The 72,089-nt window shown below is 43.8% G+C and overlaps 1 protein-coding gene and 1 long non-coding RNA gene across 2 annotated transcripts; one reads left to right on the forward strand and one right to left on the reverse strand.

Annotated features, from left to right (window-relative positions):
• Window positions 1–28,072: 28,072 nt before the first annotated feature.
• On the forward strand, window positions 28,073–29,359 carry LOC127298264 (uncharacterized). Its single transcript, XR_007849684.2, has 5 exons — window positions 28,073–28,396; window positions 28,482–28,589; window positions 28,702–28,773; window positions 28,887–29,011; window positions 29,119–29,359. It is a non-coding gene; the product is annotated as an uncharacterized lncRNA (long non-coding RNA).
• Window positions 29,360–30,351: 992 nt separating this feature from the next.
• Window positions 30,352–31,746, reverse strand: LOC127298265 (uncharacterized). The gene is made up of 5 exons (XM_051328169.2): window positions 31,609–31,746; window positions 31,171–31,522; window positions 30,932–31,093; window positions 30,761–30,824; window positions 30,352–30,623 (listed from the first exon to the last, which is right to left on the reverse strand). Exons 1-5 carry the CDS (start codon window positions 31,744–31,746, stop codon window positions 30,437–30,439), a joined length of 903 nt encoding a protein of 300 aa, XP_051184129.1. The 3' UTR covers window positions 30,352–30,436.
• Between the last annotated feature and the right edge of the window lie 40,343 nt (window positions 31,747–72,089).

Here is a 72,089-nt window from a genome sequence, read left to right on the forward strand (position 1 = left end):
AGACAACAGATAATGGACTCCTCTTTAATGCATAAGCATTCAACAACAAATAATATTCTCATAAGAGATTGAGGATTGTTGTCCAAAACTGAAACTTCCACCATGGATCATGGCTTTAGTTAGCGGCCCAATGTTCTTCTCTAACAATATGCATGCTCAAACCATTCAACTCATGATAAATCACCCTTACTTCAGACAAGACGAACATGCATAGCAACTCACATGATATTCAACAAAGGGTAGTTGATGGCGTCCCCAGAAACATGGTTATCGCTCAACAAGCAACTTAATAAGAAATAAGATACATAAGTACATATTCAATACCACAATAGTTTTTAGGCTATTTGTCCCATGAGCTATATATTGTAAAGACAAAGGAATGAAATTTTAAAGGTAGCACTCAAGCAATTTACTTTGGAATGGCAGAAAATACCATGTAGTAGGTAGGTATGGTGGACACAAATGGCATAGTTTTTTGCTCAAGGATTTTGGATGCATGAGAAGTAATCCCTCTCAATACAAGGCTTAGGCTAGCAAGGTTGTTTGAAGCAAACACAAGTATGAACCGGTACAGCAAAACTTACATAAGAACATATTGCAAGAATTATAAGACTCTACACCGTCCTCCTTGTTGCTCAAATCCTTACCAGAAAATATCTAGACTTTAGAGAGACCAATCATGCAAACCAAATTTAGCAAGATCTATGTATTTCTTCACTAATAGGTGCAAAGTATATGATGCAAGAGCTTAAACATGATCCTTATGAGCACAACAATTGCCAAGTATCAGATTATTCAAGACATTATAGCATTTACCACATGTAGCATTTTCTGTTTCCAACCATATAACAATTAACGAAGCAGTTTCAACCTTCGCCATGAACATTAAAAGCTAAGAACACATGTGTTCATATGAACCAGCGGAGTGTGTCTCTCTCCCACACAAGCATTTATTCAGAGAATGAAAATAACAAAACTAAAATAAAAGCACACAGACGCTCGAAGTAAAGTACATAAGATGTGACCGAATAAAAATATAGTTTCAAGAGAAGAAACCTGATAAATTGTTGATGAAGAAGGGGATGCCTTGGGAATACCCAAGCTTAGATGCTTGAGTCTTCTTGAAATATGAAGGGATGAACCACGGGGGCATCCCCAAGCTTAGACTTTTCACTCTTCTTGATCATATATCATCCTCCTCTCTTGACCCTTGAAAACTTCCTCCACACCAAACTCAAAACAAACTCATTAGAGGGTTAGTGCATAATCAAAAATTCACATGTTCAGAGGTGACATAATCATTCTTAACACTTCTGGACATTGCCCAAGGCTAATGGAAGTTAATGGAACAAAGAAATCCATCCAACACAGCAAAAGAGGCAATGCGAAATAAAAGGCAGAATCTGTCAAAACAGAACAGTCCGTAAAGACGAATTTTTTAGAGGCACCATACTTGCTCAGATGAAAATGCTCAAATTGAATGAAAGTTGCGTACATATCTGAGGATCACTCACGTAAATTGTCAGATTTTTCTGAGTTACCTACAGAGAACACTGCCCAAATTCGTGACAGACAGAAATCTGTTTCTGCGCAGTAATCCAAATCTAGTATGAACCTTCCGCAGAGATTTCTGCGCAGCAATCCAAATCTAGTATGAACCTTCCTCAGAGATTGAGGATTGTTGTCCAAAACTGAAACTTCCACCATGGATCATGGCTTTAGTTAGCAGCCCAATGTTCTTCTCTAACAATATGCATGCTCAAACCATTCAACTCATGATAAATCACCCTTACTTCAGACAAGACGAACATGCATAGCAACTCACATGATATTCAACAAAGGGTAGTTGATGGCGTCCCCAGAAATATGGTTATCGCTCAACAAGCAACTTAATAAGAAATAAGATACATAAGTACATATTCAATACCACAATAGTTTTTAGGCTATTTGTCCCATGAGCTATTGATACGTCTCCAACGTATCCATAATTTCTGATGTTCCATGCTTGTTTTATGACAATACTTACATGTTTTGCTTGCACTTTATAATGTTTTTATGCGTTTTCCGGAACTAACCTATTAACAAGATGCCACAGTGCCAGTTCCTGTTTTCTGCTGTTTTTGGTTCCAGAAAGGCTGTTCGGGCAATATTCTCGGAATTGGACGAAATCAACGCCAAACATCCTATTTTTCCCGGAAGCATCCAGAACACCGAAGAAGAGTCGGAGAAGAGCCAGGGGGCCACCAGGAGGGTGGGCCGCGCGGGCCATACCCAGGCCGCGCCCCCCTATGGGGAGGCCACCCTGTCGACCCTCCTGCGCCGCCTCTTCGCCTATATAACCCCTTTCGACCTAAAAACGCAGTACCAATTGACGAAACTCCAGAAAGACTCCAGGGGCGCTGCCGCCATCGCGAAACTCCAATTCGGGGGACAGAAGTCTCTGTTCCGGCACCCTGCCAGGACGGGGAAGTGCCCCCGGAAGCCATCTCCATCAACGCCACCGCCTCCATCATGCTCCGTGAGTAGTTCCCCCATGGACTACGGGTTCTAGCAGTAGCTAGTTGGTATACTCTCCTCCATGTACTTCAATACAATGATCTCATGAGCTGCCTTACATGATTGAGATTCATTTGATGTAATCAGTGTTGTGTTTGTTGGGATCCGATGGATGATACATTATGATTAGTCTATCTATAAAGTTTGTGAAGTTATTGTTGCTGCAATCTTGTTATGCTTAATGCTTGTCACTAGGGCCCGAGTGGCATGATCTTAGATTTAAGCTCTATATTATTGCTTAGATTGTATCTACAAGTTGTATGCACATGTCACTGTCCGGAACCAAAGGCCCCGAAGTGACAAGAATCGGGACAACCGGAGGGGATGGCGGTGATGTGAGGGACACATGTTTTCACGGAGTGTTAATGCTTTGCTCCGGTACTCTATTAAAAGGAGTACCTTAATATCCAGTAGATTCCCTTGAGGCCCGGCTGCCACCGGCTGGTAGGACAAAAGATGTTGTGCAAGTTTCTCATTGCGAGCACGTACGACTATAATTGGAAAACATGCCTACATAATTAATAATCTGGATGTTCTATCTTAATGCTTTGATTCCTATCAATTGCCCAACTGTAATTTGTTCACCCAACACTTGTCACTTATTGGAGAGTTACCACTAGTGTAGATCGCTGGGAACCCCGGTCCATCTCTCATCATTATATACTCGTTCTATATGTCATTGGAAGTAGTATTAACTATTTTCTGGTGCCATTGCTCTCATATTGCTATTACTGATGCTGTGTTACTGTTACTACTGCTCTCATATTACTGCTACTTTCACATCACCCCTGTTACTAGTGCTTTTCCAGGTGCAGCTGAATTGACAACTAAGTTGTTAAGGGTTATAAGTATTCTTTACCTCCCCTTGTGTCGAATCAATAAATTTGGGTTTTACTTCCCTCGAAGACTATCGCGATCCCCTATACTTGTGGGTCATCAAGACTGTTTTCTGGCGCCGTTGCCGGGGAGGCATAGCTCTACTCATAAGTTCACCTGGGGAGTACACTCTACCTCTCTCTCTGTTTTTATTTTATTTTATTTTGTTTTGCTTAGTTTACTTTTGTCTAGTTTATTTGTGCTTAGTTTATTTCTGTCTAGTATTATTTTGCTTAGTTTACTTTTGCTTAGTTTCTTTTTGTCTTGTTTTATTTTTCTCATATACCCAAAAATCCATAAAAATTTGAAAAACCTAAAAATTAAAAACTGCTGTTATGGGAGAACCAACAACCTACTTGGAGCTTATAGAATGTTATAATAACTATAGAGAATCAAGAACTGGTAAAGTAATGAGTGCTATGATAGAAAAAGTGAATACAATTGCTAAAATATTGCTTAAACGCCATGATATAAACTGTTGCTCTCAACAGGATACTAAACATCTTAAATTTCAATGTGGCTTTAGTGAGGAATTTTTAATTAAGAACTGATGGCGTGTAACTCACACGTTCGTTGGGAACCCCAAGAGGAAGGTATGATGCGCACAGCAGCAAGTTTTCCCTCAGAAAGAAACCAAGGTTTATCGAACCAGGAGGAGCCAAGAAGCACGTTGAAGGTTGATGGCGGCGGGATGTAGTGCGGCGCAACACCAGGGATTCCGGCGCCAACGTGGAACCTGCACAACACAACCAAAGTACTTTGCCCCAACGAAACAGTGAGGTTGTCAATCTCACCGGCTTGCTGTAACAAAGGATTAACCGTATTGTGTGGAAGATGATTGTTTGCAGAAAACAGTAGAACAAGTATTGCAGTAGATTGTATTTCAGTAAAGAGAATTGGACCGGGGTCCACAGTTCACTAGAGGTGTCTCTCCCATAAGACAAACAGCATGTTGGGTGAACAAATTACAGTTGGGCAATTGACAAATAAAGAGGGCATGACTATGCACATACATATCATGATGAGTATAGTGAGATTTAATTGGGCATTACGACAAAGTACATAGACCGCCATCCAACTGCATCTATGCCTAAAAAGTCCACCTTCAGGTTATCATCCGAACCCCCTCCAGTATTAAGTTGCAAAGCAACAGACAATTGCATTAAGTATGGTGCGTAATGTAATCAACAACTACATCCTTAGACATAGCATCAATGTTTTATCCCTAGTGGCAACAGCACAACACAACCTTAGAACTTTCTCACACTGTCCTGTGTCAATGCAGGCATGAACCCACTATCGAGCATAAATACTCCCTCTTGGAGTTACAAGCATCTACTTGGCCAGAGCATCTACTAGTAACGGAGAGCATGCAAGATCATAAAAAACACATAGATATAACTTTGATAATCAACATAACAAGTATTCTCTATTCATCGGATCCCAACAAACTCAACATATAGAATTACAGATAGATGATCTTGATCATGTTAGGCAGCTCACAAGATCCGACAATGATAGCACAATGGGGAGAAGACAACCATCTAGCTACTGCTATGGACCCATAGTCCAGGGGTAGACTACTCACACATCACACCGGAGGTGACCATGGCGGCGTAGAGTCCTCCGGGAGATGATTCCCCTCTCCGGCAGGGTGCCGGAGGCGATCTCCTGGATCCCCCGAGATGGGATCGGCGTTGGCGGCGTCTCTGGAAGGTTTTCCGTATCGTGGCTCTCGCACCGGGGGTTTCGTCACGGAGGCTTTAAGTAGGCGGAAGGGCAAGTCAAGAGGCGGCACGGGGGGCCCAAACCACAGGCCGGCGCGGCCAGGGGTGGGGCCGCGCCGCCCTAGGGTTTGGCCACCCCGTGGCCCCTCTTCGTTTCGTCTTCGGACTTCTGGAAGCTTCGTGGAAAAATAGGCCCCTGGGCTTTGATTTCGTCCAATTCCGAGAATATTTCCTTACTAGGATTTCTGAAACCAAAAACAGCAGAAAACAGCAACTGGCACTTCGGCATCTTGTCAATAGGTTAGTTCCAGAAAATGCACGAATATGACATGAAGTGTGCATAAAACATGTAGATAACATCAATAATGTGGCATGGAACATAAGAAATTATCGATACGTCGGAGACGTATCAAGAACTATAATCGGAATTGCTATATTCATTATGGGTTCGAAGAGGTAGAACAATTTGTCGTATTTATGGGAGCTTCTGAGATCGAATCCTTCATGGTTGAGAATTATGAAACTTGTGTTGTTTGCAAGGACCTTAAAGATTATGTCTCTTCTATCCTTAATTGTTGCATAGAATGATTCAGTGATAATCCTTATATCATTGATTATAAAAAGAGACTCATTAATGCACAAGAATGCACTCACAATTTGCAGGAACCTGTGGAAGAAGAAACTGATGAACCTGAAAGCTCATTGGATGAAAAAGAGGAGGAAATTGATGAACCTGAAAGCTCATTGGATGAAAAAGAAGAGGAGAGTGATGAACAAAAGGAGGAAGAATGGATTAGCTACCCATGCCAACCTTCTAATGAGAGTAACTCTTTATCTCTTACACTATTTGATTGTCCTCCATGCTTACCGAAAGAGGTTGAATGTTATGTTCCTGTGGATTCTCTTGAAATATTACCTATGAGTAAAACTTGTGAGAATAATTATGCTACTGTTATTTATGATAATCCATGCTACTTTGATAAATCTTATGATAATGCTTTGTTTGTGCCTGATGTCGAAATGCATGGTACTAAAGAGTTTTGCGTAGCAAATGTTTATGATAAAGCTCTAGATGATGGTCCTATGTTACTTGATACTATTAATTGTACTACTAATGAAAATGGGATTGGAGAGTTCTTGACTTTATCTATGAGTCCCATATCTCTTGAGATTGATCAATCACCTTATTATATTATTGATAAAAGTGGGTTCGAAAGTTTTAATCCCACTATTTTTGAGGTTGACAAAAATTATGTGTTTGGAAATCATGAAAAGTATGCTGCATGTGATAGTTATATTGTTGAGTTTATTCATGAAGCTACTGAAAATTATTATGAGAGAGGAAAATATGGTTGTAGAAATTTGCATGGTACTAAAACACCTCTCTATATGCTTAAAAATTTGAAGTTACTCTTGTTTTATCTTCTTATGCTTGCTACTTCGTTCTTCATGAATTTATTTGTGTACAAGATTCCTATGCATAGGAAGTGGGTTAGACTTAAATGTGTTATGGATTTGCCTTTTGATGCTTTTTTTTTGCTTCAACTCTTATTTCTTGCGAGTGCATCATTAAAACTGCTGAGCCCATCTTAATGGCTGTAAAGAAAGAACTTCTTGGGAGATAACCCATGTGTTTATTTTGTTACAGTACTTTGTTTTATATTTGTGTCTTGGAAGTTGTTTACTACTGTAGCAACCTCTCCTTATCTTAGTTTTGTGTTTTGTTGTGCCAAGTGAAGCCTCTAATCGAAGGTTGATACTAGATTTGGATTTCTGCGCAGAAACAGATTTCTATCTGTCACGAATCTGGGTTGTTTTCTCTGTAGGTAACTCAGAAAAATATGCCAATTTACGTGCGTGTTCCTCAGATATGTACGGAACTTTCATTAGTTTTGAGTTTTCTGATTTGAGCAACGGAAGTATTTATTTAAAATTCGTCTTTACTGGCTGTTCTGTTTTGGCAGATTCTGTCTCTGTTTTTTGCATTGTCTCTTGTGGACTTTAAGCGAGGTTTTCTAGACGTGGAGAGCAGTAGCTAATGTTTTATTGAGTTCTTGCAATGTGTCACTACAGGAAAAAAAGTGGATTCAAGTTTTTTTTGAGTACTAACCCCTCTAATGAAGTTTATGAGAAGTTTGGTGTGAAGGAAGTTTTCAAGGGTCAAGAGAGGAGGATGATATATGATCAAGAAGAGTGAAAAGTCTAAGCTTGGGGATGCCCCCGTGGTTCATCCCTGCATATTTCAAGGAGACTCAAGCGTCTAAGCTTGGGGATGCCCAAGGCATCCCCTTCTTCATCAACTTATTAGGTTTCTTCTATTGAAACTATATTTTTATTCGGTCACATCATATGTGCTTTACTTGGAGCGTCTGTGTGCTTTTATTTTTGTTTGTGTTTGAATAAATTCGGATCCTAGCAATCCTTGTTTGGGAGAGAGACACGCTCCACTTTTTCATATGAACACTTGTTCTTCGTTTTACTTTTAATGTTCAATGATAAAAGTTGGAAGCTACAACACTTATGGTTATTTGGTTGGAAACAGAAAATGCCTCATAATGTCTTGGATAATTTGACACTTGGCAATTGTTTTGAGCTCTCAAGTAGATCATGATTAAGTTTTTTCATGTAGTTTAAACCTATTAGTGGAGAACTACCATAGAGCTTGTTAAAATTGGTTTGCATGATTGGTCTCTCTTAAGGTCTAGATATTTTCTGGTAAAAGTGTTTGAGCAACAAGGAAGACAGTGTAGAGTATTATAATTCTTGCAATATGTTCTTATGTAAGTTTTGCTGTACCGGTTCATACTTGTGTTTGCTTCAAATAGCCTTGCTAGCCTAAGCCTTGTATCGAGAGGGAATACTTCTCATGCATCCAAAATCCTTGAGCCAACCACTATGCCATTTGTGTCCACCATACCTACCTACTACGTGGTATTTCCTGCCATTCCAAAGTAAATTGCTTGAGTGCTACCTTTAAACAATTCAAAATTTATTACCTCTGATTTGTGTCAATGTTTTATAGCTCATGAGAAAGTATGTGGTGTTTATCTTTCAATCTTGTTGGGCAACTTTCACCAATGGACTAGTGGCTTCATCCGCTTATCCAATAATTTTGCAAAAAGAGCTGGCAATGGGATTCCCAGTCCCGAATTAATTAACCTAAATAGACACTCCTCCATGGTATGTGATTGTTGGACGGCACCCGAGGATTCGGTTATCCATGGCTTGAGAAAGCAAAGGTGGGGAGGAGTGTCATCATAATAAAACTAAAATAAAAAGGCACTCCTTCATGGTATGAGATTGTTGGCAGGCACCCGAGGATTCGGTTAGCCATGGTTTGTGAAAGAAAGGTTGGAAGGAGTGCCACCCAAAAATAAAAATAAAATTCATGGGAGCCGCTCTTTGAAGGTTTGTCTGGCGAGGGGGTTAGAGTGCCCACTACCATTCGTTGACAACAACAAACACCTCTCAAAATTTTACCTTTTATGCTCTCTTTATGTTTTCAAAACCAAATATCTAGCACAAATATAGCAATCGATGCTTCCCTCATAGAAGGGCCTTTCTTTTACTTTATGTTGAGTCAGTTTACCTACTTCCTTCCATCTTAGAAGCAAACACTTGTGTCAACTGTGCATTGATTCTTACATACTTGCTTATTTGCATTCATCATATTACTTTATGTTGACAATTATCCATGAGATATACATGTTGAAAGTTGAAAGCAACCGCTGAAACTTAAATCTTCCTTTGTGTTGCTTCGATGCCTTTACTTTGAATTTATTGCTTTATGAGTTAACTCTTGTGCAAGACTTTTGATGCTTGTCTTGAAAGTACTCTTCATGAAAAGTTTTGCTATATGTTATCTATTTGTTAGCAACTATAGATCATTGCCTTGAGTCACTTCATTCATTTCATATGCTTTGTAATAGTATGATCAAGATTATGTAAGTAGCATGTCACTACAGAAATTATTCTTTTTATCGTTTACCTGCTCGGGACGAGAAGGAACTAAGCTTGGGGATGCTGATACGTCTCCAACGTATCCATAATTTCTGATGTTCCATGCTTGTTTTATGACAATACTTACATGTTTTGCTTGCACTTTATAATGTTTTTATGCGTTTTCCGGAACTAACCTATTAACAAGATGCCACAGTGCCAGTTCCTGTTTTCTGCTGTTTTTGGTTCCAGAAAGGATGTTCGGGCAATATTCTCGGAATTGGACGAAATCAACGCCAAACATCCTATTTTTCCCGGAAGCATCCAGAACACCGAAGAAGAGTCGGAGAAGAGCCAGGGGCCACCAGGAGGGTGGGCCGCGCGGGCCATACCCAGGCCGCGCCCCCCTATGGGGAGGCCACCCTGTCGACCCTCCTGCGCCGACTCTTCGCCTATATAACCCCTTTCGACCTAAAAACGCAGTACCAATTGACGAAACTCCAGAAAGACTCCAGGGGCGCCGCCGCCATCGCGAAACTCCAATTCGGGGGACAGAAGTCTCTGTTCCGGCACCCTGCCGGGACGGGGAAGTGCCCCCGGAAGCCATCTCCATCAACGCCACCGCCTCCATCATGCTCCGTGAGTAGTTCCCCCATGGACTACGGGTTCTAGCAGTAGCTAGTTGGTATACTCTCCTCCATGTACTTCAATACAATGATCTCATGAGCTGCCTTACATGATTGAGATTCATCTGATGTAATCGGTGTTGTGTTTGTTGGGATCCGATGGATGATACATTATGATTAGTCTATCTATAAAGTTTGTGAAGTTATTGTTGCTGCAATCTTGTTATGCTTAATGCTTGTCACTAGGGCCCGAGTGGCATGATCTTAGATTTAAGCTCTATATTATTGCTTAGATTGTATCTACAAGTTGTATGCACATGTCACTGTCTGGAACCAAAGGCCCCGAAGTGACAAGAATCGGGACAACCGGAGGGGATGGCGGTGATGTGAGGGACACATGTTTTCACGGAGTGTTAATGCTTTGCTCCGGTACTCTATTAAAAGGAGTACCTTAATATCCAGTAGATTCCCTTGAGGCCCGGCTGCCACCGGCTGGTAGGACAAAAGATGTTGTGCAAGTTTCTCATTGCGAACACGTACGACTATAATTGGAAAACATGCCTACATAATTAATAATCTGGATGTTCTATCTTAATGCTTTGATTCCTATCAATTGCCCAACTGTAATTTGTTCACCCAACACTTGTCACTTATTGGAGAGTTACCACTAGTGTAGATCGCTGGGAACCCCGGTCCATCTCTCATCATTATATACTCGTTCTATATGTCATTGGAAGTAGTATTAACTATTTTCTGGTGCCATTGCTCTCATATTGCTATTACTGCTGCTGTGTTACTGTTACTACTGCTCTCATATTACTGCTACTTTCACATCACCCCTGTTACTAGTGCTTTTCCAGGTGCAGCTGAATTGACAACTCAGTTGTTAAGGCTTATAAGTATTCTTTACCTCCCCTTGTGTCGAATCAATAAATTTGAGTTTTACTTCCCTCGAAGACTATCGCGATCCCCTATACTTGTGGGTCATCAGCTATATATTGTAAAGACAAAGGAATGAAATTTTAAAGGTAGCACTCAAGCAATTTACTTTGGAATGGCAGAAAATACCATGTAGTAGGTAGGTATGGTGGACACAAATGGCATAGTTTTTTGCTCAAGGATTTTGGATGCATGAGAAGTAATCCCTCTCAATACAAGGCTTAGGCTAGCAAGGTTGTTTGAAGCAAACACAAGTATGAACCGATACAGCAAAACTTACATAAGAACATATTGCAAGAATTATAAGACTCTACACCGTCCTCCTTGTTGCTCAAATCCTTACCAGAAAATATCTAGACTTTAGAGAGACCAATCATGCAAACCAAATTTAGCAAGATCTATGTATTTCTTCACTAATAGGTGCAAAGTATATGATGCAAGAGCTTAAACATGATCCTTATGAGCACAACAATTGCCAAGTATCAGATTATTCAAGACATTATACCATTTACCACATGTAGCATTTTCTGTTTCCAACCATATAACAATTAACGAAGCAGTTTCAACCTTCGCCATGAACATTAAAAGCTAAGAACACATGTGTTCATATGAACCAGCGGAGTGTGTCTCTCTCCCACACAAGCATTTATTCAGAGAATGAAAATAACAAAACTAAAATAAAAGCACACAGACGCTCGAAGTAAAGTACATAAGATGTGACCGAATAAAAATATAGTTTCAAGAGAAGAAACCTGATAAATTGTTGATGAAGAAGGGGATGCCTTGGGAATCCCCAAGCTTAGATGCTTGAGTCTTCTTGAAATATGAAGGGATGAACCACGGGGGCATCCCCAATCTTAGACTTTTCACTCTTCTTGATCATATATCATCCTCCTCTCTTGACCCTTGAAAACTTCCTCCACACCAAACTCAAAACAAACTCATTAGAGGGTTAGTGCATAATCAAAAATTCACATGTTCAGAGGTGACATAATCATTCTTAACACTTCTGGACATTGCCCAAGGCTACTGGAAGTTAATGGAACAAAGAAATCCATCCAACACAGCAAAAGAGGCAATGCGAAATAAAAGGCAGAATCTGTCAAAACAGAACAGTCCGTAAAGACGAATTTTTTAGAGGCACCATACTTGCTCAGATGAAAATGCTCAAATTGAATGAAAGTTGCGTACATATCTGAGGATCACTCACGTAAATTGTCAGATTTTTCTGAGTTACCTACAGAGAACACTGCCCAAATTCGTGACAGACAGAAATCTGTTTCTGCGCAGTAATCCAAATCTAGTATGAACCTTCCTGAGAGATTTCTGCGCAGTAATCCAAATCTAGTATGAGCCTTCCTCAGAGATTGAGGATTGTTGTCCAAAACTGAAACTTCCACCATGGATCATGGCTTTAGTTAGCGGCCCAATGTTCTTCTCTAACAATATGCATGCTCAAACCATTCAACTCATGATAAATCACCCTTACTTCAGACAAGACGAACATGCATAGCAACTCACATGATATTCAACAAAGGGTAGTTGATGGCGTCCCCAGAAACATGGTTATCGCTCAACAAGCAACTTAATAAGAAATAAGATACATAAGTACATATTCAATACCACAATAGTTTTTAGGCTATTTGTCCCATGAGCTATATATTGTAAAGACAAAGGAATGAAATTTTAAAGGTAGCACTCAAGCAATTTACTTTGGAATGGCAGAAAATACCATGTAGTAGGTAGGTATGGTGGACACAAATGGCATAGTTTTTTGCTCAAGGATTTTGGATGCATGAGAAGTAATCCCTCTCAATACAAGGCTTAGGCTAGCAAGGTTGTTTGAAGCAAACACAAGTATGAACCGGTACAGCAAAACTTACATAAGAACATATTGCAAGAATTATAAGACTCTACACCGTCCTCCTTGTTGCTCAAATCCTTACCAGAAAATATCTAGACTTTAGAGAGACCAATCATGCAAACCAAATTTAGCAAGAACTATGTATTTCTTCACTAATAGGTGCAAAGTATATGATGCAAGAGCTTAAACATGATCCTTATGAGCACAACAATTGCCAAGTATCAGATTATTCAAGACATTATACCATTTACCACATGTAGCATTTTCTGTTTCTAACCATATAACAATTAACGAAGCAGTTTCAACCTTCGCCATGAACATTAAAAGCTAAGAACACATGTGTTCATATGAACCAGCGGAGTGTGTCTCTCTCCCACACAAGCATTTATTCAGAGAATGAAAATAACAAAACTAAAATAAAAGCACACAGACGCTCCAAGTAAAGTACATAAGATGTGACCGAATAAAAATATAGTTTCAAGAGAAGAAACCTGATAAATTGTTGATGAAGAAGGGGATGCCTTGGGAATCCCCAAGCTTAGATGCTTGAGTCTTCTTGAAATATGAAGGGATGAACCACGGGGGCATCCCCAAGCTTAGACTTTTCACTCTTCTTGATCATATATCATCCTCCTCTCTTGACCCTTGAAAACTTCCTCCACACCAAACTCAAAACAAACTCATTAGAGGGTTAGTGCATAATCAAAAATTCACATGTTCAGAGGTGACATAATCATTCTTAACACTTCTGGACATTGCCCAAGGCTACTGGAAGTTAATGGATCAAAGAAATCCATCCAACACAGCAAAAGAGGTAATGCGAAATAAAAGGCAGAATCTGTCAAAACAGAACAGTCCGTAAAGACGAATTTTTTAGAGGCACCATACTTGCTCAGATGAAAATACTCAAATTGAATGAAAGTTTCGTACATATCTGAGGATCACTCACGTAAATTGTCAGATTTTTCTGAGTTACCTACAGAGAACACTGCCCAAATTCGTGACAGACAGAAATCTGTTTCTGCGCAGTAATCCAAATCTAGTATGAACCTTACTATCAAAGACTTTACTTGGCACAACAATGCAATAAAATAAAGACAAGGAGAGGTTGCTACAGTAGTAACAACTTCCAAGACTCAAATATAAAATAAAAGTGCTATAGTAAAATAAAAACATGGGTTATCTCCCAAGAAGTGATTTCTTTATAGCCATTAAGATGGGCTCAGTAATTTCAATGATGCACTCCCAAGAAATAAGAGTTGAAGCAAAAGAGAGCATCAAAAAGCAAATTCGAAATAAATTTAAGCCTAACTCACTTCCTATGAAAAGGAATCTTGTAAATAAACAAATTCATGAAGCATAATGCAACAAACATAGAAAGATAAAACAAGTGCAGCTTCAAGATTTTCAGCAAAAAGAGAGGTGTTTTAGTAACATGAAAATTTCTACAACCATATTTTCCTCTCTCATAAAAATTTTCAGTAGCATCATGAGCAAACTCAACAATATAACTATCACATAAAGCATTCTTATCATGAGTCTCATGCATAAAATTATTACTACTCCCAACATAAGCATAGTCATTCTTATTAATTGTAGTGGGAGCAAATTCAACAAAGTAGCTATCATCAAATATAGGAGGCATATTGTAATCATAATTAGATTTATCCTCCATAGTAGGTGGCACCAAAAGACTACTACCATTATAATCATCATAAATAGGAGGTAAAGTATCATCAAAGAAAATTTTCTCCTCAATTCTTGGGGGACTAAAAATATCATGCTCATCAAAACCAGCTTCCCCAAGCTTAGAATTTTCCATATCATTAGCAACAATGGTGTTCAAAGCGTTCATACTAATATGTTCCATAGGTTTTTTAATTTTCGCACCAAACCATCCATGTCTTAACTCAGGAAATAGATTAAAAAGCTCCATGTTGCTTTCCATTATGCCTAACTAGTGAAAAACAAGAAACAAAAAGATGCAATTGCAGGATCTAAAGGAAATAGCTTCGAGCACTTACAACGGCACCAGAAAATAACTTAGTTACCTGGGACCAGCGTGTGAGTGCCTTTTACCTTTCCTCCCCGGCAACGGCGCCAGAAAATAGCTTGATGTCTACTCACGCTTCTTTTCCTGTAGACAGTGTTGGGCCTCCAAGAGCAGAGGTTTGTAGAACAGCAGCAAGTTTTCCCTTAAGTGGATCAAATATATCCCTCTCAAGCAACCCTGCAATCACGATACAAGAAGTCTCTTGTGTCCCCAACACACCTAATACACTTGTCAGATGTATAGGTGCACTAGTTCGGCGAAGAGATAGTGAAATACAAGTGGTATGAATGTATATGAGCAGTAGTAACGGCGCCAGAAAATAGCTTGCTGGCGTGCAGTTGATGGTAGTAATATTGCAGGAAGTAAAGATGCGATAGAACAAGAATAAGCGATGATTGCAGTATTTGGAAACAAGGCCTAGGGATCATACTTTCACTAGTGGACACTCTCAACATTGATCACATAATAAAACCACTCTACACTCTCTTGTTGGATGATGAACACCATTAATGTGTAGGGCTACAAGAGCACCTCAACACCGTAGTTAACAAGCTCCACAACATTCGATGTTCATATTTAAATAACTTTTATAGTGCATGATAGACCAACGCAATTATACCAAGTACTAACATAGCATGCACATTGTCACCATCATACTATGAAAGGAGGAATAGATCACATCAATACCATCATAGTAATAGTTAACTTCATAATCTACAATAGATCACAATCATAAACTACGCCAAGTACTACATGATGCACACACTGTCACCATTACATCATGGAGGAGGAATAGAGTACTTTAATAACATCACTAGAGTAGCACATAGATTAATAGTGATACATAGCTCATCATATGAATCTCAATCATGTAAGGCAGCTCATGAGATCATTGTATTGAAGTACATGGGAGAGAGATTAACCACATAGCTACCGGTACAGCCCTTAGCCTCGATGAAGAACTACTCCCTCCTCATGGGAGACAGCAGCGGTGATGAAGATGGCGGTGGTGTCGATGGAGATGCCTTCCGGGGGCACTTCCCTGTCCTGGCGGCGTGCCGGAACAGAGACTTCTGTCCCCCAGATCATGGCTTCGCGATGGCGGCGGCTCTGGAAGGTTTATCCTACCGTGCCTTATTCGTATCGAAGATTTAGGTCAGGGGGCTTCTTATAGGCGAAGAGGCGGAGTCGGAAGGGTTACGGGGGCGCCACACAATAGGGGGGCGCGCCCCCCCTTGGGCCGCGCCGGCCACACGTGTGGGCCCCCTGTGGCTCTCCTCTGGTCCCTCTCGGGTGTTCTGGAAGCTTCGTGGAATTATAAGATGTTGGGCGTTGATTTCGTCCAATTCCGAGAATATTTCCTTACTAGGATTTCTGAAACCAAAAACAGCAGAAAACAGGAACTGACACTTCGGCATCTCGTCAATAGGTTAGTTCTGGAAAACGCATAAAATCATCATAAAGTATGTATAAAACATGTAGGTATTGTCATAAAACAAGCATGGAACATCAGAAATTATAGATACGTTGGAGACGTATCAGGTATCAACTTATCTAAATAAAGTCTCTTATAAAGAGAAAAAGGCATAACACTAACATCCGCTCTCAAATCACATAGAGCAGTTCTAACATAATTATTCTTAATAGAACATGGAATAGTCAGTATACCTGGGTCGCCCAACTTCTTTGGAACTTTGCCATTGAAAGAGTAATTAGAAAGCATAGTGGAAATCTCCTCATTAGGAATTTTCCTTTTGTTAGAGACAATATCTTTCATATACTTTGAATAAGGTGGCAATTTAATAGCATCAGTCAAAGAGATTTGCAAGAATAAAGGTTTCATCCAATCGCAAAATTTATTATAATGTTTTTCTTCCTTTGATTTTAGTTTCTTAGCAGGAAAAGACATTTGCTTTTGAACCCAAGGTTCCCTTTCATTACCATGTTTCTTAGCAGCAAAATCTTCCTTAGTATACTTTTTATTTTTAGCATGCTTTTCAGGTTCATCTTCAACTTCTTCTTTATCAGAAGCATCATTCTTATCATTATCTTTATCATGTTCATTACCACTTTCAGTTTCAGCATCAGAAATAGAAATACTATTAGGGTCATTAACAGGTTCAGAGGATTCTACAACATTTTTATGTTTCTTGTTCTTTTTCTTAGAAGGAGCACTAGGTTCAATTCGTTGAGAATCTTGTTCAACTCTTTTGGGATGCCCCTCAGGATATAGAGGATCCTGCGTGGAAACACCACCTCTAGTTGTTACTTCATAAGAATGTTTTTCTTTAGAATTATTTTTTAACAAGTCATTTTGCACTTTAGTGAGTTGATCAATTTGAGTTTGAACCATATGAAAATGTTTAACAAGCATCTTAACATCATTGGAGGTTCTCTCCACAATATCATGCAAATTGCTAATAGCTTGAGAATTTTCCATTAGATGATTCTCTACTCTCATATTAAAATTTTCTTGCTTAACAATATAATTATCAAACTCATCTAAGCATTGAGCAGGAGGTTTTGAATACGGAATATCTTCCCTAGTAAAGCGTTGAAGAGAGTTCACCTCAATCATGGATGAAGGGGGAATTATCTTGCATAAATATTCTATGGGAGGTAAATTCTTCACATCTTCGGATTTAATACCTTTCTCCTTAAGAGACTTCTTGGCTTCCCTCATATCTTCATCATTTAATTTAATTAAACCCCTCTTCTTCAATATTGGCGTCGGAGTTGGTTCAGGTGTAGTCCAATCATCATGATTCTGGCCTATTTTAGCCAATAATTCTTCAGCTTCGTCTGGAGTTTTTTTCCTGAAAACACAACCAGCACAACTATCCAAATATGCTCTAGACTCAACGGTTAGTCCACTATAAAATATATCAAGTAAATCATGCTTTTCCAAATCATGTCTAGGTCAAGCTCTGATAAGAGAACAAAATCTTGCCCAAGCTTCAGGCAACTTCTCCCCATCTTCCTGGTCAAAGCTATAAATTTTCTGCAAAGCAGCATGTTGAGCACTAGCAGGAAAGTATTTCCGAAAGAAAACATCAAGCAAATCACCTGGACTATTAATAGAACCAGGAGGCAAACTATTATACCAAGTTTTAGCATCATCCTTTAATGAGAAAGGAAAAATTTAGCAACAAAATAAGTGCGCATCTTGACATCATCAGAAAACAAGCTACTCATAGAAGAAAGTTCATTCATGTGTTCTACAGCACTTTCTTTTTCAGTACCACAAAAGGGTGTTTTCTCAACAATAGCTATATGAGATAAATCAAGAGAAAAATCATAATCTTTATCCTTAATGTTTATAGGAGATGTGGCAAATTTAGGATCAGGAGACAGCTTATATCTAACAGTATGTTGTGCGAGAATTTTTTTAATTTTTCTTGCATCAGTAATAGCATTGCATTTATCAATAAAATCATCATCAAGCTCCACATAATCCTCATCAGGATCATCACTAGAATAATCAACAGACTCAGGTGAATTAACAGGTGTAGCAGTATTTTCATTAGGAGTTTCAGCATTTTCAATTTGTCTAGACCTAGCAATTGTAGCATCTAGAAAAGATCCCAATGAATCACTATCATCAAGCACAGCAAAAACATTATCAATATTATAAGAATTTTTAGATTCAGCAGAAGTACCAGCAAGTGAAGCTTGTGGTGGTGAAACAAGTTGACTTATCACAGAAGGTGAATCAAGAGCAGCAGAGGTACTCAGAGTTGTACCTTTTCTTGTAGTCGATGGTAATATGGCGACTTTACGATCGCGAGATTTACCCATGATGGAGAATTTGCAGCAAACAATATCAATCCAAGTGAACTTCCAAATAAAGCTATGCTCCCCGGCAACGGCGCCAGAAAATAGTCTTGATGAAGTAAAACTCAATTTATTGATTCGACACAAGGGGAGACAAAAAGTACTTGAAAGCCTTAACAGCGGAGTTGTCAATTCAGCTGCACCTGGAAACAGACTTGCTCGCAAGAGTTTATCAGTAGTAACAGTTTATAGCAGTAGCAGTGGTGAAATAACAGCAGCAGAGTAACAAAGACAGCAGTAGTGATTACAGTAAACATCAGGATTAAAATACTGTAGGCACAGGGATGGATGACGGGCGTTGCATGGATGAGAGAAACTCATGTAACAATCAAAGCAGGGCATTTGCAGATAGTAATAAAACGGTGTCCAAGTACTAAGCAATCCATAGGCATGTGTTCCGTATATAGTCGTACGTGCTCGCAATGAGAAACTTGCACAACATCTTTTATCCTACCAGCCGGTGGCAGCCGGGCCTCTAGGGAATCTACTGGATATTAAGGTACTTCTTTTAATAAAGTACCGGAGCAAAGCATTAACATTCTGTGAACACATGTGATCCTCACATCACCGCCTTCCCCTCCGGTTGTCCCAATTTCTGTCACTTTGAGGCCTCGGGTTCCGGACAGCGACATGTGTATACAACTTGCAGGTAAGATCATAAAACAATGCATATCATCATGAAACAATAACATGTTCAGATCTGAGATCATGGCACTCGGGCCCTAGTGACAAGCATTAAGCATAACAAGTTGAAACAATATCATCAAAGTACCAATTACGGACACTAGGCACTATGCCCTAACAATCTTATGCTATTACATGACCAATCTCATCCAATCCCTACCATCCCCTTCAGCCTACAGCGGGGGAATTATTCACACATGGATGGGGGTAACATTGCTGGTCGATGGAGAGGCGTTGGTGGTGATGATGGTGATGATCTCCTCCAATTCCCCGTCCCGTCGGAGTGCCAGAACGGAGTTTCTGGTCCCAATACGGAGTTTCGCGATGTGGCGGCGTTCTGGAGGGTTTCTGGCGACTTCGACTTCTCTTCTCGCTTTTTTAGATCGAAACCTTTAAGTAGTCTAGAGGAGGGCGTCAGAGGGCAGCCGAGGGGGCCACACGCTAGGGCGGCGCGCCCCCCCTCCAGGCCGCGCCGGCCTAGCGTCTGGGGGCCCTGGGCCTCCCCCAGGCCTGCCCTTCTGGCTCCGTGATTCTTCTGGTAAAATAGGCCCTTTGGTATAAATTCTGAGAATTTTCCCGAAAGTTGAATTTCTGCACAAAAACGAGACACCAGAGCAATTCTGCTGAAAACAGCGTTAGTCCGTGTTAGTTGTATCCAAAATACACAAATTAGAGGCAAAACAATAGCAGAAGTGTTCGGGAAAGTAGATACGTTTTGGACGTATCACATGCGCGTGAGGAGGCGGGAAGAAGGAGAAGCTGAGGCGCCCCCCGCCGACTTGTGCAGCCCGCCGCTATCAGCGCTAACCCCGCGAGGCAACGACGACGATGACGTCGACGGGCCGCCTGTAGCCTGCGGGAGCTCGGCGGAGGCGGCGGCGTTCGATGTGGCGGCGCTTATCGTCGCGTAGGAGTCGCTGGCAAGGAAAAACCCTCTGCCGCTGACGGGAAGCGCCCTGGCGACAATCGGGATCCTAATCTAGTAGTTTAGGTCTCAAATTTGCGAATGTAGGTCGAACTATCATGTATTTTGGCTAGTTTAATATAAATTATCGACGAATCAAGCTTGATCAGAGCAAACTGGGTTCAATCGTGAGTTTGATTTTCCGCGACGTTTGATTTTTTGCTTTTTCAGTTCGCGAGTTCGGTTTCAGATCTGCACCGTGACAAAACCATATAAACTCAACAGTTTGCGAGACCGAACTCGACGTTTTTGGTTCGGAGATATACGAGCTCTGCTAGAGATGCTCTTACTATGTACGATCAAACACGCATATGACTTCCATTGTACAAACTCGGTCAACAAGCACCACGACTCTGTTGATTCGGAGGCCCGTCATTTCAAGCACAATTTGCTCCCACTGCAGTGACCCAAGTGGTCACGTCCCCGGCATCGATGTGGTTGTTCGTTGCCGGCGATTCAGCGAGCAAGGTGGAGAAGGAGCTGGACCTTGACTTGATGGCTTTTCTAGTATTAGATCTGAGGTCCTTTGTGTTATTTTGTGTTATTTTCCAGGACTTAATTGTAGTTTCTTTTTTCTTTAAAGTCATGTTTGTAATATGTAGCTCCACTGCTCTAAATTAATGCATTATCTAGGACTTTTGGGACCTATCACTAGTAGAAAACAGGCCTTTAGTCCCGGTTGGTAAGGGCCTTTAGTCTCGATTTTGCAACCGGGATTACGGAATCGATACTAAAGGCTCTTCACGTGTGCTGCGTGCGTGCACCGGGTAATGACTGTAAACAAAAACGCCAAAAAAGAATTCTTGATACTTTGGGACTCTAAGTGATGAGTGTTGTGTCAGTAGAGTATTTTCACACAAGGGTGACTCGAAGGTTTAAATCGAAATCTCGGGAAACTGAGCAAAAAGTATTCTCTTCTCTCTTCTTCTAGCAATCCTGGAGGTAAAATAAAAGTCTTGTGTCCCTAACTCCACCGTGTGGTTGTCAAGCACAAGGTTTCACGTAAGTAAATAAACACAAGTAAAAGTAAAGCGAGTAAAACTAGATAAATAAAGTAACTAAGTAAAACTGTAAATGGTTTGGTTGTTTTTTTGGTGTTTTGGATGCAAATAAGAAAAGTAAATATTTTTGTGTTTTCGAATTAAAATAGTGCAGCAAATAGAAAACAAGATACAAGCAAGATAAATGTGTTTCTTATGATAAAAAGTGGATCAAGGTTCATGTGTTAACTTGACTATTCTCTCTTTTAAGTTGTAGCGGATAAAAAGTAATTCATAAATGAGATATAAAGATGCATAACAATAATATGAGTAAGATATGCACTCATTTGGGTATCACGTTGAGATGATGCAACACATCTCTCTTATACTTCACAAGAAAGGGGAAACTCCATGCAATCTTGTATTAAGAATTAACAGAGTATAGCCTTAGGTACTTTGACATGATGTTTGAAAATCAAATATGCTACCGTAACCAAATAAGATCATCACTTTTGTCCCGTGACAAACATAACACATGAATTCACTTTATACCTAATGAGGTAGCAAAAGAAAATGCAAAGCCATAATAGATCATGAATTTGTTGTCACTATTCAATCACTAAAATCATGTTACTCCATCTAATACACACATCACCCCGCACAAGCTCTTGCATAGATGTTGGATCAGAATAAATACTTAAGAATGAGGTACATAATATGCATTTACTAATACATCTTACACATAATACGATCAGATCTCATAGCACAATATCATAGAATAAGGATCCACCACATAAGTGATACGGGGTGGCCTTCGGACACCACCGCCTCAAGACCGACAAGCCCTCCTCGTGGTCCAATGACACAAGCTCGAGCCCAAGCCCTACACCAAGAGGTGAATTCTCTCCTCTCCACGTATGCTTTTGATACCCCTTTGGATTGCTTGCTACTTCATGCAAATACCCTATGTTCAATCAGGTACATCGACCAAGACGCGAGCCATGGAGACCAAGCCAATGGAGAGAGAGCTGGAAATGAGGAAGATGGAGCTACAGCGCCCAGGCCGGAACTTCCGCCCCCCAGGACCGGAACTTCTGGCCAGATGCCCTCAAGATGCTTTCCAGCGCCCAGGGAAAAGGATCCAGCCGGAACTTCCGCCCCGGAGGACCGGAACTTCCGCCCGCCGGAACTTCCGCCCAAGTTCCGCCCAAGTTCCGAAAGTCCGTCAAAACCATACTGGATGTTACTGCGAGGAAATGGGCAAATTCCGGAACAAGGCCGGAACTTGGCCGGAACTTCCGCCCCGACCGGAACTTCCGGCCCACAAGACCGGAACTTCCGCCCCTGACCGGAACTTCCGTCCAGGACGACCGGAACTTCCGCCCCATCGAACTTCATCGAGACAGCACTTTTCAGCGTGTAACTTACCCCTTCGCCCCCACCTATAAATAGCCTTGTTGGCTCAGATCTGAGATTAGACTTGAAGTGAAATTAAACCTGAGCTTAGCTCACCCTTGTGGGAACCCTACCTAGATCTATGATCTTGTACCCACCCGGGCTCCTTATCGACTCGTGAAGATCTCTTTGGTGACTTCTACCGTTTGTTTGATCTTTTGCTTGCACTTCTACCTATTTGGTCTTTTGCTTGCACTTCTATCAACCTTCCGGTCTTTTCACCCTTCTAGATCTTGCGAGCTTCGATTTGTCGATCTCTTTGCGGGACTTCTACTGGAAGATCTTTTCTCGCAACCTCTATCGAGTTGGTGGTTCGGGCCAACGAGGGAAAACCGATTTGTGTGCGTGTGTGTGTTGTATCCCCACGATTCCCCTACGTGTTCTTCGTGTTCATCGCGTTCATCCACCTCCCCCCACGAATTCCACCCAAATCCGTGAAGATCGGGCACATCCTTGGGCTTAGCCCTTATCAATAAGGATTACAAATATGGCCATAATCATGTGAGACAGCTCATATGACACTAAGATCTATGAAGAACATGATAGAAATGGATCAAGCTACTACCACAAACCCATAGTCCAGAGGTGGACTACTCTCCTTTGATCGTGGTGATGATGATGAAGACGTTGGAAAAGGTAGAGATCCCTCTGACGCTGATCTCGGTGGAATTTCCCCCTCCAATCTTCTCTGATGCAGCCTCCGTTTTCATGTTTATGCCTTTCTGCGGCGGTCCCCTCTCAAGCACTCTTTGGGGCCATATATATAGTGATTTTTAGGTCCAAATACGTCGGTGAACGAAAAGATCACGCGATTTGCACGATCAACGACCGAAAGAGGGCAGGTGGTGCACCCTACATGTTTGGGCGCGCCACCTGGGCTCTTTTGGGTCTCAGGCCCATCCAGGTTTGCTTCCAGGTCCCAAGATGCTTCTCCCAATAAAAAAATGACGCTCCAAAAATCTTAGGCCAATTTGACTCTGTATAGTTTCTGAAATTGAAATATACATAAAATATGGTTTTTCCTGTTCTATGGAGTTATAGATAAAATAAAAGGGATCATTGGTAAATCCCCATAAATCAATATAAAACATGGTATTATCATCATATATGTTGCAAATATGTGGGAATTCAATATGATAGGGAGAAAATTCATGTATGTATTTTATATACACGCTTAACTTCTGAGTTCCTTCCGTCCCGCTTCTAAGAGCTTTGCACGCACATTTGATATTACTATCATATCAATCCTATTAACTTGTTGGTCACGATGTCACACTTTTTTTATTACTACCATATCAATCCGAAACTAAGAAGATCTGTATCTATTTTCCTACATGATATTGTCTATAGCCCAGTGGTTACAGCTCAACTTGAGCATGCCATAGACCTGGGTTTGTCTCCACACTATCTGTATCATTTTTTTTTGAAACTGAACAAATTAAAATTTAAACTGATTCTGAATCACAATGAAAATTCAAGTTTTGAATCCGAGAAAAAAATTATTTTGAACAAATTTTGAATTTGACCATAATATGACTGTAAACAAAATTCGAATATAAGCAACAATAATTTTGAAAAATATTCGAATCTAACCAATAATAATTTTGAACAAATCTCGAATTTGAGCAAAATTTGCTCGAAATTGAAATTTGCTCAAATTTAAAATTTTCTCAATTTTGAAATTTCCTCATATTTGAAATTTAAAAAGTAACCAAAAATAAAGAAGGAAAAACGGAAAAGGGCAAGAAAAATGAAAAAAGATAGAACCACTAAAAACCGAACGAAAAAAAACTAACCAGATATTCTAGAAAGGTATTGAAACCGGAAAGACCCAGAACACATGTACATGGGCCGCAATCCAACTTAGCCTCCCATGCGTGCGCGCATTAAGAAGCCCCACTGCTGGCCGAGGGGGGTGTTGTGTGACGACCTGGTCGGCACGGACCAAGCGCAGCACACCCCTAGACAGATGTTTGGGCCGGCCCACGATCCATCTCACCTTATTTCCTTTTTCGTTTTTTCGTTGCTTTTCTGTTTTTTCTTATACATTTTTTAAAAGCTGAAATATTTCTAATTTTTTTTTAAAATCCAGAAATTCAACTTTTTAAAAAGAAGCTGAAATTAAAAAACTTTTTTTAAAATTAAAATATTTTCAAAATTTGAATAGTTTTTTAGATTGTACATTTTCAACTTTTTTTCCTCGAAAATTGAGCATTTTTTAATATGAACATTTTTTGAATACGAACAATTTTTAAGTTTGAACACTTTTCAAATTTAAACATTTTTTAGTTTTTCGAATTTGACTATTTTCATATTTAAACTTTTTTGAATTTGAACAAAAAGGAAAATAAACAGAAAAAAAGAAAACAGAAAAATAAACAAAAGAGAAAGGAAAAACAAAAACAAAAAATGAAAACGAAAAAAGGAGAAAAAATGAAAACAGGCCAGGCCCAATACCCGACCTGGTCAGTGTATAGAATTAGCCGCTGGGAGCGCCTAACCATCACCCCTTAGCGATGGTTTATCCCGTTAATGGGTCTGGCCCATTAGTCGGTTATTTCAAAAATTCCCAGATTCAAAATTTTGCTTAGGTTCAATTTGTCCAGATTCGAAAATTGCTTAGATTTAAAAAAATTTTAGATTCGAAATTTGCTCAGATTAAAAATGTGCTTACTTCAGAAATTTGTTTGAATTTAAAATTTGCGTAACTTTAAATTTTACTCCACTTTAAAATTTGTTAAAAAATAAAAAAATAAAAAATAAAAAATTGAAAAAATGAAGAAAAACCTAAAGAAAACCGAAACCCGAGAAAACCTGACGAAAACCGGAAAAGCGTGGCCTACAGTCTCCCGGCATGTTAATGGGCCGCGGCCCAAAACACTCCTGCGAATCAAAGCGCGGGCGATGAATAGGAAAAGGGGTACCAATAGATAAAGACCAACCTTCGCGAAGAGAAGTATCGCTCTGATCTTCGTACGACAGCTTGACACGTGTCTAAACGTTCCGAACGAGCCAACCCACGCGGCCCCGCGCGCGAGCGAGTACGCACGCTGCGCATCGCGTATACATTCCGCAGCCAGCGACGGAACGAGTACCCGGCCAGGCAAGAATGCACCCCATTACATCACGCATGCATTTAGCTAGCCACGGGTTCTTCTTTTCCTAATTGATCAGGGTGTCCACGCGCGCACAAATACGCTATTGCGTCGCCAGTAAAAACGAGTACAGTTGATTAAATATACGGGCGAGTACAAGTACAGTCACGTACATGAGCAGGTATAGTCGCGCACACGAGTAGGTACAATTGTGCACACGAGCAAGTACATATACGTAATCTGACACACGAAATAGACATACCACGCACACGAAGCAGGTGATAATACGTAACACACGACAGCTTGAACACACGAACGAGTACAAGATACACGCACACACGGCAGATACAAACGCAGCATACGAAAGGTGATCGTGAACACGAGCAAGTACATGCATTGTAAGACACCTACAAGACACGAGTCTGATCGCGCGTAAAGTACAGTACAATCCACGAAATGAGTCTGAGTTAGCGAGTAAAGGAAAAAATTGCACCAAATATACTAAAAACAGAAGTACTTATCAGTTAAAACACGAGTACAGTTAGGTACACACCACGTGTAGTTGGATGGGCTGCAAAATTAAAAAGCTGAGCGGGCAAAATTTCCAAAAAAATCGGAACACGGGAAGAAGAAAACTCCGCGGAGGCGACGGCCATGGCCACCGCCTTCGCTCCCGGCGCCGGCGGCTCAGGCGCACTCTGCCGCAGCCGCGCGTCGCTCCGTCGCCTGCGCAGCCCCTGTGCGCCGTCGCGCGGTCTCGTGCGCAGCCGCCTCTCGGCCTCGCCATCCTCCTACCCTCCCGCTACCCCCCTCGTCCATGGCAAGTTCCGATCGCTACCTGTCCATTCTGTTGCTCGGGCTACCATTATCTGACCGTGAACTCGTTTTGCAGCACGGGTCCGGCCTCCAGTCCGCGCTCCGCCTTCTAGGTGCCAGCCAGAAGCAGCTCCCGGTAATTCCGAACTTTGATCTGACATGATTTTTGTGGGGGTTGGAGTGTGACGGGAGGGGTGAGGGGGTTGTGGAGGTCGATTTAGAGAAGTCACGGTGGTTCGTTCAACTGGGGCTTCCTGAGTTCCTGGAGAAGAAGATGACCCCTTGCTGGCGCCCAGAAAGTGTTCGGTGAAATGGTAGTTCGTCAGGAGACCGAACCAGAGTCATTTGTTTGCTTGTGCCAGGTTGCCGCACGGGCTGAGCAAGCCATTCAGCGATGGTGCACTAAAATTTCTGCTGGATGAACATCCATCTACCCATGCTCGCGAATAGGTGCTCCCATGAGCTTCATGATCATGGTGTTCACCAGAGACAGCAGCAAACCATGCTGTTTTTTTTTTCGTAATGCCTTCAGCATGATCAATGTGATTGTTTGTGTCCTCAACCCCACCACGAGTCTAGTTGGCAGTACATGCAATGGCTGTAGCCCTGAAGTGAGTTGTATGTTTTTTATGAAGTGGCTGCAGGGAGGATAACTAACTTTAGGCCTGGACATTAGGTGAAATAAGGTGACCATCTGTTGCTTGCAAATATTCAACCATTGCACCCGGGAGATGTACTTTCAGTCCAGCGATGAGTACTTCATAGTTTAATGAAACTAAGGAGCAATAACTGGCTATGGGTAACTTTCAAGTTCATGTAGTATAGCTGTCCAAGTAACATGCAATGGAGCAATGGTAGGTTTTTGTTCGATGACAAGCATAATTTCTACCAGGGGAGGGGAGGGGTATTGAAACAGAAATACCTTGTGCATGATGGACACACAGGACCCATATGAGCCTCTCCATGTGTATCTGGGAATTCCGTGTATCTGTGCTGTATGCCCTGTGACTTGCGGTTTGATTTTTTCTATTTTTCTGAGCCGAGTGACTAGTTTTGGGCTGGAACTAAATGTCCTTCCCGTGAAACCCTACCCCTCCAGATCGAAACAGAGCCTGCCCACCCAGCCGCCTCTCCTCTGGCTGCCCTTCCCCTTGCGCCGCCAGCTCATCGCCGGCACCGCCGCCTTTCAGCTCTCTGTGACGCCATTGTCACAGTATCAGACTTCTCTAGACTCCCCATGCCATCAATATTACTACTGTTAGTACACTACTTAGAATTTTTTAGTACTTACAGCTCAGACTACAAATCAACTAGTCTAGCACTAGTTGAAACTAGTCACGACTAGTCTGTGAGTCGGTACCCAATTGACAACTTGCGACTCAGCAACATGTAATTCTTGCACCCATGAGAACGAGTACGTGGGTCGTGGCCTCGTGGGGTAGTTGCGCACTCTGCGGTTTCGGTCCCACTATGGCATGTATATTAACTATTTAAGCGCAGTGACTAAATTGCCCTTTTCCTTAATGAAAGCAGGTGGATTAACTCTTCTAATCACAGTCTTTGGTTTGCTTATAAGTCGTGCAAAAAATATCTGGAAAACACAGAAGCACTCCTCTTGTCGTTATCCGCTTTTTCCAGCAATCTGCTATGTGACTTGCTGTTTAGGTTATTCATGTATAGATGTACAATCTGTTGATTAATTTTTTTCTTAATCTGATTGAATATTTTCATTATCAAAATGCAGAGTCTCCAGTGGAGCCACCAAGCTTTTGGCAGAAGGTGAATGAGGTGTGGAAGCGTATCTCATGGAAGTCCGTTTCCACACTTGTACTGCTTATTGGGTGCACAGTTGTCGGATATTTTGCAAACAAAGAGGTCCCATGGGCATTGTTCATCGTCGATGTACTAGACAAGGGGAACAAAACATACAAACCCACTCTGGAGTTTGCAGTTCTACTAGTAGCAGTTATCATTTCTTTGTCCTCGAAGTACGCCACTAATAATTTCTATCTTCATATCATATTCGAATATAGTTTGTCAAATCTTTACTAATAGTTTGTTTAAATGTTGTAGGTAGATGCAGAACATTAGATGTACCCGACAAGGCGAGCAATGCTTTAAAATCTGTTTTGGTATTTGCATCCCTATTCATGGCAATCACAATTTTTGAGTGTCCCCGAGGTATGAGACAATGTGTCAGCTTAGACATTCCTTCCATATTTGTATCAGCGACTGTGTTTGAATATAATTTTGCCAATTCGTTACTCATATAAAGTTTGTTTAAATATCTCAGGTAGTTACAGAGATTGAGACGCATATGTTTTTTCATTGGAAAGTTTACTCATAATATTTCAGGATCCTCGAGGTATGAGACAATCAGCCAGCTTAAACATTCTTTCCATATTTGTATCAGTCACGGGGTTTGAACATAGCTTCGCCAAATCTTTACTCATATAGGAGTTTGTTTAAATATTGCAGGTAGTTACAGACATTGAGACGCGTGTTTTTTCATTATCACAATGTACTGGACAAGGTGACAACCCTTAAAAATGCATTTTGGGATGCAACTTTCGTAATAGGGATTATCAATTCTCCATTCTTAGGTATGACAAACATCTCAACTTAACACTGTGTATGTTTGCATCAATTATGGTTCTCAATATATTTTTCTCATTTATTACTAAAGTTAATCTTTGTTTGAACTTTGCAGGTAGTTGGAGAATGTTATTCTTGGATATATGTTACAGAGAGTAGAATGGACGTGATACAGTTGTTAGACAGATATACTTTCTATGTCTTAGTCATGTTATATAGCCATCGTATAAGGGGTTTTCTACGTCTTTACCTTTGTACCTGTATATACATATCGACTTCATGGAAATACCAGTTGCATATTTCCTAACATTGTATCAGATCAGTTTCTTTCCTGATATAAATGCCGTAACTAGTTCCTCACAAAAGATTGTGATTGCCTTTTGGTATCCATTTTGATCTACTTTGGTCTCCATCATTCCCGATCGATCTAGGTTGATTAACATGTCTAACTACAAGTGATGCTGTTTAGATTGCTGCCAGCGCGTGTCTTCACTCTTCAACCATGATCAATTTCCACTTTCGCACATCAACTTCCTCAGCTGCAAGAGCTAGGACTCTGGTCGTGGGCTGCCACCCACTGCCAAAGCACCGGCGTGCTACATCACGACCTTCTCCAGTGTTGCCTAGAATCTCGCGCTGGTTACTTGACGCTGCCTAGGGGACATTAGGCTTTGGGCTTATCGTTGTACCACCCCCATCTGATCTCACCTTCTTACTTCTTGGTGTAATGGCAATGATCCGCCTTGAGATTTTTTTTTTCTCTAGTCGTGGGCTGCCACCCACTGCCAAAGCACCGGCGTGCTACATCACGACCTTCTCCAGTGTTGCCTAGAATCTCGCGCTGGTTACTTGACGCTGCCTAGAGGACATTAGGCTTTGGGCTTATCGTTGTACCACCCCCATCTGATCTCACCTTCTTACTTCTTGGTGTAATGGCAATGATCTGCCTTGAGATCTTCCTTTTTTTCTCTCCCCCCTCTCCTTCTCTGCCCTGTAAAACTTTGGTGTGATTTGAGTTCAGGCTAGCGTGGTCCAGGTTAAAAAAAAAAGTGGTGTTTATTCCGTGCATGGGACCACCCAATCATTAGGTTTCGTAGCGTGCAATTTGTTTTGGATTTTTGAAACTTAATGAACCTAAATGATACCCAGAAGCACATATCTTAAAGCATGGAACAAAGTGAATGCAATGGCACCAACATGCACAGGATGACCCGTGCATTGGACAAACACATTTCTCTGCCTTTGTTATTAGATGCGGTGCTATGAGTTTTCAGTAACCCTATGTCAGTATACGAAATCAAATCAACACTAGTTATGCTTGGTATGATGTTTCTATTTGCCTTCCCAAGTAATATCACTAATACAGATGAAACAAATCAGTGTCGTCCACAGAACCACTAAAAACACGTTTACATAATTGTTAACATGATTTATCAGAGGACGATCCCAGACCGTGTTACGATTTCAAGTTCAACCTCAGGTAGCAGTTCGCGTAGATGGCGTCTTCCTTCTGGGTGCTTTAGGAAGCATACAAGTGTAGCCATAGCATACTTGATCTGCTTCTTGACGCCAATCACTTCATAAGCAAATGTCAGTGCATAGAGCAGATAAATAGGCCCCCTGTGGCAAAAAAAAAAAAAAAAAAAAAAAATTGGATGGATGCTTGCTGTGTCAGTAAACAGCAAAACAAGTTCTGCTAACGTAAAAGGGCAAACATGGACGCCCTTAGCTCAAAGAAAACAAAACATGGACCTCACCTGATAGCATCAAGTGGACAAAGATTATTCTTGAAATCATTGACAGCCATGGTGAGCATGAGAACTGCATAGGTTAAAAAAAAGGCACGGAACTTAATCAGCGGCCACAAAAGAAGTTTTGGTTGCGACTATCTGATAGGTGTGTGTATATTGCAGGCCTGGAGAACTAACCAAATTTAACCCGGGTGACGAGGTCGTTGGAGAATCCCTGTTTCCGGAGCTGCGACGAGACGATGCTGAGCTTGTAGAAGGCGCAGCCGAGAGCGGCATCCAGGAACGTCGACGGGTCCATCTTCCACAGCTTGTAAAACCCAATGCAGGCGATCAGCGCACCTGAAGAAAGAGTTTCCTCATGTCAGATCATCAAAGATTAATTTCTGATCACTGCGTTGATGGTCACGGGAGTATACCGAAGGGCATGCCGAGGTGGTAGTCCTCGGTGTCGTAGACGGTCCCGAGCGAGCGGAGATGGTGGAAGTTGTCCAGGAGCGGACGGAACGCGCCGGCGACCATGTCCCTGAGCGCCGCGGCGGCGTCCTTGGACTCTCGCCAGAAGCGTTCTTGCACGGCGGAGAAGTCCTCCTGGCGTAGCTCGGCGTCGCCGGGGAAGTAGTCCCCCCACGGCCACAGCCCGGCGTACGGGTCGGCCTGATCAGCGCCACCGTCTTTGTTCACCGGAGCGCACGGCTGACGCTCCTTGGCGCCGTCGTCCGCAGGAGCGCGCTGCTTGAATCTCAGGCGCGTGTGCGCACGCAAGGGGCCCTGCTCATGAGTTAGTCACGACCGGGTCTCAGCTCGGATAGTTAAAATTGTAGACGATCAAGAAGGGATTAAAGAAAGGTGCTCACCACCGTCGCGGAGCGCGCAGGGAGGAGATGGACGCGCGCGGGGGACGAAGCGGATGGAGCCGGGCGGCGCGTCGCCGCACCGACGTGCGCGGCGGCGAGAGCCAACCCCGCGGGGTACAAGACGGGCGAGTACGCCATCGTGAGCGATGGACGGGTCGACGAGACCAAGATTTTGCCCTGGGCCGATCGAGTGTACGAGGGAATTCAATCACTACTCCTACCAGGTTTGTGCAGGTCTCGGTTAATTGGATGGCATTAACACGTTGGTTTGGTGCGCGCGGTTTGATTTAAGGCGAGTAAAGTCTATATTAAACCTTCAACTCGTAAAGCATGTTGAAATTAAACCCTGAACTCTTAATCCCTGAAATCAGCACCCCGTGCTAATCAATCCCGATCGATCTAAACCTTGGACCTATCGGGACTAGTTTGGCTCATCGAAATTAAGACAATCCGGCCCAGGATCGCCCTCTACTGTCACTGACTACCATGGCCACATGTATGTTTTTCTCTTTCCTTCTGTCGTCAAATTGCATCCGTAGCTAGTCTCCTGGTTGGAAAACAGCGAGCTCCCGAAAAAACGAAGACGAGATCGTCGGCGGCGAGATCCCTGAACTTTCTCTTCTAGCGGAGCACCGGCGGCGGGCGTCCAGCAGCGCCGCTGCTCCCCTATAGCTCCCACTCGGAGGCCTCCCTGCTGCCTCCTGCTTCTCGCACTCCTCGTCTCCTCCAGCTCCGCCGGCAGTCACGACAACAACGACCTAGTAGTAGTCAACCCCACTTCTCTGGACCTGCCGCCAGCCGCCCCTAACCACAACAATCCTCACCGCCTCCGCCCCATCCACTACCACAACTCCTGCCTTCGGGCGTAGCTACGCACAGGACACTCCTGTGCCTAACGACTGGTTGTTTGTGTGCAGGGTAGGTGCTTGTGATAATGCCAATGGGCATGGACGGTGTTGTTCAGCAACATCACCTTTGTTTCCTCCAACTGTGACCCAGCAGCGCCCAGTCCTCACTCCCACAAAGTCATCGACTTCCAGCGACGGCGTTCCGAGATGGAAGCGCTCAATATTGCGTGTGTAAGGGGCGATCTAAATCGGACGCGTTGGCTAGTTCGGATGGGGCTATTTGAGTGACCGCGCGGACACACGGACAGGCGGACCTGGCCGTCGGTACGTTTAGGTCGCGTATTGCCCCAACCGCGAACGTATCCCAAATGTCAAAATAAAAAAAGTTATAAAAAGGAAAACAAAAACAAATTAAATTTAAACTAGAGTTCATTAAACTTAGCCATATTTTGGGCAATTTTTACACAAAAGAAAGACCTATATGGGCTTTAAACTAAAAAAAAGGAGGAAACCCTAGTCTAGGGTTTGGGACGCGGTGGCCTGGCGCGTGGCCTCCTCCTGCCGGCGCGCCATGGCGAGGAATGCCCACGCCTCGGCCTCGGCGTCCTCCTGGGCCTTCCTGGCCATCTCCTCCAGCGTGGAACCGAGGTACGATCATTTGACCAGGTCCTTGTAATGTCCCAGGTTTAGAGACGATCGAGGGGTAGATTTTAGAAAGGGATGTGCATTGCATAGTAAATTCTGGGGAAATTTCGCGCTTTTACACAAAAACTGCATCGAAGAGGGACAAGTTTCTCTCTCGACACCTTACAGGGTTAGGGTTTCGAGAGTGCGACAAACTTGCTTCTCACTTCACTAGTTTAGGGTTTTGAGAAGAGAGAGGAGAGTTGCTTGATTGAATTCCAAATGATATGACATGGTTGAATTCAAACCAAGGTTGAATTTGAATTTCAAATTCAAACATTAAATAGTTACTTAAATAATTCAAATGAAGAAATTCATTAAGTAAATAATCAATAATAATCAAGATAAACAATAATATTAAAGTAAAGCTCATTAGAGAAAATTTTGAGCTTTATTGATCATCACACACATTACAATGTCATTACAATATTCATAAGTGAAATAAAAGAATAATACAACACATTACATAAATGGCAGAATAGAAGAAAGGAAAATAAAGACAAATTACAAGTTAATATCCTAGTCTAAATTTCTACAAGAACATCTTCACTTAATCTTGGACTTGATGATCTTCTGGATCATCTTGATCAATTCCTGATTCCTGCATACAAGCACAACAAAGAAAGAAGTTATGCCAAGTGGCATAGCCACTTGGCAGGTTAAAAAAAAGAATGGAAATAGAGGATAATATCAAGTCTGCCGAGCTGATCCTCTCCAAAGCCAAGTTCACAGGATCTGGTTCACACAGACACACAAGCAGCACACACATCAGGTGTGCATGCTCAACACCCAGGCACTGCCTGTGCATGTGGCACAACACACACACAGCATCAGTGAGTCACCAAAGTGACCAGAGCCAAGCTGTCGACCAGGGAGAGCATAGAGGCACCATACTTAACCTTTTCAGTGCTCAAACCCTAGTCATTTGCTCATCCATCGACAACAGCAGTGGTAAGTTCACCAAGAACAGCAAGGAACACCAAGAACAGGTGAACAGCTAGAGCTGTCTCATCTATTCACAATCACCAGAAATTAAACCAAGATCTCAAGCTTGCTAGGAGGAGAAGGGCAAGCAAACCAAGCATCACAGAAGAAATCCTCTACAACAACACTTAATTCTAGGAGCTGGAGTGAGGTATACCACACAAAAGCCTGAGCAAGATCATACCTTGCTCATAATTAAGCATACAATGCATCAACTGAGCAATGCATGGGTAGATTACCCTGTGTGTGTCATCATTTGGCTGCCAAGCCATTTGGTGCAAGCACAGATGGGTAAGACCAATAGGTTAACATCCTAAGGGAACAACAGCTATGCAAATCCATGCATAACTAGAGGAATCCAGCCAAGAATACAACCATAGTTAGCCTAAACCACTCACTAAGCACCTACAGCTAGCTAGACCATCAGATTATAGACAATTACTTGTCTATATATTTTTGTCAACACCAAAAGGTCACTGGAAGTCCAAAATTGGATCAAGCCAGTGAACAATTATTCCATTCCAGTCAGCCAACATAAACCATGGCAAATCACAGATAGGGGAGCAACCAGGACAGCAACACAAGTGCTGCCAGGGCCACCTCAACCCTGAGCCAAAGCACAAGAACCTATACCTCATTATCCATTTGGATTCAGTAGAGGGCTAGGGTACACAACTGAGAGCTGGCATCCATCTAGCCCTGTCACAATTAATTAGATGATCACAACTGCAAAGCAGCTCACATCACTTATCCACTTCAGTAAAATTCAGGCAACACGGATAAGTGAACAAAACAAATAAATCAAAGCACCAGGGCTTTGCAGTGATCCAATGGACCAGTGCAAGCAACAGCAGTTGCTTAAGCCAACAACAATACACACCAGGTTAAGTCTGTATGATACACACACAGCACAGAGTGAGCAACAGTGAGCCACAAACACCAAAGAGCAACAGTGAGCACGGCGGCGCCTGGCCAAGCCGGGCCATGGTGGTGCCACGGCTGTTCGCGCCCACAGGGGCGAAACCACGGCAGCGCCGTGACGCCAGGGACGTCGGCGGCGACGAATCGCCGCGGAACTCCACGGTAGACGAGCAGAGGCGAAGGGGGCACGACGAGGAAGCAGCGAAACGCAGATCGGCGCGGACCAATCGATGCGCCGTCATGCGGCCGTTCGACTGCGTCCGATCTCGCCGGCGGGGACGGCCGGTGGCGGTCGGACTAATTCGGCGACGGCGAGGCGACCACGGTGTCGCGAGAGAAAGGGAGAGATTAGGGTTTCTGCGCGAGGAGAGGGGAGAGAACGAATGGGCCGACCGAGCCCAAAGGGTGGCTCGGGTGCGACCTAACCCGTTGGGCCACCCTGACAGGTGGGGCCCAAGGGCATTTAGGTCCTTTCCTAATTCCAAGAAATACAGAAACTTTGAAATTTTGTAAGAAATGTTGAATAGCTCTAAAAAAATAATTAAAAATATGAAAATAGATCAGCATAAAATTCTCTAATTAAATAAAATGTCAAGGAGAATTTTTGAAGACAATTAAGAATGAATCTTAATTTGATGATTTAAATAATAATTTAAATCACACATATTATTTTCATTAATGCAAATAAGTCCATTAATGAATTTGGACTTCAAAACACCTTGACAACATTTCAAGGTAGTATTCTACTCTTAAACAAGTATTCCCAAAGTATTCTTAGTACTAACCTCTTACATAAAATAATAACGACATCGGAAGGGGGGAACAAACCCTAAAAATGGAATCATGCATAATTGCTTCTTTAACCATTGCCCTTATCGGACAATGATGCTATTTTTCAGAACAAGAGGACAAGGGTCAGTCCATACCTTCCAACTGCAAAACTTTGCAGTGTTCAGGCAAGTTCATCACTTGCTCATGTCATTTGAGTATTTCTATCAAATTACTTGCAAAGTATTATGGTTATCACTATTGCATAAAAATCAAAATCACTACTTTCATAACTATGAATATGACTATGTGGTGGGCAATGGAACCATGGATTGTGTTGATATGGTGGAGGTTCCATTGCAAGGGTTTATATCCATCTAGGATTAAACAACAAATGTCGCCAGTGATTCTTGTGCCGTAATACCCGTGTTAACCATAAGATCTGGAGTGGGACGGAGTAGTCAAAAGTGTTTCCACCTCTCGTACATCAACGGATGCGCTTACCGTAGACACTTGACCCAGGTTGGGCAAGCGGTGGGGTGGGGATCCCATTCTAATTCCCCACGGTAAGTGGTCTATGATGGGTTGCAGCTACCGGCGAAGGAGTTTGGTTAACGAGTCCCAAACTGTTGTCGTGGTCGGGGTCCATCCTTAAGTGGTATAAGAGGACCGACGAGGACCTGTGGTCGGGGTATGCAACAAAGGGTGGGTGTGCGAGGTAGCGGAGGAACATGATTGGCTAGACCTTATACCGGGCCTCACACCAAAGGAAGTGTGGACGGGAAAGCTGCCCGGTTGGCACCAAGGTTAAGATCTCTTATGGGTAAAGCAACACACCTCTGCAGAGTGTAAAGAACTGTGACCTGTCACTCCCTGTTCCGGGATTGAGGAACTGCGAACGCGGCCGGAAAGGAGCTCCATGAAGTTCTAGTAAACCGGTGAAGGCTGACGGACATAGCTCTTTGAAATAAAAACAATCTCTTGAAGAAATGTTTATCAAAACTTGCATTGGTATTAGACTTTCTGGTCTAGTATCGTAGCTAGTGCATAAAACACCTCTTATCTAAAATGAACTTGTTGAGTACGCTCGTACTCATACCACTCTTAAACCCCATGCTTAGATTGTCTGAACCGTCTGGAGGAGGAGGACTACGACAGCAATGATGGAGCCGAGATCATCGGCTACGAGGAACCAGACCTCTCAGGAGGTGTTGAAGGCGTAGACTACGTCATAGTCTACGGATCCGGGGAGGCTTCCGGAGGAGAACAAGCCTAAAGATATCAGGAGGAGTAGTAGTAGCCGAGCAGCGCAAACTCTTACTATTTAGCTGCTCGATAAAATAAATGTTTGGCTTAATAAGACTATGGTATTGTAAATTAAGTTGGGTTCACCTCGAACCCAGGAGTTATCCTCTTAGGACCCAGGAGGAGCTCCGAGACGACTTGTGTATGCTACTTGTAATAATATGTGAATGAGTTATGGACCCTGCTATGTTCTGTTGTACTACTCTGAGGGATGTAATATTTGCGGAATGGTACTTCGCGAGTGTTATATCAACGACTGGCATACTACAACATGCAGTGGTATGCAGGGTCACCACAGTCCTCGAGGTCGTTGAGCTCGCGGGACGCTGCAGCACGGCCTGCAGCTTGGGGTCATCCTCCTCCCGGGGCGGCGGCCAGCCCACCTAGCAGGCGTGCGCGGCTGCGCACGAGGCAGCTGCGAGCGAGGCCTCACCGTCGCCGACGTGAAGCACGTGTGCCGGCGCTCATCGGGCTCCACCTCGAACCAGTTGGGACTTGTGTCGCCATAGGCGGGGTCCTCTCGGAGGTCCGCAGGCAGCTGCGTGTGGCGTCGCCGGATCTCCGCGATGCGGGCGCGGTCGGAGACCGGGATCGGCAGCACCGAAACCCAATCTAGGCTCAGGTGCCAAGCCGTGGGGGAGGTGCACGTCGCCCCACGGCATTGGGACGCCGGCCTCCCAGAACATCTGCGCCACCGCTACAGTGACGTAGATCATGTCGCGGATGGGAGCCGGCGGCCCCATGGCGAACGCCGTCGGCGCGGCTCACCGACTGCTGCTGGCCTCGTGGTCGTTGGCGGCCGGCTCGAACTCTCGTTTCGGGGCCATGACAGCGCGGAAGGTCAAGCTCGTGCGGCCGGAGTGGAGAGTGGGGACTGGATAGGGACAGTCCCCTCCCCAGTCCACATTTAGTAGGACTGGGGCACCGAGAGATGAACCAGACACGCAGAATAAGCGAACACGCGAGGACGACGCGTGCCATCCGCGGCCATGCAAACCTGCACCAGATTGGGACCGGGTTTGGATCGTCCCGGACACCGGGGTCATCCGTATTTACGATGCGTGACCGTCTTGGGCCGCGGTTTTATCCATTTAAACCTGCGCCCTAATCTATTTGCGAGTTCAGTCATATCTCCAACCGTTTGCGAGATTCGTAATAAACTTTCCAGCGATGCCAGGTTGATGCCGTTGAGCAGTAGCTGGCTCAGAAGTACAGAACGGTAAATGGAAAATTTATTTAAGGTAGCAGGTGAGAGAGAAATATACCAAGGAAAGACACGAACATGACACGCATGCCACATTAGTCAGCGAGAGTGGAGGGTGATCCCGGCCGGGATTGTATTATTTCCGGTGAGCCAAACTAATCCAAACAAACCTAAGGTTTAAATCAACCGGGATTAATAAGCACAGGGTGCTGATTTCAGGGATTTAAAGATTAGGGTCTGATCCAGACACCATCTATGAGTTGAAGGTTTAATACAGACTTTACTCATTTAAGGCCGTCTCAGGGTACGTGTACACAGTTCCTATCCTAGTAGGGCACGGTATTGTGCAACATTGTTACAAACTACCTCCGGCCAATATTTGTGAACCTTCTCTTCGTTGGGTTCCTCCTCCTGCCAGGTGTGTCTGTGACTCTGTGTAAATGTCGATGCTGCCATCTTCAAGTTCCTAGTATAGGCTGGGGTGCAGTAATCCGTGACAATGTTGGAAATCTGCTGCTTGCTTGTCATGAAGGTATTGCAGGGTCCTTTTCTCCGGAATTGGCTGAAGCGATGGCGGTTCATTGAGCCCTGGCAATCGCTAAGAAGAGAGGGTTCCAAGACAATATTCTGGCTTCGGATTGCCTTTCTTTGATGCAACGTATCCAAGCCAAGGCTATGGACCGTTCTGTGGTGGGCATTGTGGTGAAGGACATCAAGCTTCTTGCTAAGGGCTTCAAATCGTGTTCCTTAATTTAAACATGTTGGGCATTCTGTGCACAAGGTGGCGCATGTTTTAGCTTGGTCTTGTGAATCTAAGTCTAGTAATTTTTATTTCAGTGTTGTTTCGGCTTTTGTCCGGAAAGAACTTTGTAATGATATTATGTGATCAATAAAGCGTCAATTGATATAAAAAGAAAAAGTAGGGCACGGACTCACCGACTCTATCCGTAGCCATCATCTAGAGAAAGCAATAGATATAAGTTGCACAACACATTATTTTTTGTTAGTATTTCAGAAATTAATAATAATTAATAAATTTATGGAAAGAAATTAATTTGCTAAAGGAAGACAAATGGTAGAACGCATAAAATAGTCTTCCCTTATATTTTCTAAGGGTTCATCTCTTAGCTAAGGAAAGACAACCTTCTTTTTCTTATTTTTCTTCTTTAACTTAACTGAGCAAAAATCCTACTTGGTAGCTCTAAGAAAATGTTGATGTCGTCCCATTATACATGACCTAACACGTGGTTAGATTGTTAGTAGCACAATGGTATCGGAAAAACTTCTTAACTTTTTATAGATACTGATGTACCTATAAATAAAACATGTCTATACACTTTCGTATCTGCAAAAAATTGAGAAGTTTTTTTTTAGAACCGGAAGAAGTAGTAAAAAAGGATGAATCCACCACTGCCTAGGTGTATTCCTCCCAGCGTCGACAATGTTTCCTTATCGTTCGAGGGTCGAAACCATGACCCCCCCTACTAGTATCCACGTGTACAGATTCACCAATTTGACAGGTCGAGCTTCGTCGTCTAGAGCAAATCTCAATCAATCGCGAATCTTTTTTTGGAAAACAAAAAGTAAAACCATGTCCTCTCGTTTGTCATGATACCGGTGATGTACAACCTTGACGTTATCAACATTTCTGATGGCGATGGGAGCAAAGGGGAGCATAATAGCGGCTGCCTCAATGCCAGGAAGGCCGAGACAAACGGAACTGATGCATGAATGTCTGATCAACGATTCAAGAAAGGGTTTTACGGAAGCAACAAAGCAACTACGGCTTGATTGGTGGAGGAAGATACATGAAAGGTGTTTTGACCAGCTATTTGACCCTCACGCGCCTCCACTTTACTTTACATGTTCATTATCATCTTATTTAATGTGTATGCACGATTTAACTGATGGTATAGTAGACTGAAAAATTGGTGTACTTGAGTCTTAGAGGGCTTCTTTGTCAGCGTGTGGGTTCTTTCTTATCAGTTGATCACCGTGGTGCTTGTTGGCCGAGTTTGTACAACAGAAGCCATAGGCGTGTTCGATCATACGTAGTAAGAATGTAAGATGTCAAGCGGCGCGGGGTGCGGGACTGCGTTTGCACCAGTCGTGCATTAATTTTCATCTGGTTTCATGACAACTTTTGTCGTGATTTTGCTTATGCGGGATGCTGCTTGACATCTTAGTACTTAGTAATTAACTTAGTTGCCTTTTTTCTCAGGTGTTCGGTGACATAGGCATCCCCAATGGGTCCTGCCGAAGATGATACCCGGGGTTTACTGGAGGCCCATGACTCGAAGAATAAGAAGGTTCGGAAGCCCATGTTATTATTAAGCAAAGCTAGAGTTGTATTAGGAGATACTACTTGTAATCTTGCGGGACGGGTTGGAAACCCTCCCGGACTCTGTAACCTGTGTATTATGAATCCCTCCACTCCACCTCCTATATAAGGGGGAGTCGAGGGGCAAAGAGAGTATCGATTCATTGTTTCACGCAACCCTAGTTTTCTCATCGTCGAGCACTTTTCGGCTGAAACCTTCGAGATCTACTTGCCCTCTACTTCCGACTAAAACCCCAGTCTACAATCTGTAGGCATTGATAAGATAATCCCTTGTCAATTGGCGCCGTCCGTGGGGATTAGAGGCGTCAAGGATCTGATCTCGATGGCACGTTCAAGATTGTCGACTTCGTCAACTGCAAGCAACGCGATGGACAGAGGTAAACAGATCGAAACTGGTATAGTCGATTTTGTTCCTCACCCGCCCTCCCGTTTGGATGCATATGCGTATGTGGAGGAGCCTATGGGGATAACGTTTGGAAGGTTCCACTTTCGCATCGAGAAAGAAGGAGCGTATCGTCTCGAAATTCCGATCTCGTCGGGATTATCAGCGGTCGATCCCGATTTTTCAAGTTCAACATCGTCAATTGAGTCAGGCGACGAGAAGACTTCATCGCCACGCTTCATCAGCACCAGGGCAAGCGAAAAACTCGCCAAGATCTTCAGCGACATGTCCTTCGAGTCATCTGCGGATTCCGATATAAGCGATGACTCGAGCAACATCGACAGCTTCAACTTCATCGACAGATCCACTACTGTTGGAAAGGTCTTCACCAATCTCTATGATGGTGTCACCAAACCCAGCAAGGTTCAGAATCTAAAATATCATCAGATTTATGCCATCGGAGAACCAAGTCGTGATCAGGAGGAGACGTCAGAGGCTTTTGACGATTTGGGAAATCCATACGTCGATCCCGCTGACCTTAGGCGAGGTCTAGGCACTAAATATGTTGGGCCTACACCGCGTTTAAGGGTTCAACTTCCACAAGAAGCGTGGGATAGAGCCGCAAGAGCTATGGATGGTACAGAACCAATGACTACAACTTCTACGTCGGAAGAATTGCAAGCGTACCAATATAGACTCGCCCGTGTTGGAAGAGAATTGGAAAAACAGACAGCTGCTCTGAACAGAAGAAGGGAGGCAGCTTCCGCATCAAGCAGGCGAAGGGCGGAGTTAAGTCGACATTCAGGAACTTCGGGAGATAGTCACAGAGAAGCTCGAAACAGAGCAAGATCTCGGCTGCAAAACATACTTGAGGCTGACAGAGAAAATCTAGTTCAAAACCTTGACATGTCCTTTATGTCGATAGACACAAGGGGGAATATTATCCCTAAGACACCGGAAGCTGGGTATATGGCGACGCAAGCCTTCATCCTCGCATCCAAGCCACCTCCCGGAGATCCAAGAGAAGCATTGTACAATATGGCCATGGCAGGAGTCGGAGCCATGGGAACGGCGTTTCTAACTTCTCCTCCCGAAGGACCAGCAAGGCAAAATAGTCCACGACCTACTGCAGCAGCACCAGGTCCCGAGAGAACAAGTGGAGCAAGAGACACAACAACACAAGCACGGGTGGACAGAGCACGACAAAATATAAGGGAACATCGGCACTCCCCAGAGATAGATGACGAGGATATGTGTGGGCTGCCGTGCTTTACAAGGAGGGTCCGGAAAACTCGAGTTCCTTCAGGGTTTAAATTACCCATAACTTCAAAAAATTCGACGCCTGTAAAATCCAGATGATTGGCTAGTTGATTATCTCGAGACGGTGAAGCTGATAGGAGGAACCAGAGCAATAGCCATGCAGAGCATCCAAGTACATCTAAGTGGAGCCACGCGATCTTGGATAAAGAAGCTCCCTCCGGGATCCATCGACAGCTGGGACAGTTTTGAGGACGTGTTCGTCAAGAACTTCCGATCCACCTGCAAAAAACCTGCATCACTAGAAGAGTTGAGATCGTGTCGACAAAAGCATGATAAATCAATGAGAAAGTACATCCAACGGTGGAACATCATTAAAAACTTGGCAAAAAACATATCTGACGAGAGAGCGATAGATGCGTTCGTAGCTGGAATTCGACGAGGAGATTTTGTCGAAGACTTGGGGAGAACCAACCCAAAGACAGTATCAGCATTGATGGAGATAGCAAACAGGTGGGCAGATGGAGAAGATGATGTTCACAATAAGCGACACAGGTCACCAGAGGAGGACCGTGGTCGAAAATTTCAAAATAGACGACGATTTTCTTGACAATTCTCGAGTTACGATGCTCCTCGCCAAATCTCGGCTGGATTTCGAGGAAGCGCTGGAGGAAGCAATAGAGATGAATATCAAAGGAGTAGCGAGCAGCGAGGCGACAACAGAAATGATTCCCGAAATAACAGGCAAAATAGTGGGCCAAGGTTCCAGAGACCTTTCGTGTCTCCCAAGGATATGATGAACGGGCCGTGTCAGATGCATTTTTATCTCGACATCAATGGAAAGAGACAGTCAGGACATCTGCAGAAGGACTGTCGAAATTTTCAAGCAATGTTGAGGTTTGCGGGGCAAGCCAATGCTCAAGCAACAAATAGAAATCCTCAAGGGCCCAGGAGTGAGATCCACTTGCCACCTCCTCCCGCAATTACGGACGAAAATCGGCACTAGCTCAGAATAGCGGCAGCACCACAACCACCTCCATACGTTGATCCCAACTCCAACGGTGCGGCCTCGATGATTCAGAAGGGTAGGCCGTCCAATAGAGTTCAGAAAGTAATCTCGCGGCAAGTGTTCATGGCAGAGAAGATGCCTCCACCAACGATTGAGTACCTAAATTGGTCAGGACAGGACATTGGCTTCACAATAGCGGATCACCCGCAGCAAGTTCCTTGACCAGGGCAGTCAGCACTTATCTTACCAGCAGTAATCGCAGGGTTCGACATATCTCGAGTATTCATAGATGGAGGCAGCAGTCTAAACCTTATGTATGTAGATACACTAAGGAAAATGAACATACCTCTAGCAAATCTGAAACCAATCGACACACGTTTCCATGGTATCACGCCAGAGAAGCCGAGTTATCCGTTGGGGAAGATACATCTCGATGTTCAGTTTGGGACCCGAGAAAATTACAAAATATAAAGGTTGCAGTTTGAAGTCGTGGATTTCCCGTCGCAATATCACGCCTTGTTGGGACGACCAGCGTATTCCAGGTTTCTGGCGGTACCGCACTACACGTACCTGTTGTGGAGGATGCCTGGACCTAAAGGACCAATTACAGTCAAAGGAAGTTTTGCGTTAGCCGATAAATGTGACAAGGATTTTCATCGACTGTCAGAAACTTTTGGGATGCAAGCAGAGTATATGGCATCAAGGCTCACGATTGATTATGATGTGCTGCCAGATGTAGGGAGGCCTCTCAGGGAGCCAACCTTTAACACTACGAAAGATTCCAAGGAGGTGCAGATTCACCCGACAGATCCAAAGAAAACGACGTCCATCACGACAGACATGGACCTCGCATAGGAAAGCGCGCTCGTCGAGTTTCTCCGTGAGCACTGGAAAATCTTCGCATGGTGTCCAGCTGACATGCCAGGAGTACCCAGGGAACTTGCCGAGCACCACCTAAACTTGGATCCACTAGCGAGACCAATTAAACAACCTTTGCGGCGTTTTTCGGAACCAAACCGCAAAGCTATGCTGTCATAGATTGATCGACTCAGAGAAGCTGGTTTTATTAAAGAGTTGCATACAGAGGCCACGTGGGTAGCAAACCCAGTGCTGGTCCCGAAGAAAAATACTAAAGTCATTCGCATGTGTGTCAACTTTACGTGTCTCAACAAGCACTGTCCAAAGGATCACTTTCCCCTCCCAAGGATCAATCAAATTATTGACTCCACGGCAGGATGTGAACGTCTTTCCTTCCTGGACGCATATTCTGGTTATAACCAGATCAGGTTGAAAGAAGAGGATGAGGTCAAAACAGCGTTCATTACACCTTACAGCGTGTTTTGCTACAAAACAATGCCTTTTGGTCTGAAAAACGCGGGAGCAACATATCAGCGGATGATGCAGAAGTGCTTAGCAACACAGATTGGGAAAAACGTACAAGTGTACATTGACGATGTCATCATAACGTCAAAAAAGGGGACAACGCTGATCGAGGACTTAAAGGAAACTTTCGACAACCTCGACAAGTTTTGTCTCAAGCTGAACCCGACGAAGTGTTCTTTCGGCGTCCCTGCAGGAGAACTACTCGGGTTCCTAGTCTCAGCAAGCAGAGGGATTGAGGCTAATCCAGAAAAAATTCAAGCTATCGTCACAATGAGGAAGCCAACAAAGTTGAAAGAAATACAACAGTTAACTGGGCGAGTCACAGCTTTAAGCAGATTCGTCGCCAGGCTGGGAGAAAAGGCGTTACCGTTCTACGCTTTAATCAAGCAAGGAGAGAAGTTCCAGTGGAATGAAGAGGTAGATAGAGCTTTCGAGGATCTCAAGTGCACAATTTCGACACCACCAATCTTGGTGGAGCCTAAAGAGAAGGAACCCCTCTTGTTATACATAGCAGCCACACCTCAGGTGGTCAGCACGGCACTTGTCATCGAAAGAGAAGAGGAAGGAAAACTCTATGGAGTGCAGAGGCCGGTATATTTCATCAGTGAAGTTTTATCGCCTTCAAAACAGCGGTACCCGCAGTACCAGAAGCTAGCATATGGAGTGTTTACAACCGCAAGAAAATTGTGGCACTATTTTTCAGCGCATCCGATAATAGTGGTCAACGAGGCGCCTTTATTCAACATACTAAACAATCCAGAAGCTACGGGTCGTGTCTCCCTTTGGGGAATAGAACTTTCCCCTCGGGACATCACGTATGAAAAAAGAAAAGCAATAAAGTCGCAAATTCTACCAGATTTCATCGCAGAGTGGATGAAGCTATAAAATACAGGACCCCCGGATTTATCGAAAACCTGGACTATGAACTTTGACGGGTCCAAGAGATTTGAGGGGGCTGGAGCAGGCGTGATACTAATATCACCTAAAGGCGACAAATTAAAGTATGTCTTACGGATGACGTTTCCAAACGCGTCTAACAATGAGGCAGAATATGAAGCTCTTATACACGGGATGAAGATGGCAAAGGCTTGTGGTGCAACTCGACTAAAAATATTTGGCGACTCACAATTGGTGGCTCAGCAAGTCATGAACCAATGTGATGCAGTCAATGATAGCATGGTAGCATACAAAGAAGTGTACAACGAGCTAGAGAAGCTATTTGATGGATGCGAAGTAAATCATATCAGCAGGCTGAGCAATGATGAAGCCGATGTTCTTGCAAACATCGGGTCGCAGTGCCTCGCAATTCCACCAGGCGTGTTCTGGGAAGAGATAGCCGAGAGGTCTACAAAGCCGAAGAAAGCACAGAAGAAGCAGAAGGATGAGAAACCTCGAAGGCTCCTAAAGAAGCACTAGAAGAAGAAGAGGAACAGGAACTAGTAATGATGGTGCAGATTCCATGGATGCAAGCGTACATATCATACATCTTAAGGAAAGAAATACCCGACGACCCAGTTGAAGCAAGGCGAGTTATTAGACGATCTAAAGCCTTTACTGTGGTCAAAGGGGAGCTTTACAAGCGAAGCATTTCGGGTGTGTTACAAAGGTGCGACACACCCGAAGAAGGAAGGATAATTCTGAAGGACGTACACGAGGGAATATGTGGTCATCACGCAAGCAGTCAAGCTATCGCGGCCAAGGTTTTCAGAGCAGGTTTTTATTGGTTGATAGCAATCGAGGATGCGAAGGAGATAGTACGAACTTGCGACGCGTGCTAGAGATTTGCCACGAAGCCTCATTGTCCGGCAGCAGAGTTGATGACAATACCGTTGTCTTGGCCCTTTGCTCAATGGGGCCTCGATATGGTGGGAAAGTTACACAAGGCCTCGCCAGGAGGATACGAGTATATGCTCGTCGCTGTCGACAAATTCACCAAGTGGATAGAAGCAAAGCCGAGAAATTCACCATACGCAGCGTCGGCAATCAAGTTCGTGAAAAGCATTGTCTTTCGGTTTGGAGTACCTCATAGCATCATCACCAACAATGGCAATAATTTTACATCCAAGGAATTCAAGGCATACTGTGCAGAGGTAGGCATCAAATTGCACTTCGCGTCAGTTGGGCACCCGCAGACCAATGGTCAAGTCCAGAAAGCCAATGGTATCATCTGCAACGATATCAAGAAGCGCTTGTTAGGACCATTGGAAAAAGCTCGACATACTTGGCCAGAAGAGTTGCCGAGTGTATTATGGAGTATTCGAACAACACCAAATACAGCGACACAGGAGACTCCGTTTTTTCTGGTCCATGGAGCCGAGGCAGTACTGCCAATAGAAATAGAGCAAGATTCTCCAAGAGTCACGGAATATGATGAAGAAGCTTCCAGAAAAGCATTAGAAGATGATGTCGACGCACTTGATGAAGCTCAAGATGAAGTATTATCACGGGTCACTAAGTGACAAGGGATTAACTTATCAATGCCTACATGTTGTAGACTAGGGTTTTAGTCGGAAGTAGAGGGCAAGTAGATCTCAAAGGTTTCAGCCGAAAAGTGCTCGACGATATGAAAACTAGGGTTTGTGAGACAATGAATCGATGCTTTCTTTGTCCCTCGACTCTCCCTTATATATGAGGTGGAGCCGAGGGATTTGTAATACACAAGTTACAGAGTTCGGGAAGGTTTCCAACTCATCCCGCAAGATTACAAGTATTATTTCCTAATACAACTCTAGCTTTCCTTAATAGCAACTTGGGCTTCCGATTCTTCTTATCCTTCGAGTCGTGGGCTTTCAGTAAACCCCGGGTACCATCTTCGGCAGGCCCATTGGGGATGCCTATGTCAGTAGCCTCCGAGATTTTGCTTGAATCGCAGAGTCAGGGAAAATCTCCAACTTTGTATTTATTCAATAACTTTGCCGAATTTTATCACATATCTTTGGATACGTAATTATATATTGTACAGGGATAATGGTAGTTGGGGCTAGTTCATCTGACGGATCAGGTACTAGTTAACTGCTCTAGTGGCAATCGCAAAAACCTACTTCAAGATCACGTCCCTGGACATGATCTCGGGATACTGGTGTAAACTTCGACAGGTGCCGCTTAAGGACTTACCATTCTGTCGAGTCACAGTCATATTTTATCGGGTACCTAACGCATCCATTAGGATTTTTCTTCGTATCTGTTGATACGGAAAAATTAGCAAACCGACGTCAGAGACGGCGCCACGCCACTCAGAACGGATCAGGGGTCTTACCTTCGCAAAGTTTTGCGGCATTCAGAGATTGTTCACAACTTTGGCGCTTTGAGAATATATTGTCGAGTGGTTTTTTGGCTGTTGGAATAGCACATTTTATTGAGTCAACGGATGACTTATATTGCCCTCCCGATGGGAGTATATGTAGAGTTATTTTTATAACTCGAAATATGCTCACTTTTCCTTCTTCTTTCTCTCTTTTTTTATAATTTCATCGGGCACGCGAACAACGTTCCCGATGGGAGTAGCCCCCGAGGCTACAACCAAGGACTTGTGCTTGGGTGTAGGCTCAACGCCTTACGCTGCTATATTTTCCTTCTTTCTCGAAATTTTCGTAGCTATCGGGTGCGCGACCAGCGCTCCCGGTGGGAGTAGCCCCCAAGGCTATGAGCAAATACTTGTATTTGATCATAGGCTCTCGCCATTTCTTATTTTGTCATTCTCGAGTTTTTCATCGTTCCAAAGTAGCCCCTCTGAGTTCTTTGTAAGAGGGAGCTATGCTGAACATACGACGACTGCTGCAAACAACAAAGGTTTAAACATAGATAATATATTAGGTATCAACTGAGTTGTACTATATTGCGGGAATTCAGATATTTCTCCTGTGTCGAATTTATATTGATGATGAAGTTGTCTATATTGTAAAGTATACTCTATATTGTGAAGCCCCTGAGCCTTTGGCCGGAGCTCAAGCTATCTTTTGTGTTTCGATGAATTTACTATTTTGCGGGAGTATCTATATTGGTTGCCACGGGTTATGAGCCCCCGATCCTGTTGACGAAAAAAGATGTATAACACCAATATCTTTTACTATATTGCAGCAGCGCGAGCCCGCCTCATTAAAAACCTTTCATCCCCACTCGGTGCCCTGAAAGGAAAAGAGTGCGTCTGAAAACTCGCGGGCATTTCAGTATATTGTATTTTTACAAGTAGGAGTATATTTCGACACTAGGCGTAAAAACGCCTTAGCTGCGCCACGTTCCAGGGGTTTTTCTCGGGAGGCCATGTCTTCTTGTCCTTTATCCTGTACGCTCCTCCTTTGATTACTTCTGTGACGATGTAAGGGCCAAGCCATGGCGACTCGAGTTTTTCAGTACTGTTTTGATTGAGTCGTAGGACTAAATCCCCGACCTGAAAAGATCTTGGCCGCAAACGTCGACTGTTGTAGTTTTTCAAGTCCTGCTGGTACTTGGTGACCCATGATAATACTTCATCTCGATCTTCGTCAAGTGCGTCGACATCATCCTCTAATGCTCTTCTGGAAGCTTCTTCATCGTATTCTGTGACTCTTGGGGAATCATGCTCTATTTCTATCGGCAGTACTGCCTCAGCTCCATGGACCAGAAAAAATGGAGTCTCCTGTGTCGCTGTATTTGGTGTTGTTCGAATACTCCATAATACATTTGGAAACTCTTCTGGCCACGTGTGTCGAGCTTTTTCTAGTGGTCCCAACAAACGCTTCTTGATACCGTTGCAGATGATACCATTGGCTTTCTCGACTTGACCATTGGTTTGCGGGTGCCCTACTGACGCGAAGTGGAATTTGATGCCTACCTCTGCACAGTATGCCTTGAATTCCTTGGATGTAAAGTTACTTCCATTATCAGTGACAATGCTATGAGGTACTCCAAACCGAAAGACAATGCTTTTTACAAACTTTATTGCTGATGCTGCATCTGGTGAATTTATCGGCTTTGCTTCTATCCACTTGGTGAATTTGTCGACAGCGACGAGCATATACTCGTATCCTCCTGGCGAGGCCTTGTGTAACTTTCCCACCATGTCGAGGCCCCATTGAGCGAAGGGCCAAGACAATGGTATTGGCATCAACTCCGCTGCCGGAGAATGAGGCTTTGCGGCAAATCTCTGGCATGCGTCGTAAGTTCGTACTATCTCCTTCGCATTCTTGATTGCTGTCAACCAATAAAATCCTGCCCTGAAAGCCTTGGCCGCAATGGCCCGACTGCTTGCGTGATGCCCACATATTCCCTCGTGTACATCCTTCAGGATTATCCTTCCTTCTTCGGGTGTGACGCACCTTTGTAACACACCCGAAATACTTCGCTTGTACAGCTCCCCTTTGACCACCGTAAAAGCTTTGGATCGTCTAATAACTCGCCTTGCTTCGACTGGATCGTCGGGTATTTCTTTCCTTAAGATGTATGATATGTAAGCTTGCATCCATGGAATCTGCACCATCATCACCAACTCCTGTCCCTCCTCCTCTTCTAGTGCTTCTTTAGGAGTCGTCGAGGTTTTCTCGTCTTTCTGCTTCCTCTGTGCCTTCTTCGGCTTTGTAGACCTCTCGGTTATCTCCTCCCAGAACACACCTGGTGGAATTGCGAGGCACTGCGACCCGATGTTTGCAAGAATATCGGCTTCAACATTGCTCAGCCTGCTGATATGATTTACCTCGCATCCATCAAATAACTTCTCGAGCTCATTGTATACTTCTTTGTATGCCACCATGCTATCATTGACTGCATCACATTGGTTCATGACTTGTTGAGCCACCAATTGTGAATCACCAAATATCTTTAGTCGAGTTGCACCACAAGCTTTTGCCATCTTCATCCTGTGTATAAGAGCTTCGTATTCTGCCTTATTGTTAGACGCGTTTGGGAACGTCATCCGTAAGACATACTTTAATTTGTCACCTTCAGGTGATATGAGTATCACACCTGCTCCGGCTCCCTCTAACCTCTTGGACCCGTTAAAGTTCATAGTCCAAGTTCTCGATAAATCCGGGGGTCCTGTATTTTGCAGCTCCATCCACTCTACGATGAAATCTGGCAGAATTTGTGACTTTATTGCTTTTCTTTTTTCATACGTGATGTCCCGAGGAGAAAGTTCTATTCCCCAAAGGGAGACACGACCTGTAGCTTCTGGAATATTTAGTATATTGGATAGAGGCGCCTCGTTGACCACTATTATCGGGTGCGCCAAAAAATAGTGCCGTAATTTTCTTGCGGTTGTAAACACTCCATATGCTAGCTTCTGGTACTGCGGGTACCGCTGTTTTGAAGGCGATAAAATTTCACTGATGAAATATACCGGCCTCTGCACTCCATGAAGTTTTCCTTCTTTTTCTCTTTCGACAACAAGTGTCGTGCTGACCACCTGGGGTGTGGCCGCAATGTATAACAAGAGGGGTTCCTTCTCTTTAGGCGCCACCAAGATTGGTGGTGTCGAAATTGTGCGCTTGAGGTCTTCGAAAGCTCTATCTGCCTCTTCGTTCCACTGGAACTTTTCTCCCTGCTTGATTAAAGCGTAGAACGGTAACGCCTTTTCTCCCAGCCTGGCGACGAATCTGCTTAAAGCTGCGACTCGCCCAGTTAACTGTTGTATTTCTTTCAACTTTGTTGGCTTCCTCATTGTTACGTTAGCTTGAATTTTTTCGGGATTAGCTTCAATCCCTCTTGCCGAGACTAGGAAACCGAGAAGTTCTCCTGCAGGGACGCCGAAAGAACACTTCGTCGGATTCAGCTTGAGACAAAATTTGTCGAGGTTGTCGAAAGTTTCCTTCAAGTCCTCGATTAGCGTTGCCCCCCTTTTTTGACGTTATAACGACATCATCAATGTACACTTGTACGTTTTTCCCAATCTGTGTTGCTAAGCACTTCTGCATCATCCGCTGATATGTTGCTCCCGCGTTTTTGAAACCGAAGGGCATTGTTCTGTAACAAATCACGCCGTAAGGTGTAATGAACGCTGTTTTGACCTCGTCCTCTTCCTTCAATCTGATCTGATTATAACCAGAGTATGCGTCCAGAAAGGAAAGACGTTCACATCCTGTCGTGGAGTCGATGATTTGATCGATCCTTGGGAGGGGAAAGTGATCCTTTGGACAGTGTTTGTTGAGACACGTAAAGTCGACACACATGCGAAAGACTTTAGTGTTTTTCTTCGGGACCAGCACTGGATTTGCTACCCACGTGGCCTCTGTATGCAGCTCCTTAATGAAACCAGCTTCTCTGAGTTGATCAAACTCGGACAGCATAGCTTTAAGGTTTGGTTCCGAAAAACGCCGCAAAGGTTGTTTAATTGGCCTTGCTATTGGATCCAAGTTTAGGTGGTGCTCGGCAAGTTCCCTGGGTACTCCTGGCATGTCAGCTGGACACCATGCGAAGATTTTCCAGTGCTCACGGAGGAACTCGACGAGCGCGCTTTCCTGTGCGAGGTCCATGTTTGTCGCGATGAACGTCGTTTTCTTCGGATCTGTCGGGTGAATCTGCACCTCCTTGGAATCTTTCGTAGTGTTGAAGGTTGGTTCTTTGTTAGGCCTCCCTACATCTGGTAGCAAATCATAATTAGTCGTGAGCCTTGACGCCATGTATTCCGCTTGCATCCCGAAAGTTTCTGACAGTCGATGAAAATCCTTGTCACATTTATCGGCTAACGCAAAGCTTCCTTTGACTGTGATTGGTCCCTTAGGTCCAGGTAGCCTCCATAACAAGTATGTGTAATGTGGTACCACCATAAACCTGGCATATGCTAGCCATCCCAACAAGGCATGATACTGTGACGGGAAATCCACGACTTCAAATTCCAGCCTTTCTATTCTGTAATTTTCTCGGGTCCCAAACTGAACGTCGAGATTGATCTTCTCCAACGGATAACTCGGCTTCTCTGGCGTGATGCCATGGAAGCGTGTGTCGGTTGGTTTCAGATTTGCTAGAGATATGTTCATCTTCCTTAGCGTATATGCGTACATAAGGTTTAGACTGCTGCCTCCATCTATGAATACTCAGATACGTCAAATCCTGCGATCACTGCTGGTAAGATAAGTGCTGACTGCCCTGGTCGAGGGACTTGATGTGGATGATCCGCTATTGTGAAGCCAATGTATTGCCCTGACCAATTTAGGTACTCAATCGTCGGTGGAGGCATCTTCTCTGCCATGAACACTTGTCGCGAAATTACTTTATGAGCTCTATTGGAAGGCCTACCCTTCTGAATCATCGAGACCGCTCCGTTGGAATTGGGATCAACGTATGGAGGTGGTTGTGGTGCTGCCGCTATTCTGAGCTGGTGTCAATTTTCGTCCGTAATTGCGGGAGGATGTGGCAAGTGGATCTCACTCCTGGGCCCTTGAGGGTTTCTATTTGTCGCCTGGGCATTGGCTTTCCCTGCAAACCTTAGCATTGCCTGAAAATTTCGACAGTCCTTCTGCAGGTGTCCTGACTGTCTCTTCCCATTGCTGTCAAGGTAGAAGTGCATCTGACACGGCCCGTTCATCATATCATCAGGAGACACGAAAGGTCTCTGAAACCTTGGCCCACTATTTTGTCTGTTATTTTGGGAATCATCTCTATTGTCGCCTCGCTGCTTGTTGCTCCTTTGGTAATCATCTCTGTTGCTTCCTCCAGCGCTTCCTTAGAAGCCAGCCAAAATTTGGCCAGGAGCATCATAGCTCGAGTACTGTCGAGAAAATCGTCGCCTATTTTGATAATTTCGACCACGGTCATCTTCTGGCGACCTGTGCCGTTTATTGTGGACATCATCTTCTCCATCTGCCCACCTGTTTGCTATCTCCATCAACGCTGACATTGTCTTTGGGTTGGTTCTCCCCAAGTCCTCGACAAAATCTCCTCATCGAATTCCAGCTACAAACGCATCTATTGCTCTCTCGTCAGATATGTTCTCTGCCGAGTTTTTAATGATGTTCCACCTTTGGATGTACTTTCTCATTGACTCATCCTGATTTTGTCGACACGCTCTCAACTCCTCTAGCGATGCGGGTTTTTTGCAGGTGGATCGGAAATTCTTGACGAACACATCCTCGAAGCTATCCCAGCTGTCGATAGAACCCGGAGGAACTTCTTTATCCAAGATCGCGCAGCTCCACTCAGATGTACTTGGATGCTCTGCATGGCTGTTGCTCTGGTTCCTCATATCAGCTTCAGCGTCTCGAGATAATCAACTAGCCAATCCTCTGGCTCTTGAAGGCCGTCGAATTTTTTGAAGTTATCGGGTAATTTAAACCCCGAAGGAACTCGAGTTTTTCGGACCGTCCTTGTAAAGCACGGGAGCCCACATATATCCTCGTCATCTATCTCTGGGGAGTGCCGATGTTCCCTTCTATTTTGTCGTGCTCTGTCCACCCTTGCTTGCGCTGCTGTGTCTCTTGGTCCAGTTGTTATCTCGGGACCTGGTGCTGCTGCAGTAGGTCGCGGACTATTTTGCCTTGCTGCGCCTTCGGGAGGCGTTGTTACAAACGCCGTTCCCATGGCCCCAACTCTTGCCATGGCCATATTGTACAATGCTTCTCTTGGATCTCCGGGAGGTGGCTTGGATGCGAGGATGAACGCTTGCATCGCCATGTATCCAGCTTCCGGTGTCTTAGGGATAATGTTCCCTCTCGTGTCTATCGACATAAAGGACATATCGAGGTTTTGAACCAAGTTCTCCCTATCAGCTTCAGGTATGTTTTGCAGCCGAGATCTTGCTCTGTTTCGAGCTTCTCTGTGACTATCTCCCGAAGTTCCTGAATGTCGACTTAATTCCGCTCTTCGCCTGCTTGACGCGGAAGCTGCTTCCCTTCTTCTATTCAGAGCAGCTGTTTGTTTTTCCAACTCTCTTCCCATGCGGGCGAGTCTATATTGGTACGCTTGTAATTCTTCCACCGTAGCAGTTGTAGTCATTGGTTCTGAACCATCCATAGCTCTTGCGGCTCTATCCCATACTGCTTGTGAAATTTGAACTCTGACACATGGTGTAGGCCCGACATATTTATTGCCTAAAGCTCGCCTAAGGTCAGAGGGATCGACATATGGATTTCCCAAATCACCGAAAGCCTCTGATGTCTCTTCCTGATCGCGACTTGTTTCTCCGATGGCGTAGATCTGATGATATTTTGGATTCTGAACCTTGCTGGGTTTGGTGACACCATCATAAAGATTGGTGAAGACCTTTCCCACGGTGGTGGATCTGTCGATGAAGTTGAAGCTATCGATGCTGCTCGAGTAATCTCTTATATCAGAGTCCGCAGATGACTCGAAGGACATGTCGCTGAAGATCTTGGCGAGCTTTTCGCTTGCCCTGGTGCTGATGAAGCGTGGCGATGAAGTCTCCTCATCGCCTGACTCGGTTGACGATGTTGAGCTCAAAAAATCGGAATCGACCGCCGATAATCCCGACGAGATCAGAATTTCGAGACGATACGCTCCTTCTTTCTCGACGCGGAAGTGTAACTTTCCGAACATCATCTCCATGGGCTCCTCCAGATACACATACGCATCCAAACGGGAGGGCGGGTGAGGAACAAAATCGACTAGATCAGTTTCGATCTGTTTACCTCAGTCCATCGCGTTGCTTGCAGTTGATGAAGTCGACGATCTTGAACGTGCCATCGAGATCAAATCCTTGACGCCTCTAATTCCCACAGACGGCGCCAATTGACAAGGGATTAACTTATCAATGCCTACAGGTTGTAGAGTAGGGTTTTAGTCGAAAGTAGAGGGCAAGTAGATCTCGAAGGTTTCAGCCGAAAAGTGCTCGACGATATGAAAACTAGGGTTTGTGAGACAATGAATCGATGCTTTCTTTGTCCCTCGACTCCCCCTTATATAGGAGGTGGAGCCGAGGGATTTGTAATACACAAGTTACAGAGTTCGGGAAGGTTTCCAACTCATCCCGCAAGATTACAAGTATTATTTCCTAATACAACTCTAGCTTTCCTTAATAGCAACTTGGGATTCCGATTCTTCTTATCCTTCGAATCGTGGGCCTTCAGTAAATCCCGGGTACCATCTTCGGCAGGCCCATTGGGGATGCCTATGTCACTAAGTACCAGCAAGACTTGAAAAACTACCACAGTCGACGTTTGCGACCAAGATCCTTTCAGGTTGGAGACTTAGTTCTACGACTCAATCAAAAAAGCACTGAAAAACTCGAGTCGCCGTGGCTTGGCCCTTACATCATCACAGAAGTAATCAAAGGAGGAGCGTACAGGATAAAGGACAAGAAGACGGGGGTTCCCGAGCAAAACCCCTGGAACGTGGCGCAGCTAAGGCGTTTTTACGCCTAGAGTCGAAATATAGTCTTCCTTGTAAAAATACAATGTACTGAAACGCCCGCGAGTTTTCAGACGCACTCTTTTCCTTTCAGGGCACTGAATGGGGCTGAAAGGTTTTTAATGAGGCGGGCTCGCGGTGCTGTAATATAGTAAAAAATATTGGTGATATACATCTTTCTTCATCGACATGCTCGGGGGCTCATAACCCGTGGCAACAAATATATATATACTCTCGCAAAATAGTTAACTCATCGAGATACAAAAATAGCTTGAGCTCCGGCCAAAGGCTCGGTGGATTTACAATATATATTATACTTTACAATATAGACAACTTCATTGTCAAGATAAATTCGACAAGAAAAAATATACAGGAATTCCCGCAATATAGTAAATCTCAGTTGCTACCTAATATATCATCTATGTTTATCCTGTCATTATTTGCAGCACCAGTCGTATGTTCAGCATAGCTACCTTTTACAAAGAATTCTGAGTCCATCCGAATAAGTTCGTCCATCATTTCTTCGGCTACAGGGATTACAGTGTCGTTGATTTTATCGATGTTCCTCTTTCGCTTTGATTGCTTGGCCAGACACTTGGTGACAATCTTCGTCAGATCTAATTTCGGGTAGCAGATCTATATCATAATCATGGTGAATCTTGCCCCAGCAGATAGCTGAGCCCGTACAAAATTATGGATACGAGGGGCATCTCGGAACTTCTCCATCAGAGTAGGTAGAGTGTCTGGTATCGAGGAAACATGATACTATAAACTAGAGACAAGGTTCGTGTGCAGAAGTCGAGAAAATCGCGGACCTGACTTGCGCGATCTTGAAATCTGATTATTTGGCGAGTACGCTCAGGAGTAACCCAGAAATTGGAACCATGTTCACGAGCAAGCCTGAGAAGCACATTGGTTCGGGCTTCCACGCGTTGATCTTCGGCAGCAGTATCCAAAAAAGAACCTATTTCAGCGAGAGCATCAGCAAGGAATCAAGATAGTAAGAACAAGAGACAGCATGACCACATTTGCATAGCATACCTGTCATATCCAAACTTGCTTCAGTCATCAACTTGAGCATAAAATTCTCTCGGGTGGTAGCATGTGTAGCTTCAGCAACAGCGGTTTCTTTGGCAGCTATGGCCTCCTAAGCTTGCTGCAGAGCAACTTTCTCTTTTTCTGATGATTTTGGAGACTGATCCATGATTATAAGTGTCTGTTTCTTCATATATTGAAGCTCTTGACGGAGTTCTTCCAAGTCTTGGGCTGAACCCTTACTCGAGGAATCTTCAATAAATTCATCATCAACAGGTGTTTTCTTCGAGTGGGAGGAAGCAGGAAAAGCATCGGAAGGACGAGGAGTTGAAGTGTAGTTATCAAATATCAACTGGAAATAAAAGTTTCGACATCAATCATCAAGCAAAATAGATCTCCATTGATTTGCAAAGTATTTACATGGCTATTACAAAAGGACGATTGATACGTCTCCGACGTATCGATAATTTCTTATGTTCCATGCCACATTATTGATGATATCTACATGTTTTATGCATACTTTATGTCATATTTATGCGTTTTCCGGAACTAACCTATTGACGAGATGCCGAAGGGCCAGTTGCTATTTTCTGCTGTTTTTGGTTTCAGAAATCCTAGTAAGGAAATATTCTCGGAATCGGACGAAATCAACACCGAAGATCTTAGAATCCCCGGAAGCATCCAGAACACCCGAGAGAGGCCAGAAGGGGGCCACAGGCCCACCAGATGGTAGGCCGGCGCGGCCTGGGGGTGGCCCGCGCCCCCCTACCGTGTCGTCGCCTCGTTGACCTTCTGACGCCGCCTCTTCGCCTATATAAAGGTCCTCGACCTAAAACTTCGAGACGGAAAAGCCACGGTACGAGAAACCATCCAGAGCCGCCGCCATCGCGAAGCCAAGATCTGGGGGACAGGAGTCTCTGTTCCGGCACGCCGCCGGGACGGGGAAGTGCCCCCGGAAGGCTCCTCCATCGACACCACCGCCATCTTCATCACCGCTGCTGTCTCCCATGAGGAGGGAGTAGTTCTCCATCGAGGCTCGGGGCTGTACCGGTAGCTATGTGGTTAATCTCTCTCCTATGTACCTCAATAAAATGATCTCATGAGCTGCCTTACATGATTGAGATTCATATGAGTTTTGTATCACAATTCATCTATGTGCTACTCTAGTGATGTTATTAAAGTAGTTTATTCCTCCTGCACGGTGTAATGGTGACAGTGTGTGCATCGTGTAGTACTTGGCGTAGGCTATGATTGTGATCTCTTGTAGATTATGAAGTTAACTATTGCTATGATGGTATTGATGTGATCTATGCCTCCTTTCGTAGCGTGAAGGTGACAGTGTGCATGCTATGTTAGTACTTGGTTTGGTTATGTTGATCTGTCATGCACTCTAAGGTTATTTAAATATGAACATCGAATATTGTGGAGCTTGTTAACTCCGACATTGAGGGTTCGTGTAATTCTACGCAATTAGTGGTGTTCATCATCCAACAAGAGAGTGTAGAGTCTAGCATCTATCTATTTATTTATGTGATCAATGTTGAGAGTGTCCACTAGTGAAAGTATGATCCCTAGGCCTTGTTCCTAATTACTGCTATCGCTGCTTGTTTACTGTTCTACTGTATTTGTACTGCCTGCAATATTACCACCATCAATCACACGCCAGTCCTGGATAGCAAAGCACTTTTCTGGCGTTGTTGCTACTGCTCATACTTATTCATACCACCTGTATTTCACTATCTCTTCGCCGAACTAGTGCACCTATTAGGTGTGTTGGGGACACAAGAGACTTCTTGCTTTGTGGTTGCAGGGTTGCTTGAGAGGGATATCTTTGACCTCTTCCTCCCTAGATCGATAAACCTTGGGTGATCCACTTAAGGGAAACTTGCTGCTGTTCTACAAACCTCTGCTCTTGGAGGCCCAACACTGTCTACAAGAATAGAAGCTCCCGTAGACATCAAGCACTTTTCTGGCGCCGTTGCCGGGGAGGAAAGGTAAAAGGCACTCATACTCCGGTTCCAGGTAACAGTACTTTTCTGGCGCCATTGGTTTGTGCTCGAAGCTATTTCCTTTAGATCCTGCAATTGCATCTTTTTGTTTCTTGTTTACACTAGTAAGGCATAATGGACAACAATGAGCTTCTTATTCTATTTCCTGATTTAAGACATGGATGGTTTTATCCGAAAATTAAAAAACCCATGGAACATATTAGTATGAACACTTTGAACACCATTGTTGCTAATGATATGGAAAATTCTAAGCTTGGGGAAGCTGGTTTTGATGAGCATGATATTTTTAGTCCCCCGGGCATTGAGGAGAAAATTTACTTTGATGATACTTTGCCTCCTATTTATGATGGTTATAATGATAGTGGTCTTTTGGTGCCGCCTACTATGGAGAGTACATTTTATGATGATTATACTATGCCTCCTACAATTGATGAGAATAATAATGATAGCTACTTTGTTGAATTTGCTCCCACTACAACTAATAAAATTGATTATGCTTATGTGGAGAGTAATAATTTTATGCAAGAGACTCATGATAAGAATGCTTTATGTGATAGTTATATTGTTGAGTTTGCTCATGATACTACTGAAAGTTATTATGAGAGAGGAAAATATGGTTGTAGAAATTTTCATGTTACTAAAACACCTCTCTATATGCTGAAATTTTTGAAGCTACACTTGTTTTATCTTCCTATGCTTGTTACTTTGCTCTTCGTGAACTTGTTTATTTACAAGATTCCTATGCATAGGAATCATGTTAGACTTAAATGTGTTTTAATTTGCTTCTTTATGCTCTCTTTTGCTTCAAATACTATTTCTTGCGAGTGCATCATTAAAACTGTTGAGCCCATCTTAATGACTATAAAGAAAGAACTTCTTGGGAGATAACCCATGTGTTTATTTTACTACAGTAATTTTGTTTTATATTTGTGTCTTGGAAGTTGTTACTACTGTAGCAACCTCTCCTTATCTTATTTTATTGCATTGTTGTGCCAAGTAAAGTCTTTGATAGTAAGGTTCATACTAGATTTGGATTACTGCGCAGAAACAGATTTCTTTGCTGTCACCAATCTGGGCCTAATTCTCTGTAGGTAACTCAGAAAATTATGCCAATTTACGTGAGTGATCCTCAGATATGTACGCAACTTTCATTTAATTTGAGCATTTTCATTTGAGCAAGTCTGGTGCCTCAATAAAATTCGTCTTTACGGACTGTTCTATGTTGACAGATTCTGCCTTTTATTTCGCATTGCCTCTTTTGCTATGTGGGATGGATTTCTTTGTTCCATTGACTTCCAGTAGCTTTGGGCAATGTCCAGAAGTGTTAAGAATGATTGTGTCACCTCTGAACATGTGAATTTTGATTATGCACTAACCCTCTAATGAGTTGTTTTGAGTTTGGTGTGGAGGAAGTTTTCAAGGGTCAAGAGAGGAGGATGATATACTATGATCAAGGAGAGTGAAAGCTCTAAGCTTGGGGATGCCCCGGTGGTTAATCCCTGCATATTTCAAGAATACTCAAGCATCTAAGCTTGGGGATGCCCAAGGCATCCCCTTCTTCATTGACAAATTATCAGGTTCCTTCTCTTGAAACTATATTTTTATTCGGTCACATCTTATGTACTTTACTTCGAGCGTCTGTGTGCTTTTGTTTTTGTTTTTGTTTGAATAAATGCTTGTGTGGGAGAGAGACACACTCCGCTGGTTCATATGAACACATGTGTTCTTAGCTTTTAATTTTCATGGCGAAGGTTGAAACTGCTTCGTTAAATTGTTATATGGTTGGAATCGGGAAAATGCTACTTGTAGTAATTGCTATAATGTCTTGGATAATGTGATACTTGGCAATTGTTGTGCTCATGTTTAAGCTCTTGCATCATGTACTTTGCACCTATTAGTGAAGAATACATAGAGCTTGCTAAAATTTGGTTTGCATAATTGGTCTCTCTAAGGTCTAGATAATTTCTAGTAAAGAGTTTGAACAACAATGAAGACAATGTATAGTCTTATAATGCTTGCAATATGTCTTTTATGTAAGTTTTGCTGTACTAGTTCATACTTGTGTTTGCTTCAAACAACCTTGCTAGCCTAAGCCTTGTATCGAGAGGGAATACTTCTCATGCATCTAAATCCTTGAGCCAACCACTATGCCATTTGTGTCCACCATACCTACCTACTACATGGTATTTCTCCGCCATTCCAAAGTAAATTGCTTGAGTGCTACCTTTAAATCTCCATCCTTTACCTTTGCAATATATAGCTCATGGGACAAATAGCCTAAAAACTATTGTGGTATTGAATATGTACTTATGCACTTTATCTCTTATTAAGTTGCTTGTTGTGCGATAACCATGTTCCTGGGGACGCCATCAACTACTCTTTGTTGAATATCATGTGAGTTGCTATGCATGTCCGTCTTGTCTGAAGTAAGGGAGATTTACCGCTAGAATGGTTAGAGCATGCATAATGTTAGAGAAGGACATTGGGCCGCTAACTAAAGCCATGATCCATGGTGGAAGTTTCAGTTTTGGACAAATATCCTCAATCTCATATGAGAAAATTAATAATTGTTGAATGCTTATGCATTAAAGAGGAGTCCATTATCTGTTGTCTATGTTGTCCCGGTATGGATGTCTAAGTTGAGAATAATCAATAGCGAGAAATCCGATGTGAGCTTTCTCCTTAGACCTTTGTACAGGCGGCATAGAGGTACCCCTTTGTGACACTTGGTTAAAACATATGCATTGCAATGATAATCCAGGTAATCCGAGCTAATTAGGAGAAGGTGCGGGCACTATTAGTATACTATGCATGAGGCTTGCAACTTGTAGGATATAATTTACATAACACATATGCTTTATTACTACCGTTGACAAAATTGTTTCTTGTTTTCAAAATAAAAGCTCTAGCACAAATATAGCAATCAATGCTTCCCTCTGCGAAGGGCCTTTCTTTTACTTTTATGTTGAGTCAGTTCACCTATCTCTCTCCTCCTCAAGAAGCAAACACTTGTGTGAACTGTGCATTGATTCCTACATACTTGCATATTGCACTTGTTATATTACTTTGCATTGACAACTATCCATGAGATATACATGTTACAAGTTGAAAGCAACCGCTGAAACTTAATCTTCCTTTGTGTTGCTTCAACACCTCTACTATGAATTATTGCTTTATGAGTTAACTCTTATGCAAGACTTATTGATGCTTGTCTTGAAGTACTATTCATGAAAAGTCTTTGCTATATGATTCATTTGTTTACTCATGTGATTTACATTGTTTTGATCGCTGCATTCATTACATATGCTTACAATAGTATGATCAAGGTTATGATGGCATGTCACTCCAGAAATTATCTTTGTTATCGTTTACCTGCTCGGGACGAGCAGAAACTAAGCTTGGGGATGCTGATACGTCTCCAACGTATCGATAATTTCTTATGTTCCATGCCACATTATTGATGATATCTACATGTTTTATGCATACTTTATGTCATATTTATGCGTTTTCCGGAACTAACCTATTGACGAGATGCCGAAGGGCCAGTTGCTGTTTTCTGCTGTTTTTGGTTTCAGAAATCCTAGTAAGGAAATATTCTCGGAATCGGACGAAATCAACACCGAAGATCTTAGAATCCCCGGAAGCATCCAGAACACCCGAGAGAGGCCAGAAGGGGGCCACAGGCCCACCAGATGGTAGGCCGGCGCGGCCTGGGGGTGGCCCGCGCCCCCTACCGTGTCGTTGCCTCGTTGACGTTCTGACGCCGTCTCTTCGCCTATATAAAGGTCCTCGACCTAAAACTTCAAGACGGAAAAGCCACGGTACGAGAAACCATCCAGAGCCGCCGCCATCGCGAAGCCAAGATCTGGGGGACAGGAGTCTCTGTTCCGGCACGCCGCCGGGACGGGGAAGTGCCCCCGGAAGGCTCCTCCATCGACACCACCGCCATCTTCATCACCGCTGCTGTCTCCCATGAGGAGGGAGTAGTTCTCCATCGAGGCTCGGGGCTGTACCGGTAGCTATGTGGTTAATCTCTCTCCTATGTACCTCAATACAATGATCTCATGAGCTGCCTTACATGATTGATATTCATATGAGTTTTGTATCACAATTCATCTATGTGCTACTCTAGTGATGTTATTAAAGTAGTTTATTCCTCCTGCACGGTGTAATGGTGACAGTGTGTGCATCGTGTAGTACTTGGCGTAGGCTATGATTGTGATCTCTTGTAGATTATGAAGTTAACTATTGCTATGATGGTATTGATGTGATCTATGCCTCCTTTCGTAGCGTGAAGGTGACAGTGTGCATGCTATGTTAGTACTTGGTTTGGTTATGTTGATCTATCATGCACTCTAAGGTTATTTAAATATGAACATCGAATATTGTGGAGCTTGTTAACTCCGGCATTGAGGGTTCGTGTAATCCTACACAATTAGTGGTGTTCATCATCCAACAAGAGAGTGTAGAGTCTAGCATCTATCTATTTATTTATGTGATCAATGTTGAGAGTGTCCACTAGTGAAAGTATGATCCCTAGGCCTTGTTCCTAATTACTGCTATCGCTGCTTGTTTACTGTTCTACTGTATTTGTACTGCCTGCAATATTACCACCATCAATCACACGCCAGTCATGGATAGCAAAGCACTTTTCTGGCGCTGTTGCTACTGCTCATACTTATTCATACCACTTGTATTTCACTATCTCTTCGCCGAACTAGTGCACCTATTAGGTGTGTTGGGGACACAAGAGACTTCTTGCTTTGTGGTTGCAGGGTTGCTTGAGAGGGATATCTTTGACCTCTTCCTCCCTGAGATCGATAAACCTTGGGTGATCCACTTAAGGGAAACTTGCTGCTGTTCTACAAACCTCTGCTCTTGGAGGCCCAACACTATCTACAAGAATAGAAGCTCCTGTAGACATCAACGATTCTCTACTGAACTAGTAGGATAGTGTCACCAAAAGCTACTTCGGCGACAGCATTAAAAAAGGAGAGAAAACAAAAGAGAAGGCAAAGTGGTCTACTTGACCTCCGGCTTCGACGAACTGGGAGCAGGAGTTGGCTTGCATCCAAGGAAGGCAAGGATTGGCTTTGATTTTGGCTTGGTAGCCTTAATCAAAGATTGCCATTTCTTCGTCTCCATCTCCTTTATATCGCTAACTTTAGCCAAGTTGACGTCTTGTTGGCTGTCATCAACCAGAGCAATGGTGCCTTCGACACCAATCTTCAGGCCTTCTTGGCGCAGTTTGAGCCCAAGATCTTCTTGAGAGTGGAAGCACTTGGCGAGAGCAGTGAAAATCTCGGGCTCTTCTTTCTTCGGGAAGAAATAAGGAAAAAGACGCGACAGACCTGTTCTGGCTTCGGCAAGGCCTTCGCGTGCCTCATCTCCATGGATCTCAAGGAGGGAAAGCGCGTCGAGAAGGCGATCACCTTCAGGATTTTCCAGATCATAATCTTGTTGTGTTTTCCCTACATGAGTAAGAAGAAGCTTGTCAAGAAAAAGCGAGCAAGGATAAATTTGACAACCCGAAGAAATTACAAGGATTTGAGTACTAAATAACAAAACGTCGACTCTACGACTGCAAGCGACCGAGGATTTCTTTTTCACGAGCAGCTTGTTCAACTATGTTGTCGCTCAAAGAAGTTTCCGCGTCATGAAGTCTTTTTCGAAGATCTTCGATAGCGGCAGCATCAGCTTGAGCTTTCTTGCGAGCCTTTTCGGTTTGTTCCAGTTTAAGAGCAAGAGAATCAGCGCGTTTGTTGGCTTCCGCAAAATTTTCTGGCAAAATAATCGACAGTAATAAATGTCATGACAAAAAATGATGGAGAAGCCATTGACCAGAAGAAGCAGCAAAATAGTACATTCGGCTTTTTTAGCATGGTCACGGTACCCGACGAATTGGGTACTGAGACGGATAAACTCCTTCATCAAAGGCTGCAAATAAAAAAGAGAAAGAAACATCAATAAGGTAAAAAAGTTCGACAGCAAAAAGTAAAAGAGAAGCGAAAAACAAAGAAGAGTCGACAGCATTGAAATATTCGGCACGTAAGAGAAGAAGTGAACAACTTACATCATCCAAAGAAGGAGTCGTGGAGCTACCAAGTAGTAAGGTAGGCTCCTTGGCCGGCTCGACCCTAGCCCTCTTTGGCGAAGGGGCATGGGGGCTTGCAGGTGGAGTAGGATGCTCGATGTTTTGCTGAGGAGGCGAGGTTTCATCTCCATCAGGATGAGCTTCAGAGATAACTAAAGTGCGCGACGTACTCGTTCGAGCAGTCGCGTCAATAGCTTGATCTTCATCCTCGTCACCACTACAATAAAAGGCGACAATATAAGAATCAACATAGACAAAAACATCGAGAGCAAACAACAAAGAGCAATAAGAACTTACGAGCTGACAAGGGCATCCTCGTAAGGGTTGAAAGTTGTCTTCTTTTCAGAAGGACCAACTTCTTCGGCAGGAGATGTGCCGGCTTTAGAGGCGCCGGAATCGGCGACTTCGTCCCTTTTCCTCTTGTTCCTTGGAGAAACAGCGGAAGGAAGGGAGCGTGTCGAGGCAGTAGCCTCAGACTCGACTTCTTTTTCAGAGGAAGCCGCGGATTTCTGAGAACCCGCGACTTCACTCTCAGGGCGAGAAGTACCCTGGTTGTCGTCGGTGACAACAGTCCGTTCTTCGACTTCTCCACCTTCAGGAAGAGGAGGAAGAGAAGCTAGAACAGGGTGGTTCTGCAAAAAACAAGGAATGTCGACAAAAAGTTATGCCAAGAACGCTAGCAAGATAGTAGTCGACAAATACTAAAAAAAATCGAGAAGACAAGATAGTAGTCGAGGGAAAATTACCTCGGGAAGGGCGTTGGTGCCACTATATGGCTCAACGCGGCAAGAGGATGGAATAGTATCCTTCTTGCTGAGCGATGAAATTCTTCGGATCAGTTTCTCCAAATCCTTCACAGGAAGGTCTTTGGAGAGCCTGTCGACGTCTTCTTCACCAGCATACATCCAAAGGGGATTTTTGCGAGCTTGTAAAGGCTGCACTCTAATCCTAAGGAAGTAGGCTATGATCTGGATACCCGAAAATTCCTTGCCACGGGTGTTCTAGAGCTCATGGATTCGAGTCATGAGCGCCTCTGTCGCCGACTTCTCTTCTTCGGTGGCTTCAGCGTCCCAGGAATGGCGGCGAAGAATCTTGGCCCCTCCGTCGAAAGGAGCAATATTGTACTCCACTGAGTCGGAGCTTTCTTCGTGCACATAGAGCCATCTTTTGCGCCACCCCTGGACGGAGTCGGGGAATTTGACGTCGAAGTACTCGACATCAGGGTGAACGCAAATGACAACGCCGCCGATGTTATAGGCGACGTTGTGGGGGCCATTGCGGCGGAGGTAGAAGATGCGCTTCCACAGAGCCCAATTAGGGGGTGATAAAAATCGACACATGGAGGATGGAGTTGGGTGTCAGCTGATGCAGCTGTAGCCCGTAGACAAAGAGGAGACCACGAAGGAACTCGTGGATAGGGGGAGAAAGACCGCGAATGAGGTGGTCAACGAAACTGACCCGATATTCGATTGGAGGCGATGGATAGCTTTCTTCCTTGGGGAAGCGCAGCGCGTTCTCCATCTTCGTGAACCCGAGCTTCTTCAACAGGTTCATGTCTTGATTGGAGATTTTGGATCTCTCCCACTCCAGATCTTCAGCGGCCATCTTAGACTCCGGAGTGCTGTGCCTAGTGAGCCGCTCGCGCGGTGGCATCAACAATAGCGTAGGAGCAAAGTGCGAGCGTGGTTGAGCTCAAGAACTGTGGGGCGCAATGGAGGATTTTGGAAGAGGAAAGCAGAGGAGCGGCGCAAGTGAAAGTGTGGAAGGAGGAAGACGATGAACTTAAGTAGAGGTGCGGTGAATCGACGCACCGTTGGATGGAGAAATTGTGAGATAGATGGTGTACACGTGGACAAGGGGTAAAAACGCAATTTCACTGGGAAGGGAAGGAACATGCGCTACAGTGCGTGCGCCAGGAAAAGTGGAGGACGTGTGTCCCCCACTTGCACGACGTGTCAACTTGATAAGAAATTTGGGCCCGCAAGACAGAGAGAGAGAGAGCAGTTCTCGCGTTTTCCTGATACAGTGATCGTGGCTATCGTCAGCAATGATGTCACCTTGGCAAGAGAAAATCTCGGCTATGAAGCTTCATAAGAATGGCGACAGCAGAAGATTATTGATTATTTTGAGAGCCTTTGGTCAAATACAAGTTTTTGATCAAATGCTCGGAGGCTACTTCGGAAAAATGAAAAACTTGAGTATGACAAAATAGAAATGGCGAGAGCCTATGATCAAATACAAGCATTTGCTCATAGCCTCGGGGGCTACTCCCATCGGGAGCGCTGGTCGCGCACCCGATAGATATTAAAACTTCGGGAAAGAAGGAAAATATAGCAACATGAGCCGTTGAGCCTACAACCAAGCACAAGTCCTTGGTTGTAGCCTCGGGGGCTACTCCCATCGAGAACGCTATTTGCGTGCCCGATGAAATTATAAAAAAAAATAGAGAAAAGAAAGAAGAAAAAAGTGAGCATATTTCGAGTTATACAAATAACTCTGCATATACTCCCATCGGGAAGGCAATATAAGTCATCCGTTGACTCGATAAAATGTGCTATTCCAACAGCCGAAAAAGGACTCGACAATATATTCTCAGAGCGCAAAATTTGCGAACAATCTCTGAATGCCGCAAAACTTTGCGAAGGTAAGACCCCAGATCCGTTCTGAGCGGCGTGGCGCCGTCTCTAACGTCAGTTTGCTACGTTTTTCCGTATCAACAGATACGAAGAAAAATCCCAACGGACGCGTTAGGTACCCGATAAAATATGACTGGGACTTGATAGAATGGTAAGACCTTGAAGTAGGTTTTTGCGGATCATGTCCAGGGACGTGATCTTGAAGTAGGTTTTTGCGGATTGCCACTAGAGCAGTTAACTAGTACCTGATCCGTCAGATGAACTAGCCCCAACTACCATTATCCCTGTACAATATATAATTGCATATCCGAAGATATGTGATAAATTCGACAGAGTTATTGAATGATTAAAGTTGGAGATTTTCCCTGATTCTTCGATTCAAGCAAAATCTCGGGGACTACTGACATAGGCATCACCAATGGGCCCTGCCGGATATGGTACCCGGGGTTTACTGGAGGCCCATGACTCGAAGAGTAAGAAGGTTCGGAAGGCCAAGTTATTATTAAGGAAAGCTAGAGTTGTATTAGGAGATACTACTTGTAATCTTGCGGGACGGGTTGGAAACCTTCCCGGACTCTGTAACCTGTGTATTATGAATCCCTCGACTCCACCTCCTATATAAGGGGGAGTCGAGGGGCAAAGAGAGTATCGATTCATTGTTTCACGCAACCCTAGTTTTCTCATCGTCGAGCACTTTTTGGCTGAAACCTTCGAGATCTACTTGCTCTCTACTTCCGACTAAACCCCTAGTGTACAATCTGTAGGCATTGATAAGATAATCCCTTGTCATTCGGTTATACAAGAAAAAATGTTTGCGTAGTTCAAAACAACTCTTCACCAATACAAATAATATGAGAGGGTATGTTGTCGCATACAAAATAATTGTTCATAAGGTTCGAAGGAAGTTTCGCCTTATCACATAAGAAAGTACATATGACTTTGCTAAAAAAAGAAAAATAAAACCAAATCTATACCTAATAATAAAGGGAGGATTGTTTCCGTCGTCCAACACTTTTTTGGACCGTTCTACCCTTCCACCAAATTACATATCTATCTATATCTATACCTAATAATAAAGTACGAAGTGTTTCCGTGGTTTGGTTGGTTTCGTCTACCGTTCGCTTGGTCCGTCAGTCGTCGCCCTGAAGTTGGTATTTCACACTTCGATTGCAGCCGTATTGCAGCCGTACCGTGTCATATTAGGTCTTGTCTACTGCCTTGCGCTGAACTGAAAAAGAGTCCCAGGCTCATATGCCGTCCTAATCGATCAACTCGTCAGATCACATCGAGAGAGAGAGGGGATCGCAAGCGGAGTAAAAGGAAGCCACGGTAGAGGCGACAATGGTTGGGCTCCCGCTGGCCGTCCGCCGAGACGGTGTCCAACTGCCGAAGCCGCGGCAAATCGATTCCAGTTTGTTGCCGCACCAATTATGGAAACGCGGGCGACGCGATGGTGATTGCGCTGGCGGTGGAGGAGCCGAAGCCTTGGAGCGTGTGGCCGCCGATCAACGAGAACGCCTACCGCGAGCCCACCAAACCTCCTGGAGTGCAACCAAAGGTACCACAACCGGCCTACCCCGCCGCGAAATCGTCTCCCTAGGTCGCCGGCGCCGAGGTCTTCACGGGCTTGCGGCCGAGGAACTATGTCGGTGGTGCCGTGCAGCCGCACCGCCTCCACGAAGGGACACCACACCACTCGGCACGGGCGCCACCACAGCCGTCGCGTCCTCGAGTAGTCGAGTAGCGCCGCCACGTGAGCCAAGAACGCGTCATCAGAGATGGAGCGCCATATTGTGGAGAGGAGTGCGTCGACGAGCGCAATTCCCGCTTTCTAGACACGTCCTGCGTGTCCTGTGCCACCTGTTATATTGTGATCCAAATTCATATACTAAAGGGAGGCTAACTTCTGACGAGCGGAGCGAGGCCCGTCGCCGCTAGGGTTTTATCGCATCATTGTACACCCACGGCGTTTGTAAACACCACCGAAATAGTGAAGTTTTGCTGGCTGGCGCCCGTGGTTTTTTCCCTTGTGTGTTGCAAGGGTTTTCCACGTTAAAATCTCGTGTCCCCTGCAGTGTTTTACTTTTCATTCTTCGTTTATTGTGCATCTCGATTATAACAAGTGGTATCAGAGCCTGTGTTCTTTGGATCTAGGGTTTACGAGATGTCGTCACTGAAGTTCGATCTACCGCAGCTGGACTACACCACGAGATTTGCTTTGTGGCAAGTGAAGATGAGGGCGATTCTCGCCCAATCTTCAGATCTGGATGAAGCGATCGATGCTTTCGGCGAGAAAGCGAAGGATACCTGGACCGATGCGGAGAAGCGGAAAGACCGTAAGGCTTTATCGTTGATTCAACTCCATCTGTCCAATAATATTCTGCAGGAAGTGCTGCAGGAGAAAACCACTGCCGAGTTATGGGTCAAACTAGAGGTGATCTGTTTGTCCAAGGATCTCACGGGCAGATTGCACGTGAAGATGAAGCTGTTCTCGCATAAGTTGCGAGAGGGAGGTTCGGTAATGAATCACCTATCTTCCTGGAAAGAGATTGTTTCTGATTTGCAGTCTATAGAAGTTAAGTATGAGGATGAGGATTTAGGTCTTCTTCTTTTATGCTCGCTGCCTAATTCTTTCAGTAATTTTCGTGACACCATATTATTGAGCCGCGACAAACGAACTCTCGCGGAAGTTTATGATGCTCTCCAACAAAAGGAGAAAATGAAATCTATGGTGCAGGCTGAAAGTTCGTCCTCCAAGGCGGAGGCATTAGAGGTCCGTGGCAGGACTGAGCAGCGAGATAACTACTACCACAACAACAGAGATAAGAGCAAGGGCGACAGAGGTCGCTCAAAATCCAAAGGACGTGACAAGTTCTGCAGGTATTGTAAGAAATCTAACCACAATATTGATGATTGTTTTGGAAGCTGCAGAACAAGGAGAAAAGGAACGGAACTTATCAACCGAAAAATAATGATGGTAATGGTAAGGCTTCCGTTGTCATCGGTAAGGGTGAGGCTGCTGTTGTTGTTGGTAGTGATAGTTCTGATGGAGATTGCTTAGCTGTCTTGGCTGCATGTGTTTCACGTGATGATGAATGGATTCTTGATACTGCATGTTCGTTTCATATTTGCTGTAACAAAGATTGGTTGAGTTCTTATGAGTCTGTGCAGAGTGGAGATTTTGTGCGTGTGGGGAATGACAACCAGTGCAGCATTGTTGGCATTGGTTCTGTTCAGATCAAGACCCATGATGGGATGACACGCACGTTGACAGGAGTGAAACACATACCCTCCATGGCGAGGAATTTGGTCTCTTTGAGTACCCTTGATTGTGACGGGTACAAGTACAAAGGTGGGAACAAACTTTTGAAGGTATCATCAGGTTCTCTCATTATTATGATTGGTGATATGAATTCTGCGAAATTATATGTCCTTAGAGGTAGCACTTTGCCTGGTATTGCTGCTGCTGTTAGTTCTGATGAAACTAGTAAGACTAACCTTTGGCATAAGAGTCTTGGACATATGAGTGAGCTTGGCATGGCAGAATTGGCAAAGAGAGAACTAATTGATGGCTGCGATTTAGGTAATCTTGAGTTCTGTTAGCACTGCATCTTTGGTAAGCATAAAAGAGTAAAATTTAATGCTTCCGTTCATACCACCAAAGGCATTTTAGATTATGTACACGCTGATGTTTGGGGTCCGTCCCGTAGAACTTCTAATGGTGGTGCTAATTACATGCTTACTATTATTGATGATTACTCAAGGAAAGTGTGGCCATATTTCCTGAAACATAAATCTGATGTTTTTAATGCTTTTAAGAAGTGGAAAGTTATGGTAGAAACCCAAACTGAAAAGAAGGTTAAGATACTCCGTACTGACAATGGTATGGAATTTTGTTCAAATGAATTTGATGAGTTTTGCAGCAATGATGGGATGGTAAGACATCATACCATTCCGTACACCCCTCAACAGAATGGCGTGGCTGAACGCATGAACAGGACCATTATTTCGAGGGCTCGCTGTATGTTGTCTAATGCAAAGATGCATAGAAGTTTTTGGGCTGAAGCAGCCTCCACCGCATGTTATCTCATCAACAGGTCACCTTCTGTTCCACTTGATAAGAAAACTCCAATTGAGGTATGGTCTGGTTCGCCTGCTGATTATTCAGATTTGAGAGTTTTTGGTTGCACTGCTTACGCTCATGTTGATAATGGAAAGTTGGAGCCAAGGGCTGTTAAGTGCATCTTCCTTGGTTATGGTTCAGGAGTTAAGGCATATAGATTATGGAATCCTGAAACTAAGAAAATTGTGTTGAGCAGGAATGTCGTTTTTAATGAGGCGGTTATGTTT

This window comes from Lolium perenne, chromosome 5, assembly GCF_019359855.2.
Source record: "Lolium perenne isolate Kyuss_39 chromosome 5, Kyuss_2.0, whole genome shotgun sequence".
NCBI classification, from domain to species: Eukaryota; Viridiplantae; Streptophyta; class Magnoliopsida; order Poales; family Poaceae; genus Lolium; species Lolium perenne.

Excerpts from the sequence above, each read along its gene's own strand:
- LOC127298265 (XM_051328169.2), bottom strand. The coding sequence starts at position 31,746 with ATGGCGTACTCGCCCGTCTTGTACCCCGCGGGGTTGGCTCTCGCCGCC. Across the intron at positions 31,094-31,170 it reads CCACCTCGGCATGCCCTTCG|GTGCGCTGATCGCCTGCATT; the intron begins GTATACTCCCGT and ends CTCTTTCTTCAG. Across the intron at positions 30,825-30,931 it reads CGTCACCCGGGTTAAATTTG|TTCTCATGCTCACCATGGCT; the intron begins GTTAGTTCTCCA and ends TAACCTATGCAG.